The 69,200-nt window shown below is 51.5% G+C and overlaps 3 protein-coding genes across 3 annotated transcripts in view; all 3 read right to left on the bottom strand.

Annotated features, from left to right (window-relative positions):
• Positions 1–2,617: 2,617 nt before the first annotated feature.
• On the bottom strand, positions 2,618–8,726 carry CDC42EP2 (CDC42 effector protein 2). The gene is made up of 2 exons (XM_084895898.1): positions 8,592–8,726; positions 2,618–3,952 (listed from the first exon to the last, which is right to left on the bottom strand). The coding sequence occupies exon 2, from the start codon at positions 3,701–3,703 to the stop codon at positions 3,083–3,085; it is 621 nt and encodes a 206-aa protein (XP_084752024.1). The 5' UTR covers positions 3,704–3,952; positions 8,592–8,726; the 3' UTR covers positions 2,618–3,082.
• Positions 8,727–20,937: 12,211 nt separating this feature from the next.
• Positions 20,938–52,352, bottom strand: POLA2 (DNA polymerase alpha 2, accessory subunit). The gene is made up of 18 exons (XM_084895884.1): positions 51,849–52,352; positions 48,879–49,003; positions 48,326–48,414; positions 43,434–43,491; positions 39,131–39,237; positions 36,230–36,423; positions 35,507–35,595; positions 33,871–34,026; positions 33,318–33,380; positions 32,678–32,720; positions 29,590–29,714; positions 27,800–27,838; positions 26,841–26,914; positions 24,064–24,172; positions 23,226–23,332; positions 22,510–22,569; positions 22,179–22,305; positions 20,938–21,421 (listed from the first exon to the last, which is right to left on the bottom strand). Exons 1-18 carry the CDS (start codon positions 51,925–51,927, stop codon positions 21,272–21,274), a joined length of 1,794 nt encoding a protein of 597 aa, XP_084752010.1. The 5' UTR covers positions 51,928–52,352; the 3' UTR covers positions 20,938–21,271.
• A 6,871-nt stretch (positions 52,353–59,223) lies between these two features.
• Positions 59,224–69,200, bottom strand: part of LOC311628555 (solute carrier family 22 member 20-like) — a gene marked incomplete at both ends in the record, with an annotated part of 12,062 nt that continues 2,085 nt past the window's right edge. The window contains 12 exon segments of the mRNA XM_084895885.1: positions 59,224–59,317; positions 60,031–60,253; positions 60,256–60,270; positions 60,273–60,313; positions 60,315–60,354; positions 60,357–60,389; positions 60,392–60,508; positions 63,022–63,236; positions 64,824–64,939; positions 66,163–66,286; positions 66,881–67,049; positions 68,470–68,624. Of these exon segments, the coding sequence (XP_084752011.1) occupies positions 59,224–59,317; positions 60,031–60,253; positions 60,256–60,270; positions 60,273–60,313; positions 60,315–60,354; positions 60,357–60,389; positions 60,392–60,508; positions 63,022–63,236; positions 64,824–64,939; positions 66,163–66,286; positions 66,881–67,049; positions 68,470–68,624 (1,342 nt within the window).

Here is a 69,200-nt window from a genome sequence, read left to right as displayed (position 1 = left end):
TCATCAATTCCGAGATGCACAAAGCTCCTGCCCTCTCGCCCACTTTCAATATTTCAGAATCAGGACATGTCTTACCGTCAAAATTGTTTGGCAGATGAGAGTGCTGAGATATTTGTCACTACCTACCCCTTGTACCAAACTTGCAGACTAGGTGTCAGCAGCTTGGAGGACCCCAGAGATACCTGTCCCAAATGACTATGGGTCAAAGGGTATCGGGAGTTGACTCCAACCAAGGAATCAAAAGTATGTGATGCTGAAACCGGTGTGGCTCAGTGGATAGAGCATCGGCCTGCGGACTGAAAGGTCCCAGGTTCGATTCTGGTCAAGGGCATGTACATTGCTTGCGGGCACATCCCCAGTGGGGAGTGTGCAGGAGGCAGATGGTCAATGTTTCTCTCTCATCGACGTTTCTGGCTCTCTATCTCTCTCCCTTCCTCTCTGTGTAAAATCAATAAAAATATTTTTTTTTTAAAAAAAGGACATCTTGTATGATTTCCAGAGTGTTACCTTTCAGTGGCAAGGAGGGGGCATGAGTTGGCAACTGGGGTGCTAGGAATGTTCCTTTTCTTCCCCTTGGTAGTAGTTACATAGGTTTGTTCACTTTGTACAAATTATTTGAACTACACAAGATTTGTGCACTTCTCCATATGTATAATTCAATAAAAAATTTTAAATGAAAAGTGTTAATATTAATAAGCAGGCTGGTTCTGTCTCAGGCTGATGCAGTTTATGAGCACAGCATCATGGCTTTCCGTTCTTGCAGGGTCCTTTTAAGAAATGCTGTAGCTGAAACTGGTTTGGCTCAGTGGATAGAGCGTCGGTCTGCGGATTGAAAGGTCCCAGGTTAGATTCCGGCCAAGGGCATGTACCTTGGTTGCGGGCACATCCCCGGTGGGGGGTGTGCAGGAGGCAGGTGGTCGATGTTTCTCTCTCATCAATGTTTCTAACTCTCTATCCCTCTCTCTTCCTCTCTGTGAAAAATCAATAAAATATATTTTTTTAAAAAGAAGAAAGAAATGCTATATCACTGAATAATAGATACTCTATGTGCTCAGAACCAGTGAGCAGTCATACAGCGTTCCTCTCTCAGACAGAAACCGAGGAGTGGACGGAGGGCGTGCAGCCATCTGAACTAAAGACTTTTGCAAAATGTTCCCCGTGGCTGCCAGTCACTTCTGGCTCCGGCTGATCTCCCTTTAAGGACCAGGGGGAGTTATGTTTCCACCAGGGGGCACAATATGATTTCTCTACATCAGGAGCTGAGCTTGCCAACGGGGCATTTTGCATTCTACATCAACTGGGCCAGAAAGTAAAAACGGGGTACTACTATCGGCTGGGGTGATTGATGGTATAATAATTGATAAGGGGTAACAGGACTGCTATTCCCCAGTGGGGAAAGATATATAAATGAAACCCAGGGAGTTTTCTTAATATCACATTCAGTTCATTGGAAACAGGCTCCTGGTTATTTCCAACATTCCCACTGAAGACAAATGAAAAATCAGAGAACGTGAACAAAAAAAAAATCTGAAAAGCATTGCAAAGCTAATACTATAGTGAAGAATCACTGGGCCAACATTTAGGAGGCTCAAACCCAGAGAGGTAAGCCCAGAATTCAAAACAATTTTTATTCTGGAGACATTTACCGATCTGGAATATATAACGGTGAAACTGAGCTGTTGTTTGGCCGACTTTAGTGGGGAGGGCCAAAATCAAAACCCAGAGCCTCCCAAGGCAGGAAGTCCGATACTCCACCAGCACACGCACTTTAAGGTGGGACCCCTACTTGCATGAACATGCAGCCCAGAATCATACCACCTGGGTGGTCCAGGGACGCCCAAGCCTTGAACTTGGATTCAGCTGGACCCATCCTTACCGGGCCCCTCGTCACCTGGCAGAGGCAAGCATAGTTAGTAGCACTGTCCTTTCTGAAGGAATGTATTGTCGTCCGAGGCTTCAAATGACTTCTAAACACCGCTCTTCAGATATGACATTCAGTCCGTAGTCAAAGGCAATCAGGCACACAGAGAAAGAAGAAACCCTGCACAGGAACTGCCGCGCACGTCAGAAAACATAAACCAACCCACAAAGATTTATCTGATAATGGCCGTAAACTAACACGGCTTTAAGGTAAAGACAAGCATGTAAATATCTGCCGGGAACAAGTACCGATTAATAAGTGCCCCAGGTCTGGCTCAGAATCACTTGTGATCATCCTCAGGTGCCCCGACACCGCTGGACCCCTCGCCCCAGGCATTTCCGATCAACTCGTTTTCTCACAGTGCTCAACACTTGAGAATCAGCTTCCTTGCTTACAAACTTAGTATCTTTCTCCTCCTAGAACATCAGCTTCAGGAGGGCAGGGACCATGTGTGTCCGGTGTCCCCGCACCTGGAGCACCCCAAGTTCACTGCAGGTGCTCCACAGACAGCACTGGTAGCACTGCCGGGTCCCTCCCAGTCCCAGGCCCTCAGAATCAGGGAACATCTCCCGAAGCCAGGAGCTGGGGTGTCCCCATCTCCCCCCCCCCCGGCCTCCCCCCCCCCCCCCCCCCCGCAGGGTCAGCCCAGGTTGCAGACCCGCCTGTCTTCAGGGACAAGGGTACGGGGAGCACAACTATGAGCAGCAGCAGGTTTTATTGCGACCAGAACCCTTGGTCATGTGGAAGGGGGTGGGGCAGAGGGGCATCCGGTCATGGAGGCCATGCTTCCCGCGCAGGACATGAAACCAAAGGTCTGTGCCCTGCCTCTGCCCTGCTCCCAGCCAGGGCATCCGAGGGGGCCGGGAAGAAGGGAGGTGAAAGGGGAGTCCGTTTCCGCAGAGCCTCCACCCCAGAGGTCTGAGGGGGGAGGAGCGGTTGGTCTGGGGGCCCAGGTGGCCGACATGCTCAGGGCCCGTTGGGCTGAGTCCCGCACGTGTCCTCGTGGGCTTCATGGGGACGCAGTGAGCTGTACTCTGTCCACGGAGAGGGGGGGAGGGAGGCCAACACAGGCTCAGCGTGAGAACTGTCTGGCTTGGGGCCATGTCCCCCGCTTCCCGGCGTTCACCCCAGCCCGGGCTTCCAGGCCGGCTCGCCCCGCTCCTATGTGGGGACCCGCAGGTCCTGGTCCATGATCTGGAGCACGTCGTCCAGGATGGACGGCCCCAGGTCCACGTGCAGGGAGAGCAGGGAGCTGGCGTGGGACAGGAAGGGCTCCTCAGCCCCCGACTCCGGGGTCAGCCCGTTGGGGGCCGAGCGGGCCTCTGGGATCCTCCACATGTCCACACCCCCCGCCTCCTGCGGGGAGGGCTGCGGGGTCTCCAGGTGCAGGCGCGGGGGCTTGGGGGGGGCCTGGGCCGCGGGCAGGGTGAGGGCCTGGGGCCCGCCGATGACGGGCAGGGAGATGGCGTTCTTGAGCAGCGGGGACGGCCCCGCGGGGAGCCCCTGCCCGCACAGGGCGGCGGGCGCGAACTGGAAGGGGAGCGCGAAGCCGCCGTCCTCCTCGGGCCCCTCGCCGGCCGTCCCCGGGAGGAGGTGGAACTTGCCCTGCAGGAAGGAGATGTCCCCGAACACGTCGCCGCCCCCGCCGCTGCCGATGTGGATGGTGTGGCGGAAGTCCCCCAGCGGCGGGCTGATCATGTCCGAGGACAGCAGGTCCCGGAGCTTCTCCTTCTTGCCCTTGCGGCTGCCTCGCTTCAGGTAGATGGGCGCCTTGGTGGACATGGCGACCTCACCACGGCCTGGCTCTGAGGCTGGAGGCTGACCGATTGCCGAGGGCAGGGAGCAGGGGGCGGGCGTGGGCACAGGGTCGGCCCACGGAATTAGAAAAAGAGAGACGAATGTTGCTGACGTCAGGAAGTCACACTCTCCCCAAAGGGTGGAGCACTCTGGAGCTGGCAGCAGGAAGGTGATCGTAGGCAGCGGTGTTCCGGGCTGGCCCCTGGGGGTGTCTCCCTGGTCCGGGCTGAGGAGCTGAAAGAAACACAAGTCAGGGACGGAGGGACAAGAGGCAGCGGGAGCAGTGCCAGCCCCGGAGCCCGCCTGCCGGGCCCTGCTGGAGGGAGATCGCTCAGTCCTAGGCCCGCTGCACCTGAGGGCCTGGGTCACCAACGCCAAGCCGCTCTCTTACAGGAGGGGAAACTGAGGCCCGGGAACCTGAATGACAGGCCCGAAGTCCCATACAAAGTCCCAGCTCTGGCCCTGGCCGGGTTTGCTCAGTGGTTAGAGTGTCAGCGCAGACTGAAGGTTCGATTCCTGGTCAAGGGCACGTACCTTGGTTGTCTGTGAAGGAAGCAACCAATTAATGTGTCTCTCTCACATGGATGTTTCTCCCCCCCCCCCCCTCCTGGCTATTTCCCTTCTATTCTAAAAATCAATGGGAAAATATCCTCGGGTGAGGATTTTAAAAAAGAGTCCTGGCTCTGTCTCTTGCCCTGGGTCCCTGGCTCTGCTCATCACCATGGCCCAGGCGCTCACTCCTGCACATCAATGGCGCCCTAGGAAATGGCAGGCAGGTGCCAAACTGCCTGGGGCTTCCATAGTCTGGCCTCAGTTCCCTACCTGCCAGAGGACAGAGATCGTGTAACCTCTCTCACCCACCCAGGCCTGGCACAGGGCTGGGCACACAGTAGGGATGTAACTGAGATGCCCCTCCCCGCCTGCCCTTCGTTTGGCCCAATCACATCCCACCTGGAAGTGAGGTCACCCCACGATTTCTCTTTTCTCCTCCTCCTGGTCAGGAGTTCCTAACGGCAGGGGCTGAGTCCAAGGAGTTTCTGCCCCCTCCCTGCCCTAGCACCCAAGGGGAAGATGGATGGGAGGGACCCGATGGAAGGGGTCTCTGTTCTTTGTCTGGGGTTTTGCTGAGTTCTTTGCAAATACATCTCATTTAGTTATCACAACCACCCTCCTGTCATCCCCATTTAGGAACTGGAGCTATGCCCTAGCTCCGTGGTCGGCAAACTGCGGCTCTCGAGCCACATGCAGCTCTTTGGCCCCTTGAGTGTGGCTCTTCCACAAAATACCACGGCCTGGGCGAGTCTATTTTGAAGAAGTGGCATTAGAAGAAGTTTAAGTTTAAAAAATTTGGCTCTCAAAAGAAAGTTCGATCGTTGTACTGTTGATATTTGGCTCTGTTGACTAATAAGCTGGTTTGGCTCGGTGGATAGAGTGCCAGCTTGTGGACCAAAGGGTCCTGGGTTGGATTCCAGTCAAGGGCATGTACCTGACACATGGTCAGGGCACATGCAGGAAGCAACCAATCGATGTGTTTCTCTCACATCGATGTTTCTCTCTGTCTTTCCCTCTCCCACTCTCTTTAAAAGATCAATGGGAAAATATCCTTGGGTGAGGATAAAACAAAACAAACTGGAGCTCTAATATATTGGAGGAATTCCCACAAGGCACTGCAGAGGGAGAGAAGCAAAATGCAAAAATGCAGTCTAGAAGATTTCATTTATTGGAAGCCTTGACCAACTACCTTCCCACTCCCCATGTACACATGCATATGTACCTACATACAATCTGCGTAGAATTTTATTCTACGTGTGAACAGAGAAGAGTATGGAAGGCCAGCACTAGATGTCATATGTGCTACCCAGACTAGAATGGGGGGGGGGGGGGCAGGGATGGAATGTGAGGTCAGTAATGTGAGAGGAAAGGTGTCCTCGATAAAAATTATCTAATATTGCCGAAACCGGTTTGGCTCAGTGGATAGAGCGTCGGCTTGGGGACTGAAGGGTCCCGGGTTCGATTCCGATCAAGGGCATGTACCTTGGTTGCGGGCACATCCCCAGTAGGGGGTGTGCAAAGAGGCAGCTGATGGATGATTCTCTCTCATCGATGTTTCTAATTCTCTATCCCTCTCCCTTCCTCTCTGTACAAAATCAATAAAATATATTTTTAAAAAATTATCTAATATTTAGCCCTGTTGCTATAAAATAAAGTATGTAAATATGAAAGGATGGCAGTCAGAATGTTGATGGTGCTTCTCTAAGTTGGTAATATTTCTGGTGACTCTGCTTTGCTTGTTCATACTTTTATAAACTCAGGTTCTTAATAAGCTTATATCACTCACGTGCATATTATTTATAAAATCAGGAAAAGAAAGCAATTTTTAACGTGGGAAAAACAGACACACCCTGAAGGGTGTCACCCTGGGGTAACAGGAAGCCTTCTGAGCACTCGCTCCGGTTCTCACGGGGAGGGAGCGGCCCTGATACTGGACACAGATGTGGAATCCGAGCACAAAAGGCAAAGGAAGGACCGGGTCCAAGGTCACCCAGCGGGCACCCACATGGCCTCCCCAGCTCCCTCTGCCCCGTCCCTGGGCCGCAGGGGTTGAGCAAGTGGGACCCAGCCAGGGAGGGGCTGAGCAGCTGGGCATCCTGGGCCGGTGGGGGGAGGACTGGTGAGGGGCTGGCAGGAGGAGGCAGGAGGAGGCAGGAGGATGCAGACGTGACAGAGTCACCCCCTCAGCCCAGGCCCTCCCTGAGGAAACCCCACCCAGCACCGGACACCCAGGGTCAGTCACGCTGAGCCGCAGGGACCGGACGTCTTGCCCCTCCCGGAGCACCTGCAGCTTCACAGGAAACAAAGGACTCAGTCCGCAGTGTGGGTTCCAGCTGAGCTTGGAAGGAGCTGAGGGGAGGAGGGGGCGCCCACGGGTGCCTCAGGTCTTAGAGTCCCCTCATTCACCCAACAGATGCCCACCGTGCCAGGCCTGGGGCGCATACTGACACACGTTCTGTCTGTCTCCTCGGAGGCCAGGCGGGAAGTCCTGGGCGGCCTTTCCTCCCTCTTTGCTCAGGGACAGTGGGGCTGCGGGTGGGATCGCTCAGAGCCTGGGCCAGGGCGCCCCCCCGCCCCCCATCACACAGGGGCTTTCCCTCCCTCTTTGCTCAGGGACAGTGGGGCTGCGGGTGGGATCGCTCAGAGCCTGGGCCAGGGCGCCCCCCCCCCCCCATCACACAGGGGCGCCACGACAGCCTGAGCGTTTCCACAACAAATGGGCGTCCCTGACAGCTGCCTGGCTCAGAGCCAGATGGACCGCCCAGTTCCAGATGTGGGAGAACAGGCTATCGAGGAAGGGCTGGGCCAGCATCAGCCACCCAGGGGAGAGCTGAGAACTGCAACCATCAAGCCGCAAGAATTCACATTTGGCAACCACAGACCCCGTCTCCCGCCGCCCTCCGCAGCTTCCAGTTAACGCTCCCAGACCCGGCGCGGGCGGCGCAGGACTGCCTTTCACAGAAGCAGAAGCTGAGGCTCGGACCGGCCACGCTGGGCCTCCTTCGGGGAAGGTGACCTCTCATCACCAGGAATACCAGACCGCTCCCTACCCCTACCAGCCTGACCTCAACATCAGGAGACCGACCTTAAATCCATCCCCACTTAGGATTCACTCTGATTCGGGGAAAGACACCTTTCCTCTCTGGTCCTCATCTTCCCCATCCATCAAATGGGCTGACCGTGAAGCCATCACCAGGGCTGCTGGAGGCCCTCCCGCTGCGCTGCAGTGGAGGGCAGCAGGGTCCCTGCCCGCCGGGCCTGCTGTTCAGCAAACGGCGGCAGGGCCTTCCCCAAGCACTTCTGTGGTCTGGACACAGCGCTCCCAACAAGGTCATAAAAACAAGGGCCCCTGGCCTCAGGCGTCCACCTCCTCCCGCCCGCCCGCCCGCCCGGCACAGCCAGCGGATCCCCCTCGCAGGCCTGGGGGGGCGGGGAGGGCGGGGGCTGATCCCGGGGCGGCGCTGCAACCCGCGGCCGCTAGGTGGCGCGCGCGCTCTGGTCTGTGGCTCCCCGAGGAGCCCGGGCGCGCGCGGGGGTCCCCGGCGCCTCCGGCCCCAGGCGGGCGCCCCCAGGAGCCTCCCCTCCGCGCGCCAGACGCGGGGGGTCTGCGGGATCTTCTTTTCTGTCTCACAACCAGACAATCGCCGGGAAAAGGGGCGATCCGGACCCCGCGCGGGTCTCCCTGCTCTGGGAGGGTCCCCCCCGCCCCCCGCCCCCCGCCCCCCGCGCTTTCCGGCTGGGCGACGTCCGAGTGTCCACTCGGCGCCGGGCCAGAGCGCGGCGTGCGGCCCCCGCCCCGGGCTCCCGCGGCCCGCTCCTCGGCCCCAGCCCGGGTTCCTGTCGATCCCTCCCCGCCCTCTCCGGGCGCAGCCAGCCCTGCCCTGCCCTGCCCTGCCCAACCCGGATCCGCTTCAGGACGCTCGCGGCCGCGGCTAAAGATAGGAGGACACCTCCCCATCCGCTAAAAATACGACCCCTCGCCTTGGACCCGGTGCTCCCAGCCGGAGCGGTGGGACCCAGGGCGGCGGGAAGGCGCTCCGGGGCCCCGGGGCGGGGTGAGGGGTCGCGGGTGGCTCAGGCGCAGGGCGGAGGGCGGATCGGATCGGGGTTCGGGTGCGGGATGCGCGGCGCCCGCAGGCAGAGAGGGCTCGGGTGTGGCCGCTGGGACCGAGGCGCCGGCGGGAAGCACCGGGGAGCCCGCGGCTCCGGGGAAGGAACCTGCGCGGAGGAGGGATGGGAGCGGGAGGGACGGGGCGCCCCGGGCGGGGCTCTCGGCGGCCCCTCGGACCCGGGTCCGGCTGCAGAACCGGCGGGAGCTCACCTTCAGCGCAGGCGGCGGGCTGGGGCGGCGGCGGCTCCGGAGCTGGATGCACCCGGGCCGATTCCGGCTGGGAACTCGCTGTGCGGACCTGGCCCGAAGCTCCGCCCCGGGCCCGCGGAGCCAATGGCCGGCCTCCCCGGGCAGGCCCCGCCCCGCGGCCCCGCCCCCTCCGGCTCCCGGGCAGCTCCGCGCCTGCGGGCAGAGCGGTCCCGGGGGTCCAGGCCCGCGGGCTCCGTGGGCTCCGGCTGTGCCCGGCGGAACCTGGACGCTCAGCGCCAGGAGGGCCGAGGGCGGCAGCTGGAAGAGTGGATTCTGCGGAATTGAAAGCGCCTTTGGACCGGTGCCTTCCCTGGAGGGCTGGGTCAGGGGCGTCTGCACCAGCGAATTCAGTGACTGCGATGGAAATGAATGGGGCCTGTTACAAACGTTCCAGGCTTCCAGGAGTTTACTGCCCCCGTAAAGAGAGGGCATCGCGGTGGGCAGCGGAGTGGCCTGGGCCAGATTTGCCGTCAGGCGGGGTGGCGTCTTCGGAGGGAGGCAGGGTGGGATCCATGCTTAGACTTGGTACAACGTTCATTCTATGTGATTCATTCGCTCACCTTTCATTCACAGAGGACCAGGAGCATTCACTGAAGGCGGCCCTGCACGGGGTGCTGGAACCAGATGAAAGAAACGCTCCATTTGGCCAACAAATACTTGTTGCCGGCGGAGAGGCTCCGTGATGGAGCGCCCACCTATGAACCAGGAGGTCGTGGTCCTGTTCCCAGTGGCGGGAGGGCGTGCAGGAGGCAGCCAATCAATTATTCTCTATCATCATGGATGTTTCTATCTCTCTCTTCCTCTCCTTCCTTTCTGAAATAAGACACACAAACACATTTAAAAAATCAACAACAAATACTTGAGCTTCTGTCAAGCCCCATGTACTGTTTTTTTTTTTTTAAATAAGTTTTTATTTTTCATATTATTACAAATGTTCCTTCCCCCCCACCCCCCCACCATTGCTCTCCTCCACCAGGTTCCCACCCCACCCTCTGCCCTTTCCCCTCTCCCCATTGTCCTCATCCATAGGTGCACAGTTTATGTTCAGTCTCTTCCCACGCCCCCCTCTCCCCTTTTCCCCAAGAATCGTCAGTTCACTCCCCTTCCATACCTCTGATTCTATTATATTCAACAGTTAATATTGTTCATCAGATTTTTTTAATTTCCTTGGTTTTTAGATTCACTTGTTGATAATTACGTATTTGTTGTTCATAATTTTTATCTTTGTTTACTTTCTCTTCTGAAAGAACCCCCTTCAGCAATTCATATAATTCTGGTTTGGTGGTGATGAACTCCTTTAGCTTTTTTTTATTAGTGAAGCTCTTTATCTGGCCTTCGATTCTGAGTGATAGCTTTGCTGGGTAGCTTATTTTTGGCTGTAGGTTCTTGCTATTCATCACCTTGTATATTTCTTGCCATTCCCTTCTGGCCTGCATGGTTTCTGTTGAGAAGTCAGCTGACAATCGTATAGGTGCTCCTTTATAAGTTACTACCTTCTTTGCTCTTGCTTCTTTTAATATTCTCTCTTGGAATTTTAATAATGATGTGTCTCGGTGTGGTCCTCTTTGGATTCCTTTTGTTTGGAGTTCTGTGCACTTCCTGGACTTGTAAGTCAAATTCTTTCACCAGGTGGGGGAAGTTTTCTGTCACTATTTCTTTCAATATGTTTTTGATATCTTGCTCTCTCTCATCTTCTGGAACCCCCATAATTCTGATGTTGGTTCGCTTGAAGTTGTCCCAGAGGTTTCTTACATTATCTTCAATTTTCTGGATTCTCTTGCCTTCTAGCTTCTGTGGAGGAGTGTCTTCTGGCTCTTTATGTTCCAAATCTTTGACTTGATTCTTGCGATCTTCCCTTCTGTTTTTAGGACTCTGTAGAATATTTTTTATTTCAGACAATGTATTCTTTATTTCTTGTTGTTCCCTTATCATTTCTTGATGGTCTCTTTTCATATCCTCATAGGCCTTATCCATCTTTTCTAGGAAATTCTTGAAAAACCTTATAAGCGTAGATTTGAACTCTATATCCAGATGCTTTTTGTCCTCCATTTCTTTCGTTTGTGATCTATTTTGTTGTCGCATTTCGCAGTTACAGACGGGTCGGGGTTTCAGGGTGGAGCCTGCAGCTTTGGCTTCCGTCAGCCCCGCCCTATGCGGGTCCTTCAGTGCTCGCTGCCGGCGCCTCTGAGAGAAAGGTGGCCTCGATTTTCGCCTGCTGCCAAACAGTCTATGCTCTCCCACAATGAGCCCGGTATTGGGGTTCAGTTCAGTTGGAAGTGGAGTTGGAGGTGGCGTTCACAGCAGTCTGGAGCCCCAGTCTCCTTCCCGTCAGGGCAATCCCGCGGCACAGCCGGCCGTCCCTTCTCTGGGGGCAGTGTGCGCGCCTCCGGGACCTCCTTTCTCCGCTACCCTGGGGTTCCGACTTACAGCCCAGCTCCCTATGGCTGAGCCTGAGTCCCCGGGGTCTGGCCCAGAACGGGGGTTCAGAGCAGTCAGGGGCCCAGCACAGTCGGAGTTTTATCTCCTTTCCGCTAGGGAACGCCCGCCAGGCACTCGGCCTCCCTCCTCTCCAGCTCCGTCCTCTTCGCGTGCGCCGCGTGTCTCCGTACCTTAGGCTTTTACAGCTCCTCCGTGCTTCCTTCTGGTTTTCTCCTTGCTTCTTGTTGTAGGATTTCCAGTCAGTCGACTTTCCTGTAGTTCTGGGTAATGTCCATTTTATATTTTAGTTGTATTTTATTAAAATTGTTGTGTGCAGCTGCGGCTAGTTGCCTACCCGAGCAGCCATCTTGGATTCTCTCCCATGTACTGTTTTTGATGCTGGGAATTCAGCGCCCTCTGCGTGGGACCTCCAGTCCAATGAAGTGAGATGGAGGAAGTCCATGTCCCCAGGTACACCCTGACACCCGTCCCGATGGGCAAGTGCTAAGAAGACGGGACAGTAATGGGGTGCGGGGACCTTGCCTTCTGGAGGGTGACAGGGTGACAGTACAGTGTGACCACGACGGTGAAAGTTTCCATCCCGTAACTGTGGGAGGGTCCGTGTCCTGGTCTCCGGACCTGTGACCATGTTCTATTACAGGGCAAATAAAAATTAAGGTTGCCGATGAAATTATAGTTGCTAACCAACTGACTGAAATAGGCAGATCAGCTTGGTCCCATGTACCAAGAGGTTGCTGGCTTGATACCCAGTGTGAGGTGTGCAGGAAGCAGCCAATCAATGATTCTCTATCAATCACTGATATTTCTCTCTCCCTTCCTCTCTGACATCAATAAAACATTTCTTAAAAAAGACAGTCCCTTTCTGAACCTCTTTGCCTGATACATGGGAGTTAAATGAGCCCCAGACGAGATAAGGGTTGTGTGTGTTTTGCTGCTGGAAGCACGTGGCCTCGGCGGGAGAGAGTGCCTTGGACACCAGGGAATAGGAGCTTGTGACTCTAACGACAAAGCCCTGAACCCGCAGGAATGCGCCTGCTCATTCGCCGAGAGTCCGCCATTGGGGAAAGCTCCACCAGAGTTAATGACAAAACACAGCTGCAGGGATGGACGCTTAGAGCAGCAAAGACGCTCACTCAAGGCCACAGAAAGCCGGAAACCAACTCCAGAGCGCTCTGGGGTCAGATGGGGGGCGGTGTGCGGTGGGTGGTGGGTGGAGAGCAGCCTATTTGGCCACACCAGCCTGGCCCAAGCCCCTGCTCCGCTTGCTCAGGGACCGGTGAGCAGCCCAGCCTGGCTCCCAGCCAGGACCCGAAGCCAGAGGACCTGCCGCCTGCGCTCTGGGGACTGTGTTAAGGACACCGGGATGTGACAGGTTTCCGGTTAGTGCTGGTCCCTTGTGGCTCTGTAAACTGCTGCCATCGCCCAGGCAAGGGCCCTCCCCAAGCCCGTGGCCCAGGCGTGACTTGTGCCTGCAGTGGGTTCTGCGCTTTGCGAGCGCTCAGGGGGGCGGTTGGCTCTCCCCGTTCCCAGGGGAAGTCCCACCCTCAGCTGGGGCCAGGGGAGCTGGGGAGCCCACTGCCAGCTCCTCCTGGACCTGCTGCATGGACAGACCTTTGTGCACACGCCCAGCTGCCAAGGGAGGCCTGCAATTAAGGAGCATTTATAACCAGAATCTCTTTTACTAAAATTGTTTTTTCCGTAACCTCTCCGGCTGAGTGCAGGGCCCTGGTTCTGACCCAACAGACCCGGGCCAAGAGCCCACCCACTGCCCCACCCCAGCCTGCACCGCATGCTCAGGGTCTGGTGCCTGAGCCAGGGCTGCACTGTTCTTGCTGGAAGGGCTCCTGGGCGCCCCGGGGGCGGGGGGCAGGACCCTGCAGGATGTTTGGGAGAGTTCAGAGGCCAGGAAGGCCGCTATGGCGAAATGCCCTGGACAGGGCATTCAACTTCCTGCTTCTCAGGGCGAGCCCCTGCCTGGCCCTGGGATGGGCCCAGTCCATTCTGCTCCCCGCAACCCCACGGCCGGCCACTCCCCCCACAGGACCCTGTAATCACCACCAGGGGACTGACTCAGCCTTCCTTCCCCTCCCAGACTCCTCTTCCTGGAAATCGTTGCGTCAGCAGCCCAGCCCCCGAGAGGGTCCGGGGAACGGTGAAAGCCCCTTCTCTGAGGCTGGCTGGATGATGGCGGGGCTCCAGGGAAGGAGCCCGGGCTGGAGCCATGCTCTGCGGTCCGCTCACCTGGGCACCTCGCGCCCCGGGAAGCAGGTGGGGCAATGGGACAGGAGTCTGGGGCAGGCCTGGGAGGGAGGGTCACAGGGAAGGGTGCTGATCATCTGGGGGGCATCTCAGGGGTCAGTGAGAGATGAGGTCTGTAGAGCGCCTTCAGCTCCCCTCTCCCCACTCTCTCCCCCTCCCCCGATCCCCCCAGGAAGCTCCTCCATCCCAGCCTGAGCTCAGCCTGCGAGGCTCGAGGCTCGGTGACCCGAGCCAACCCCGGGCCTGGGTTAAATTTTTCTTGATTGTTTCTTGTTTCCTTCCTCCCTTGCGCTCCTGCCAACTGCAGCCCTGCCCTCCTTGCTCCCCGCCCCCTCTCCCGCCCCCCAAAGAGCGCTGATCCCTCGGAGGCTGGGCTTTGCCGTGAGTGTCCCCCTGGAGCTACCTCTGCCCTGCCTTGCACCCCTCCTTGGGAGCCGGGCGGCCGTGCTGGGGGACTTTCCTCTGGGCCTGGATGTTGGCCCCAGGCTAAGGCCATGGGGTTTTCCAGAGTGGCGACAGCTCTGTGCTGGCAGGGTCCGGCCCAGACACTTCCTCCCAGAGGCCCGGGGACACCCAGGCACACCGCTGTCCCCGGCCCCGGGGAGCAGAGGCCTCAGAGCTCCTGCTCAGCACTCCCCCCCCTCAGTGCACCCGGCCGTCACTCACCGTGAAAACTCACATTGCGTCCACCTTGTGCCCAGGCCTGAGCTGGACTAGAGAAGACACAGGGGGCCGCGGCTGGGCCCCAGGTCTCAGGAACAGGCAGCTCCCAGTGAAGCAACCAGCTCTCCGGCAGCATATCCTGTCCACGAACGGGGGCCATGCCGGTACGGGCTGGCCCTGACTCACTCTGGCTGCCCCGGGCCAGCGTGGCTGAGGCTGCCAGGGCCTGTGGACTGAAAGAAAACCCAGAAGAAAGCAGTGAGAAGGATTTGTTCTGCTGGTGTGAGGCAGCGGATGGAGAGTCAGGGAGCTTCAGGAGGAGGTGACATTTGAGGAGGGTCTCAGAGGGTGAGTAGGAGTCTGCCAGGCAGATAAGAAAAGGCTCGTCCAGGGGGAGAGGCAGAAGCAGCAGCAGCGGCCAAGAGGAGTACAAGGAGACGCATGGTGTGAGCAGGAAACAAGAGATGTCCAGCCGAAACCGGTTTGGCTCAGTGGATAGAGCGTCGGTCTGCGGAGTGAAAAGTCCCGGGTTCGATTCCGGTCAAGGGCATGTACATTGGTTGTGGGCACATCCCCGGTAGGGGGTGTGCAGGAGGCAGCTAGCTGGTCGATGTTTCTCTCTCATTGACGTTTCTAGCTCTCTATCTCTCTCCCTTCCTCTCTGTAAAAAAATCAATAAAATATATTAAAAAAATTAAAAAAAGAGAGATGTCCAGAAGACATGGCCTGGGAGGGGGAAGTCCAGGAGGATAGTGAGTGAGCGCTGTTTTCCTGGCCAGCCTCCATGCCTCTTACTATGGTGACACCCCTCAATTTTCCAGAATCTCCAGTCTGACTGAGCCCACCCCCAGGCTCTCAAATTGGGCCTGAGACCCAGGCCTAGCCAACCTGAGTCATAGGAATGGTGCAGGGTTGGGCATAGGACACCGACGAGTTTCAGCCTGGAACTCGCTGGGACTCTTAGGGTTACAAATGTCAAGATGCAAACCCAGGACTGCCCGTGACTGGATCTGCCACCACAAGGAAAGATCATGTCTGAGAATCAAGCCTGAACAGAGAAAAGCAGAGCCAAGAGAATGAATCTCAATAACATTGCTTGTGGCCTAGATCCAGCCATACCTGAAGCAGAATCTGCTCTATGGCCCAACACATTATAATTGTGTTCTAATCCAGTTGGAATTGGGCTTCTGTCACTCGATACTGAGAATCTTAAAGAATAATCTAAGGCAAGCAATAGTTCATGAAAACCACCGAATGCCATGGGGAGGGAATTAAGGATCTGTGTGGAGGTGAAACATAACAATTGGATGTTTTCCATTTAAATCTTTTTGACATGGTCATGATTTCACGTGGTTCAAAATTCAGAAGCCATAAGAGGCAAAAAAGTCTTTCTCTAACCCCATCCCCAGGCACCCGTTCTCTGCCCCATAGACAAGCAGCATCACCAGTTTCTCGTAAACACTTCTAGAGACAGTCTGCGTGTGTAGGCACAGCCCCTCCAGCTGTTTGCACACAGGGCAATGTTTAGACAAATGGAGCCCCCATCCTGCAGGCCTGGCAGCATGGAAGCAGCCCCGATGTCAGGGGCAGTGGGACTCCCTGATCGGGGCGTGGAAACCACATTTTACCGAACCTCTGCACCTTGCTTTTTTTTCAGTTAATTTATATGTATGGCCACTCCCCGTCAGTATACAGAGTACGTCCTGGGTTTAACTTTTTTTTTTTTTTAAATATATTTTATTGATTTTTCACAGAGAGGAAGAGAGAGGGATAGTGTCAGAAACATCGATGAGAGAGAATCATCGATCAGCTGACTCTTGCACACCCACTACTGGGGATGTGCCCGCAACCAAGGTACATGCCGCTGACCGGAATCGAACCCAGGACCTTCCAGTCCGCAGGTCGATGCTCTATCCACTGAGCCAAACCAGTTTCGGCAAACTTTTTAAAATAAATATATTTTCATTGATTTCAGAGAGGAAGGGAGAGAGAAACATCAATGATGAGAGGGAATCATTGATCGGCTGTCTCCTGCATGCCCTACAGTGGGGATAAAGCCCACTACCCAGGCATGTGCGCTGACCAGGAATCGAACCGGGACCTCCTGGTTCATAGATCGATGCTCAACCACTGAGCCACCCTGGCCAGCCTGGGTTTCACTTTTTGATGGCTGCATAGTATTCCAGTGCACTGTAACTTACGTAAGCAGTTCTCAGCTGGTGGCCATTTAGGTTGTTCCCAGCCTCTTCCTATGGCGAGCTGGGCCACAGTTAGTCTTCTTGCTCAAATGCTGTTTCACACACGTGTGAGCATGGCTGTGGAGTAAGCTTGGAGAGGCTTGGGGGTCAAAGGGCACATTCCGTTGTCACCTGGTCAGCTCTGTCTGCTTGTCCTTCCCGTGGGATGTGCCAAGTACCAGCCCCCCAGCAGGGACCACAGGGCCCGTTTCCCCTCAGCCTCCGCAGCCGTGGCTCTCGGCCTCCGTGATTCCTGTCAGTCTGAAAGGTAAACACCAGGCAGAGCCGGAGGAACCTCGGCGCACTGTCGGCTTGTGCCTCTCCCATGACAGGGCAGCTTGGCCATCGTGTCAGGCCTTCAGGGCCATTTGGATTTCTTTCTCATGAATTGGCTGCTTTGGAGGGCGGCCTGGCGGGAGGCCCCGTTGGAGGCAGGGGACCCTTTGGGGACAGCTGGTTCAGCAGAGAGAGGCAGGACTTGCCTCTGGATTGTGGTGTAAAGCCAGGGTTGTAGATAATAAAGTGAAAGTATTAGAATTTGGTGACAGACCAGAACCGTGGAGGGAGAAGGCGGGTCAGACCCAGTCCAGGGTGCTGCCTTGGGTGATGAGGGTGGGCAGGGAGGAAAGGGAGATAGAGGATTCTGGGGGGAAGATAATGCGCCACCTGCCTGTTCCCCAATTGTGATGGACCCCTCAGGCCTCAAGCACCTCCCCGTTCCCTCTGTCCAGACAGCGGCTTCCGGCCCCCAGCCCCGCCCGCCCACACAGGCCCCTTCACATGCTCTTCCCTCCAGCTCACCTGGCCAGCGCCCGCGCCCTGCAGCTCTCGGCTGTGCTGCCTCCCACTCCAGGAAGCCTTCCAGACCCCAAGTCCCCTGCGTGTACCCTTGGAGAAATCTGGACCAGTCTTCCCTCTGCCTTTGTCATTGATACATGTCCAGCTGCCACTGGACCGTCGCCACCAGTTTCCCCACAGCCTATGCCACCTAGCAGGTGCCCTGTGAATGGGCAGGATGCTGGGACAGCAAGAAGGGGTTCTGGGAGACAAAGGTTCAGGAAGTAGAAGAGCCTGGAGCCAGTGACCGGTGACCTCGCTGGGAGGCACAAACAGCAGCTCCTGTGAGCCGGCTCCCAGGCAGCGCGTTACAAATGTGACAGATGTGGAGAGCTGGAGGCAGGGAGTTGCATATATACATGTTCTTTTTTTATTTTTATTTTTTTTTAATATGTTTTATTGATTTTTTTTTTTTAACAGAGAGGAAGGGAGAGGGATAGAAAGCTAGAAACATCGATGAAAGAGAAACATCGACCAGCTGCCTCTTGCACACCCCCCACCGGAGATGTGCCTGCAACCAATGTACATGCCCTTGACCGGAATCGAACCTGGGACCTTTCAGTCCCCAGACCGACGCTCTATCCACTGAGCCAAACTGGTTTCGGCTACATGTTCTTTTTTTAAAAAAATACTTTTTATTTAGTTTTTATAGAGAGGAAGGGAGAGGGATAGAGAGTTAGAAACATCGATGAGAGAGAGAAACATCGATCAGCTGCCTCCTGCACACTCCCTACTGGGGATGTGCCTGTAACCAGGGTACATGCCCCTGACCAGAATCGAACCTGGAACCCTTGAGTCTGCAGGCCGATACTGAGTCAAAGCGGTTAGGGCCACCTATTTTTTTCTTTCTTTTAAAGTCACCCATGCTTACGGCAAAAGATTTCAAACAGGACATGACTATGGACATGACAAATAATTTTCTAAACTCCTGACCCCTAGCCTTTGACACCATCCCGAGGTAGCCAGTGTTAGAGAAATATTCCAAGGGGCAGGTATTGGAAGGGGACTGGCACCCTCCTGGAGGCAGAGGCCTGGGGAGAAGGCTGTCAGGATCAGGAGCGGACCTGCCTTCTAGTCCCTGACTCAGTGCGCAGCCTGCTTCCGCCTGCTTTGTCCTGCCCCCCCCCCACCCCCCGCCTCTGCGGGCTGCGGGGCCTGGAGCCCACCTTGCCGCCCTGCTTCTCCCCTTTCCCACTCCTCCGGGCTGGGCCTGCTGAGGGCCCTGCAGACCTGGGAGCAGGCGGAGGAGACAGCTCGGCTGGGCCCTGAAGGCTGGGGGCTGCCGCCTGGGCTCTCAGGGAGCAGCGTGAGGGATCAGGTCAGCAGGGTCAGGGGGCAGCAGCTGTCCGAGACCTCGGAGAGGCCCCTGGGCCGGGGCAGCTGCAGGGTTCTCAGCTGTCAGGCAGGCTCTGGGCAGGGAGGAGCCGGAGGAGAAGGGAGGGTCTGGGTAGAAAAACGTGGAGCTGGCCGTGGGCCCAGTTGTGTACAAGGACAGACTGGCCCCTAGGCTCCTGGGCCCTGTTTCGTCCAGGACAGTCCCAGAGGGAACAGGGATAGGTGTGGCCACTCAGCGACAGAAGACCACGTGTGGTGTCATTCCATGTATGTGATATGCCCCCAATAGGCAACGCCATAGACAGAACGTGGAATTGTGGTTTCCAAGGGCTGGGACTGGGGAGGAGATGGCAAGTGACTGCTAATGGGCATGGGGTTTCTCTTTGGGGTGATAAAAATATTCTAGAATTAGTGATGCTTGCATTCTGTTGTGAATATACTAAAAACCTTTGAACTGTACACATTAAAATGGTGAAGTTTGTTCTTTTAATATTTCAATAACAATTTTTAAGATGTTAAAAAATAATCTGCCCAGCTGGGGTGGCTCAGTGGTTGAGTATTGATCCAGGAACCGAAGGATCACCGGATGGACTCCAGGTCAGGGCACATGCCCAGGTTGCTGGCTCATCCCCAGGAGGGGGCGTGCAGGAGGCAGCCAAGCGATGATGTTTCTCTCTCATCAAAGTTCCTCTCTCTCTCTCCCTCTCCATTCCTCTCTCTAAAAATCAGTTAACAATTGAAAAGCTCTAACACCCTCGTCAGCGGAGGGCTTTCGCAGTCAGAGCGCTCGCAGGCTGGAGGGCGACCATCCAGGACTGTTCGCCCGGGAGTGGCTCTCAGGTGGCTCAGCTGGTGAGAGCTTCACCTCTGGGTGTGTGTCACAATGGCACAAGGCACAACTGGGACCAGGGAGATTCTACCAAGAGCCTGAAGCAGGTGGGCCCCGGGAGCCCAGGCCCAGCCCAGGCTCCTCCCTTCCCCACCCTCAGCCGGAGGCCCTGAGCCCGGCCAGGTGGGAACAAGAGCCCCCACGTGCAAGAGGGATGACGCTCGGACACCAGGGACTCGGCTGAAGAGGAGCCTGGCAGCTGCCGGGCACGGACTTCCTGACAAGGGAACCATCTGGCGGCAGAGGCGCACCTCCGCCAGACCTGGCCGTCCTCTGCCTCACACCCTGCTTTCTTGCTTGCTTTTTTTTTAGTTTTAAATGCCTACTCTGACCTTCCCGGATCATTTCCAAGTCACACGACTTGTATCCAGGCAACGGCTCTCAATCCCATTCATTCCAGGCGGCTCCAGCTTTCTTCCCGGGAGGCCCTGCACACCCCCCTCTCCCTCCCAGGATGCAGCTCTCCTTCCCCTCTGCCGGCCGCGCCCCCCCCCCCCCCCCCCCGGGCCTCTGGGTCCTCCTGGGCCGGTTAAGGAGATGGGGCCTCCCTGGACCTGGCCAAGTGGGGACCAAGACGTTGCCCGGCCAAGGCTTCTTCAGCAGCAGCATGAACTGCCAAGAGCCCAGGCTCCCAGGAGCCACACAGGCTCACGTGACAGGGCTTGTTTATCATGGCCGAGGGCCTGCTGCTTATCTTCCCAGGCGAGGGTTTCCCGAGGAGGGGGCGTTGAGTGGACACTGGGCTTGGAGGAAACAGAGGTGACGTTCTCGAACTGGGCAGCTGCAGCATGCTGTGGAAGAGGCCCGAGCTCCAAAACGCCACATCCGAGCCCAAGTCACGCTGCCCTTCGGACCAGCTGGGAGCTCCAGGCGTGGGGAATTCTGGGAGGGAGATCAGCTCCCCAAGCTGGGGCTTGTCTCCGATGCTTGTCTGCAGAGGAGGCGCCTAGGAAAGGAATGAGCACAGCAGCAGCTGCTTGTTCTCAGAGGGAGACCAGCTTCACCCGAGTCCGCCACATCTGCCATCGATTCCGCCGGGGGCGGGAGCAAAGGTTGGGTGCTGATGGGTTACCTATTTATCTCTGACTCAAGGCACAGGCACCAGCCCCTGCTCCCTCGGCCCGGCAGCTGGGGGTGTCCTGTCTGGCTTTGGCATGTGAGGCAGGACCGCCTGCCAGTTTAGGGCAGAAACCCGCTCCACGTTCAGCCAGAGAAGCCTTTCCTGGACGCCAGAACCCGGGCACGGGGACGTGCTGGGGATCCTGGAAGGCTGGGCTGTGCGTGCTGGGCTATAGGTGGGCTCAGCCTGCCGTGCAGCTTGGCGGAGCCAGCGCCGGGAATCCAGCTGGCACGGCTCCGGGAAGCCGCCCCTCCAGATGGAGAGGTCAGGCTGGGACCAGTGTGCATGTGAGCGGCGGGGAGGGCCAGGCACGCAGCCAGCTGCTCGCTCTGCAGCCCCGCGCCGTGGCCTGGGCCTGGCGCACCGCCTCAGCAGAGGCCGGGGGCCCTGGGAGCGGCTCAGGGGGACCCGGGCTGGGCTGGCCAGAAGCCAGCGTGACAGCCACTCCGTCCCTCCTGACAGAGGCCGAGGAGGCCACCTTCCTTAGTCGCCACCAGGAAAGAGCAAGGGTGGGAGAGAGATTAGACCCAGAAGTTACACTCAGAATTTATTTTATTTCTCCAAGAGCTGTTTCTGTGTCTGATTCACGTAGAAAACCACAAAGCCGTCGCTTTTTCTGAGCACGCTGCAGCCCCAGCCAGTTCGCTCTGGACTTCGTGTGTTCCCCAGAGCCGCTCAGAGCCGGGCCAGCCACACACGCCTTCCCCGCAGGGCCTCTCCCCACAGCCTCTCCCCTGCAGCTGGCTGCCTCTGCTCCTTCACCTTCCAACAGCTGGGATCTTGTCAAGGGCCACTCCTGGGCTCCCGGCGGCTATGGCTACACGAGGGCCCGCACAGTGGGGACGGTAAAGCACCCCAGGCCTCAGATCCTCACCACCTGGGCGGCAACACACGGACTCCGCCTCTCCTCCCCGTCCACGGTCTGCCTCCTGACGTAGAGCCGGCCATAGGTGCCCCCCACCTGCCCTTTGGTGAGGCGCCCGGGGTTCACACAGACACAGCCGAGGACATCCTGGGAAGGAGAGGAGGAGACTGGGTTTGGAAAGGCCAAACTGGGACTGCTGTGACAAAGCTGGAAAATCTAACAGATCTCAAACGGTTTTATAAAATGGAAAGGAATGCAACCAAACACATCCTAAGTCAAATATGTGAACTTATTACTGGAAAACGGAGTCCCTTTGGAGTCTCTGAAACAGAATGGAGGTCACTGGGCAGATGTCAATCTCCAAGATGTCAAACTTGGAGACACACGTGACCTGGCTGTTTTCCAACGTGAAAAAGTTGACCTCTTGCCAACCCAGATCCAGTTCACCGTGAGGTTGGCAAGAGGGGGGTTGGCTGGGGGAGTCCCAAATCCCAGGAACCCAACTCCAGGGGGCGGGGCATCGGGGCAGAGATGAGCACCCTAACACAACCTCCATGTTCTCAGGGCAGAGGCCACTTGGAGGTGAAATCAGGATTCGGGGGTGAAGCAGGCAAGTGCATGTGTGAACGGTTCCCCAGGCCACCCTGGCAGTGCCCCCTGAGAGCTCCTGTTTGGGGCCATACTTCTTGCCTACGGGGCTCCCCGCTGGGCCGACTGAGCACCAAGCTCTGGAGGAGGGGAGCGAGAGGATGCCATTTACTTAAGGGTCTGAGTAAGAGATGTGTTTTCTAGTCCTACCACCGCTCCCCGTCAGCAGACCCATGAGGAGTGGGCACGGCGGTCCAGGAGGGAAGGTCAGAGACCGCTTTGGGCCTGCCCGGGGAAAGGCAGAGTCCAGCCTTACCTTGACAAAGTATCTGAGCTCTGATGGGACTATGAGGACATCTGGGGTGACAGGCAGCTGTGCATAGGCATAGAAATTCTCACAGTCAATGGCCATGTCTTCCTGGGGAGGGTACAGTGGGTAGTAGCTACAGGGATGGAGAGACAGAGCAGCTGATTCAGATGCAGGACCCCCTTTCCACATGGAGGCCCCGATGGCGGGGCCCGGCATCACACTCTTCCTTCCCCCTGCGTTTGGGGCAGGACACAAGCTTGGCGTCACAGGGTGGAGCTCCCGGAGCCCAAAGCCATCTCCCGGGCCGGCCAGTGCCTGCTCCAGGGAGCGAGCTCACCTCCTCTGCGTCAGGATGTGCTTGAGTATTCGGCTGAATCTGTCTGAAGTTCCAGAAGCACTGGGGGAGGCAGATAAGAGATGGAATGCAGAACGTTTTTCAGTTTCTGTTTCTCTTCGGCAGGACTCGAGGATTTGATAAACTAGAGACTACATGGCCGAGGCAAGAGCGGCCTCCGGGGAAGTTTAGACCCACCCACAAGGAGCTCGGTCTTTCCCACACGAGGAGGGCAGGCTGCCGGGTGAAGAAGGGAAAGAGCAGGAATCCCCTGTGATCAAAACCACGACAGCCAGCACTGGATTGTGCAAGAGCACGCAGCGTCTGCACCAGTGAGGGAGCGTGTAGCCGGGGTGACCCCCAATTCAAATCTCCGCCGACAAGCACACGCCCATGTTCACACGACTGCGGAACCCACACGCACAGATCTGGCTGCGGCGGATTCTCTGCAGAGCTACACACTGCTCTGGGGGGGAGGACAGTTTCAAAAGTTCACAGGCCAGCAGGGACACCCACCCTTATTTAGGTGAAACGTGGGAGGAGAAAAGCAGACAAACTTCTGTCGCCATGAATTAAATGCAGGCAGCAGACGTGGCTCTTTGGGGTCTCAAAGACGGCAGAGGCAAGTGCTCATAGAAAAATGGCTCCCCTTCTCCCCCACGGCCCAAGGGTGTGGGAGGGCCAGCCGTCCTGCCTGCGGGCTGGAATGCCTGCCTCACCTGCTGATCTCCTCGGCCCCCATGTGGAAGAGCAGGTCCGTGGATGTCAAGCCAAAGACCAGGCCATTTATAGAGAGGCTGCAGGGCTCGGACACAAACTGCACTCGCTAAAACGAGAAGGGGTTGAGATGCACATTTGCACTCCAAGCTCAAAACTTCTTCCCTATGGCCGAAAACAGGTTTGGCTCAGTGGATAGCGCATCGGCCTGCGGACTGAGAGGTCCCGGGTTTGATTCCGGTCAAGGGCATGTGCCTTGGTTGCGGGCACATCCCCAGTGGGGTGTGCAAAGAGGCAGCTGATCGATGATTCTCTCTCATCGATGTTTCTAACTCTCTATCCCTCTCTCTTCCTCTCTGAAAAAAAATCAATAAAATATATTAAAAAACAACAAAAAAACTTCTTCCTTATGAAAGTTGGGGGTCTCCAAGGGCTTAGGGAGCCCAAACCAGCGTACAGTAATTTATGAGCACATGTGCCTGTTAACAATAGCTTAAGCCTGGCTAGCGTGGCTCAGTGGTTGAGCATCGACCTGTGAACCACAAGGTCATGGTTCGATTCCAGATTAGGGCACAAGCCTGGGTTGTGACCTTGATCCCCAGTGGGGGCATTCAGGAGGCTGTCAATTAATGATTCTTTTGATGTTTCTATCTCTCCCTCCCTTTCTCTCTGAAATATATATATATATTCCCCCCCCCCCCCCCCAAAAGGAGTAGTAGCTTAAGATTCAGGCCTGTGCATGCCCCAAACGGCATCTTCACCTCCACTTCGGGGCAGAGCTGGGTCACCTGCGGCACATTTGATCCTGGCTGCCGCTGGCCACGGAGGGGTCGCTGGTACCTTTTTGTCCTCAGGAGGCAGATCGGAGTAGCTGAAAGGCGGCTGTGGGTACACAGGCTGGTGGTGCACATCTCTCAGCGACGGGACAAAGACGAGGTGGGAACCGGAGCTGCTCCGTCACAACCATCAGAAGCGGGAGGAAAACGAACGCAGTGAGTAAGGACAGCGGGGCGACAGCGCTTGTACAGACCCTGCTTCAGGGAAGAATTTCCGAACCGAACTCTCCTCTGAAGAGAGGAGCCACCTCCATGGGACAGTTTGTGCTCATTCACACATCCACCCTGACCTGGAGCTGCCACCCAGGATGTGTGCTCCTGGCTCTGCGTGATAGGAGATGGGGCTACTGTTTGGTAGAGAAGTTAGGAGCTAGAAAATCTAGGAAGACAGGATTTGGCCGAAGGATCGGAGCCTCAGAGCCAGAGCTGAAACAAGATGTGGCTTAAAGGCTCGTGACGGGCTCTTGCCTGGGGAGGGCCTGGAGCCCAGCCTCCTCCTGGACCAGGCCCGGGTCCCAGAGCGGCACCCAGGACAGAGAGCCTTCGGAGCCGTGGGGAAACCTGACTGGCTTCCCCCGGAGCCGCCCCTCCCCTCCCCTGGGGAAGGATGAGCTCAGTTCTTATTTCTCAGCAGACAGCCCTGGGAAAAATGAAAGACATTTAACAGCAACAGTAAAAGCAGAGCTGGCAGATGTTTCCTTTGATCGAGGCAGGAGAATCCTTAGGGTTACCACGCCAAGTGATATAAAAACCTTAACTCTGGGGCCAATTGTTAGCCTCCCCAGCCGCACACAAGACAGGGAAAAGCCCCATGTCCTTGGCTCCCTCAGCTGTGCCTGCAGAGGGGCCTATGTAAACCAAACAGGCGTAAAGTGGACTCTTATTTAAAACCCGCCAGAACTCTCACTGCCACCTCCTCCCCGTGCTGACAGGGTGGCCTGCCCCACTGTCGCTAACGGCCAGAGCTGCCTCGCATAGGATAAAGGCGTGGGTGACTGTTGTCACTTGTGTGTCACCCCTGCTTATGTGAACTGAGACTTCTGCGACAATCAAAATCTCGAGACTAATATAACCAATATATTAGTTACAGTCCCCTTGACACTGAAAAATTCATTGTAATTATCCAAGTCTACCGATTTGGTGCCGGGTAACCTGAGTGGACAGCCTGTGGCCCAGGCCCCAGGGGCTCAGTCTGGGTGGACACGAAGGCACAGCTGGGCGTTAAGAGGGAGCTGCTGCTCAGCGTGGGCGCCGGAAGAGCGATAGTTAAGGAGGAAACGCTCTTGCTCAGTTACAGATCGGCTGCAGGGGGAGGGCTCCGAAAGAAAATTCCAACTATGCTGAGGATTGCACAACCTCATACATCACGGTGGGAGGGCCCTCACACAGGCTTGGCTCCTGTGAGGGAGGAGGTGCCTTCTCACTGGCTCTGGCTTTTATTGATCAATCAGCTTCATGCTCTGAAAATCCCCAAACGGGGACTGTTTATATACTGCTTGGGGGGAGGCGGGCAGCTCCCTACCCGCGGGCACGCCCTGCCCGCAGATCAAAGTGCCTGGTGGTGCTGGGTGCTGCCCCGGGGAACAAAGCCCGGTCTGTTCCTTGTTTGTGCCACTGCTGTCAATACCACACGGGGCGAGGCACCCGGACAGAGCCCAATGTCACACTGAGAGCACCCAGGCGCGGGCGCAGTGCTCCGCAGCCCTGCCCGTCCCCGAGGGGACCTCAGGCTGGCAGCACGGGGACAGCAGCCCTGCTCCTTTTGTCGGGTTTATCTCCCGAGCTCTCCAGTCTGATGAACTCCCAGGCCACAGCAAACCTGGGAGGCGAGAGGGAAGAGAGCCATCTTCACGGGAGGAAGAGGCAGTTCCCGCCGCAGCCTGTCACTGCGCCATTCAAATGCCCCGACTCGGGGTCATTTAGGGGCTGTTTCCCCCGTCCACGAGGCCTTCCATACCGGCCATGGTGCTGCCGGAACCGGAAGGTAGTATTCAGGCTAATCAACTCCGGGATCAGTTCACCCGGTCAAGGGGTGGAAGATTATACATCTTGTTTTAAAATCTACCTTTGTTACAGACTTGTTTTTAAAAGCTTATCCTCAGGAATGTTGGTTTTTTATGAGCTCAGCTACAGCCAGCAAATCCCCAGAGAAGACCTATCACCTCCAGCAATCTCTCCCAAACCCAGCTCCGGAGGAAAAGGGACAGGAAGTGACTGTTCCTGAAACAGCATCTTCTCTCTCAAGTTAGAACTGCACATTCTTCTCGTCACCCTGCGCCCTACCACGCTCCTTCCCCTGGTCTGTGGCAGGGATTCAAGATCCCCGCCCTGAGTTTCTACCACGGCTGCTTTGGCCACCGGCGATACCCACAGAATACGGGCAAGCAGTGACTCAGGGGAGGGACTCGGGCCGCCCCACTCACTCACTCACACAATGAGATGTGGGGCCTCTCGGGGTGTTGCTGTGTAAGTCATCACACACTCCCAGGAACATCCTGGGAAGATTTCAGGGAACATGAGTGCATACGAACAGGAGTGAGAAAAGGAAGGAAGTACAGAGCGAGCAAGGGAAGAGCAGCGTCAAGTGTGTTTATCTTTGTGGTTCACAAAGATGCCTCAACTCAGCGTCTGTGCACTTGAAGTTCAAGAGTTCTATCTGATCCCGAGTTCAAAAGATGAAAGGATAGGAACGACCCCTCCTTTTGAACAATTTCAGGTTTTTAATGGGAAGGAAGCCCAGGAGAAGCCTAGGCAGCTACGGCGGTATTTCTAAATTCTGACCTTCGTGTCCCTTCAATAATCGTGCGTAGACACTGCTTGAAAACATCTTCAAACGGACTCGTCAGGAGACAGTTCTGCAAGAAAAGATTTAGAGGGCGGACATTCGGCGATGATTCATTTGTTTAACATTAGATGACCCGATGTACCAGCTGTTAAGCTAAGAGCTGAAGGGGGTGCAAAGGAGGACAGCTCTCTGTCTGTAAGGAGCTGGGTCCCGTGGGGACAGGAAAGGAGATCGGGAAATAATTAATCCTCTTGAACCCAAGCTGAAACACTATGGTAAAAGGATGAGCGTCTGGGTTGGAGATGTCCGGGAAGGGCCATTGTGTTAGTGCATCACAGGACAGCAGGACTGGGCCCCGAGCTGAGGGAAGCAGTGGTAAGGGACTTCCCAGTGCAGCCCCTGACGCCCGGACACCTGCATCTGTGCCGACGCTCCCCGGTGATACAGAGGAACACCAGGACTCAAGTATTTGTATTTCTCTCCCCCAGCTCCCAAATGGCCTTGGATTCTGGTGAAATGAAGCCCTCAAATTCCATATCTTTATTTAAAATGCCCCACTGCAATGTCTTTCTGACTAGCCATAGGGATTAGATGCAGGGTAACTCCAAGAGATGAAAACAGTCCAGCCAGTGTGGCTCAGTGGTTGAGCCTTGAGTCAGGAACCAAGAGATCGAGGTTCGATTCCCGGTCAGGGCATATACCCAACTCTATCCCCAATAGGAGGTGGGCAGGAGGCAGCCAATCTATGATGTTTCTCTCTCTTCAATGTTTCTCTTTCTCTCCCTTTCCCATCCTCTCTGAAATCTATAAAAATATATTTTTTAAATGAAACAAAATAAAAAATAGCCTCGGGTGAAGATTAACAACAAAAACAAAAATATAAAATAAAATAAAAACACCAGGGCTCAACTGACTGCAAGTATCCACCACCCTCCCCCTCATCCCAGTGACTTACCTCAACCTGCTCATGCTTAGCATCCAGGAAAGGGCCAAACTACAAATAAGGACGAGGGGAGAAACGAAAGCATCAAATCAGAACCACGTGTGTCCGTGAGCGCCTTCACGTAACCCCTCCCATCAGTTCTTTCTCAGCGTCCATCTGTCCTGCCCAGGCTGCGTGGAGCGCCTGGGACAGTTAGCAAGTGGGGCCGGTACCCAGCCAAGATCAGACAGAGGCCGTGAACCCTGGGAGCAGGGAGTCCACCATGGCCCATAACCAGCTGGACAGCCTCCTACAGTACTGGGCTTTTTCTAACCGTCTGAACCTATTGGGTCGGCAGCTAAGTAATTGCGGGTTTCACACATATATGGCTTCAGTTGAATTTTTAGTTTGCAGACGTAGTACAAATGTAAAACACATTTTGTTATTTGATAGTTGGCTATTCAGCTGTTAATCAGTAAAAAAAGTTTTTTGATCTGTTTTGTGGTTTTCGTTTGGCGTTCGTTGAAAAATGGAAAATCAAAAGGAACATTTTCGTCATATTTTGCTTTTTTATTTCCGCAAAGGGAAAACGCATCGCAAGCTCATAAAAAGTTATGTGCTGTTTATGGTGACGAAGCCTTAAAAGAACGGCAGTGTCAAAATTGGTTTGCCAAATTTCGTTCTGGTGATTTTTCACTCAAAGATGAAAAACGCTCTGGTCCTCCAGTTGAAGTTGATGACGCCCTAATCAAAGCAATAATCAATTCAGACTGTCACAGTACAACACGTGAGATTGCAGAGAAGCTTCATGTATCACATACATGCATTGAAAATCACTTAAAACAACTTAGCTATGTTCAAAAACTTGATACATGGGTTCCTCACGAACTGAAAGAATCACAGTTAACGCAACGCATTAGCAGCTGCAATTTGCTAAAGAAACGTAATGAAAATGATCCATTTTTAAAACGACTGATAACTGGCGATGAAAAATGGGTTGTTTACAACAATATGAAGCGGAAAAGATCGTGGAGCAGGCCAGGTGAACCAACTCAAACAACATCAAAAGCTGATATTCATCAAAAGAAGGTTTTGTTATCAGTTTGGTGGGATTACAAAGGAATTGTCTACTTTGAACTCTTACCACCCAACCGAACGATCAATTCTGATGTCTACATTGAACAACTAACGAAATTAAATAATGCAGTTGAAGAAAAGCGGCCCGAATTGACAAATCGAAAAGGTGTTGTATTCCATCATGACAATGCAAGGCCACACACATCTTTGGTCACTCGGCAAAAATTAATGGAGCTTGGTTGGGATGTTTTGCCACATCCACCATATAGTCCTGACCTTGCACCATCCGATTACTTTTTGTTTCGATCTTTACAAAACTCCTTGAATGGTAAAAATTTCAATAATGATGATGATGTCAAATCGTACCTGATTCAGTTTTTTGCTAATAAAAACCAGAAGTTTTTTGAACGTGGGATTATGATGCTGCCTGAAAGATGGCAAAAGGTCATTGATCAAAATGGGCAATACATTACAGAATAAAGTTATTTAGTTCCATGAAAAAATTGTCTTTGATTTTCTTTAAAAAATCCGCAATTACTTACTTGCCGACCCAATAGCAAGGGAAATCTTGTAGACATGTACACCTCTCCAAAGATGAAGATGAAGAACTAAAAAATATTTTTTAAAAGGAGGAGAATCCGAAACGCTTTCCAAGAGTTTAGATCCGCGCTGGATCTTTTTCTAATGCCAACTGCCTGTTTCCCCACCGGGCCTCTGAGCGAGGCTGTCCCGGGAGGACCTCCTACCAGGATGCAGACGTCCGGCCGGTCATGGTTGATGATGGCAATCAGGTCAAGCAGGGGGTCATACGTGATGCTGTCAGATGTGGTGTATGGTCCACAGGCCACCAGAACCATGTTTTGTTCAAAATCTGGGAGAGAAAGGATGGTAAGGTGTTGGTTAGAAGGTCCTGGGATGGTGGGAGAAAGGACAATTAGGGAGAAATGCCACAGGATTCAATTAATTGAGTCTCCTTGTGTGTGCAACTCAGGAAACCCAAGATGAGTAAGACCACATCCTTATCCTCACAGAACCTCCACCAGCAGGGGCACAGGTGGGCATGCAAATAACTGGGCCCCATGACAGGCACGCTCCTAGCAGCACATGGGAGTGGCAGGAGGAATGTGGCAGTTAGGGGAGTACTGATCAAAGTGAGATTTTCTTATATCCCCCCCCAACTTTTCTTTTTAATCCTCACCCGAGAATGTTTGTTTGGTGTGTTTTTGTTTTTAATTTATTTTTAGAGAGAGAGGAAGGGAGAAAGACAGAGAGAGAAACACTGATGTGAGAGAGAAACATTGATTGGTTGCCTCTTGTACGTTGCCCCAAATAGGGATCAAACCTGCAACCTTTTGGTGTATGGGATGATGCTCTAACCAACTGAGCCACCTGGTAAGGGCTCCCCCTATTTTTTAAAAAAAAAAATATATTTTATTGATTTTTTTACAGAGAGGAAGGGAGATGGATAGAGTTAGAAACATCGATGATCAATCAGCTGCCTCTTGCACACCCCCTACTGGGGATGTGCCCACAACCAAGGTACATGCCCTTGACCGGAATTGAACCTGGGACCTTTCAGTCTGCAGGCCGACGCTCTATCCACTGAACCAAACCGGTTTCGGCCCCCTAATTTTTTTATTGTGGTAAAATACATATAACATAAAGTTTACCATCTTAACCTTTCAGTGGTATTAAATAAATTCATAATGTTGTGCAACGATCACCACCACCCGCCTCCGTAACTCTTCATCTTGTAAAACTGAAACTGTCCCCAAACAGGCTGTGGTCCAAGGCTGGGATGAGCAGCTGCTGCAGGGCGGGGCGCAGGCTGCTGTGCTCTGGCCGCTCCTGTGCGGCCCTTTTCCTCAGTGTCTACTTTTCTTTGGACAGCCAGCCGCCTCCTCCATAAAGCAGTCTTGGGAGGGAGGGGCTGTAAGTTAGGTGCACTGTCCTCCCCTAGCCACGGGACAGGCATGTGACCCAGTGTCAGCCCTTCTTCCTCTCCTCCCAGGTCCTGATAATGTTTTTCCATTAATTTTTAGGGAGAATAGGTGAGAGGGAAAGAAAACACACCTATTGCCTCCTGCATAAGCCCCAACCAGGGCCTGGCCCCGGAGGAGCCTGCAACTGAGGTACATGCCCTTGATCAGAACTGAATCCAGGACCCTTTGGCGAACACTCTAAGGTAGGGGTGTCGAACTCAATCAGAGAAGGGGCCAAAATCTAAAATCCAGCCTAAATCGCGGGCCGAATGGTTTACTGAACAGTCATAAACTGACAATGTCATAAACTGACAGCGGAGTGCAGTGATGACAGCGCGGTGCGGGCCACATTGCAAGGCCTGGCGGACTGGATTTGGCCCGCGGGCCTTGTGTTTGACACATGTGCTCTAAGGCAAACACTCTAAGCCAAACCATTAGGGCAACCAGGTTCATTTCTTTTCATTCTCTGAAGCTGATCTAACACCACCATGCTGCTCATACTGCCATAAACACGTTTTCTGATAAAATGCACAGTATCATCAATTCCTAAATTTCATTCCTCATTCTACATCGTCGCCAAGAACAACCTCATACACTATGAATGTGTATGGGGGTGGCCATCTTACTGTGAATCCTTAATAGTCTTCTTTCCTTACAAAAATGCTTTAAGCCCTTGCCGGTTTGGTTCAGTAGATAGAGCATCAGCCTGGGGACTAAAGGGTCCCAGGTTTGATTCAGTCTAGGGCAGGGGTCCTCAAACTTTTTAAAGTGGGGGCCAGATCACGGTCCCTCAGAGAGCTGGAGGGCCGGACTATATGAACTACTAATTCCTACTGTAACACCTTGGCTGCACTCACTGCCCAAAAAACCTGTCAGGCAGGATCAGACTCCCCTGGGGGCTGCATGTAGCCCGCGGGCCGTAGTTTGAAGACCCCTGGTCTAGGGCATATGCCTGGGTTGTGGGCTCGATCCCCAGAAGGGGCTTGCAGGAGTCAGCCAATCAATGATTCTCTCTTATTGATGTTTCTATCTCTCTCTCCCTTTCCCTACTTCTCTGAAATCAATAAAAAATATAATATTTAGAAAAATGCTTTAAAATATTTTGAAGCAAAGTTTGTTAAAATTTATTTTTGCCTTTCCCCATCTGATTTAGTTACCAAACAACTCTGGGCTTTCTTAGAAAGTCATCTAATTTTTTAAATAAACTTATTTTGGAATAACCTTAAACTGGTAGCAAAGACAGTACAGAGTTGCTGTATGTATACTTTTCACCCAGTGGCCCTGATGGCGGCATCTTTCCAACGTTTGTCAAAATGAAGGAATTAGCCAAAACCGGTTTGGCTCAGTGGATTGAGCATCAGCCTGCAGACTGAAGGGTCCCAGGTTTGATTCCAATCAAGGGCACGTACCTTGGTTGTGGGCACAGCCCCAGTGAGAGGTGTGCAGGAGGCAGCTGATTGATGTTTCTCTCTCATCGATGTTTCTAACTCTATCTCTCTCCCTTCCTCTCTGTAAAAAATCAATAAAATATAAAAATTGAAAAAAAAAAGGAATTAGCGCTGACACATCACTGTTAATAATTCCTGACTTGATGTAGATGTCACTAGTATTTCCAGAACCCACTCTAGGATACCACATTGCATTGAAAGAAACTCTTTTTTAAACGGCTCCTAGTTTTCCTTTTTCCAAAGCAACCTTCAAATACCTGTGAACATTAGCACTGAACGACACGCCTCAGCACTCAGAACTCAGGTGGTCAGACCTGGCCTCCCACTGCGAGCCTGAGGCCCTGCACTCCTGGACCCTTGCCCACCTGTCATGTTGGCACAACAATGCTTGAACCCAAACTTACCTCCGTCCTCTTCGGAGGGCTGATAAAATGGAAGCGGCACACCCTTAGAAACGGGAGAGAAATGAAACAGGTCTTGCTCCAGGCATCGCTGTGGTAAGGGAAAGGGTGGGCACAGGGGCGTGTTTGTAGCTGTCTTGCTCCATGGAGCTAAAAGCTCACAGAGCTGAAGGCATCCGCCCTTTTTTGTATTTGCTCAGAGCGACAAAGAAACCCAGAAAATGGGAGGTCACAGCAAAACTCAAACACCCAGCAAAAGTGGGAGCGAAGTGTGAGTCCTCGAGAAGGAGGGGAGAGCAGCATGTCGGCTCCTCTCGCCTGCATTCTATGAAAAGCTGCGGATGATTATTGCCCGGAGCAGGGACAGGTAAACCACGGCCTGTGGGCCAAATCCTGCACACCTATTTTATAAACAAGGTTTTCCTGGCATACAGGCACTCATCGGTTTACAGGCTGTCTTTGGCTGTGGTTATTAAAATATTTACTCTCTGGCCCTTTACAGAAACAGTTTGCTAACCCCTCGCCTAGAAGTAGGTTCCCACTCCAGAGAGAGAATTGAGAGGTAAATAGGCTCGTAAAAGGACAAACTGCACATCTGTGCCCGCGGCAAACCTGGCGGGAGGGCAGGGGAGCCCTGCGGTACCTCGTAGAGTTTAGTGGCAACAAACTGTCTGCCAGTGGCGTTGATCCCTTCCATAACCACAACCTGAAAGACAAGAAGCAAACAGGGCAGATAAACGAGAGGCCAGGAATAAATTATTTTGATGTAATTAAAAAAATATTGCCAGCTACTCTCATTTTGTAATTGTACACTTGACAGTATTTTTCTAGAAACCAAATTAAGGGGGTTGTGTTAGTAATAATAATTATGCTTTACATGGATGACCTAACTTTACAACAACCCTCTGAGGTAAGAATTTATTCCGAGTTCACAGATGAAGACACTCTGGCTAACGAAAATGGCCACAGTCACACCCCTCATGGGGTGGAGCTGGGAAGTGAACCTGGGCCTCGGATTCCAGAGCCAAGATCAGAGCATACGCGGGCAAATCAGAATCCCCTCCCCAGTGTCCGCTGCTGGGCCTGCGCTCCAGTCACCTCTCATGGAGCAGAGGCTGGAAGCCGGGAGCAGCAGCCAGTGCTGAGATGCTTATTCCTACAGCACAGCCCGGCGCACAGCCTGCATCCGGTCTCACCTGTCCGGGAAACAGAGAGTATTCTTTGAGCTCAGATAAATCCACTGGGACTCGAGCGCCAGAGGAATGTTCTCGGTCTCCCTCCAGAATCACCGACTTCTTGTTCAGCTTCCCATTGCTATCACAGCCAATCTGGCCCAGCAGCGTGACAGGCTCCTGCGGAAGGAAGGTTGCAACAAAAGAACAGAAGCTCAAATTCTGAAGTCAACAGGTTGAATAGCAAAGCAAACCCCAAATAACAACACACATTGTTTTGTTGGGTATCATTTTAATCCTGAGGTGACGAGCATAGTCACCGACTCTCAGGGGAATTAGAACTCTTAAAGGGGTCCAGTCTGCCTACCTAATCCTTGAGACCCCCTAAGCGGCACCATTAAGCTTGAGGATCTCGATGAAGGGGAACTTGCTCCTGCACCCCAAGAGCAGCCCCCATTGCATTTCTGGATAGTTATAGCTGTTAATAGCTCACATGTATTGAGCTTACCAAACAGCAGGCACTGTTCTAAAGGCTTACAGGTATTAACTCATTAGTCCTCACAACAAATGTGAGGGATACTATTAATATTACTGTACCCATTTTACAGATGAGAAAACTGGGCAACCGAGACACTAGATTATTTAGTCGAGGTTAAACAGTGAGTGAAGCCTGGCTTTGAAGCCTAGAAGTTTGGCTCTATTCAGGGGTGGAGAACATCCGGCCCATGGGCTGTATGAGGCCCGCAAAATCCTTTGGTCTGGCCTGCCAAGGCATTAGGGGTGAGTTAATTAAAAGTTTGACCAAGTATAGCAGATTAATGTTTTTGGGTTTTTTTTTTGGGGGGGGTACTATGATAATTTTTCAGTTAACAATTTTGTGTAGCTTGTGCACGATGTTATAAATATCCAAATGGCCCTAGGCAAAAAAAAAGCCGCCTCTCCCCCCCCGCACCCCCCTCCCGCAGCCATATCCTTAACTACACACTATACTTACTGCCTCTTAACCGGAAGTTCTTCGTTCAATTGAGCTGAAATTTCTCTTCCTGTGGCTTTTTCTGTCCTGTTCCCATTCCTTGGGGCCAACTGAGGAAGTCTAATCTTTTCCCATAAGATCATGCATCCTTGTCCCCCCTCCCCTACTTCCTCCCAAGCTTCCTCATATCACATGGTTTCACATTATCTTCCCCAACTGGCCATTCTCTGAATGAAAACATATGACCGAGGTACCTTAAAGACTCTTCTACAACACATCTCCCTCTAAAGAATGCACTGGCACTTATGCCAGATTAAACCACGGTGTAAGGACACCATTGGCAGCAGCTAGTCCATAACAACAGAGACCAAACTAGGAAGAGACTGTGAAACCGTTTCTGGAACTCCTATCCTTGCTGTTGTCCTCAGTCTGACACTGAATGCTTAAGGCCTTCCATCTCTGCTGTGTGCAGGATCCGAACCCAAGGCAAAGACAATGACCGTGTCTGATCATAAAACCAGAAAGCACTTGTCTTTCTCCCAAAGGACCCATTTTACCAAATCGAACCAGGGAGGATGTTCTAACCAGCATGTAGACAAGAAGTGAAAAGGGACACAAGAGGATGGTTTTCACCAGGGATTAAAAAATATAGTATTAATTAGGAAGGACTAAGGGAACAATTCTTACTTGTGCCGGAACTAGAACAGGAGTAAAAGCCTCAATCTTGTAATGTTCCTTGAGTTCACTGCCAAGTTCTTCTATCTTACAGGTCAGAACTGGAATCCAAGGGGAAAACACATTGTGTTTAAGACATTGCACTTGCCAAAAAGAGAAAACACAGCAGCTGTCCAACATCAGTGCCAGTCATTTCACAGAAGCAGGAAGGGTGCTTAGGAGTGCTGGCTGGTTTATTCTTTCTAAAGACCTAGCCAACTGCCTGAGACTTGCTGCTGAAGCTGGCCTTCCGTGTGGCCACGGGGATGTCGTGGCACAACCCAGGGGCAGCACAGATCCCACTCCACCGCCTTCCTGTTACTCAGCGCAGCAGTGAGAACTGGGCAAGCCAAGGCCAACCGGGACAGTCTCCTTTCTTTACCAGGAAGAAGCCGTAAGTGTTTCTGCTTTAATACTTTAATTAGCTTCCTTTGCATTGTTCAAGTAGTTGTTACTGGGAAATGGTTATGTGCTGTTCCTTTAGCACTTTTCTTTAGCAAACAGAGGTCACTGGGGAGAATTCCTGAATCATCTCATGTCCCTGCACTAACAGGAGCCCAGGGGACACCAACGAACTTACGAATCCAAAGGCAACCCTGGAACTTGCTCTGCAGCCTCGCTGACGCTTTGCTGCTTACTCTAAACCCTCCCAGGCGGTTTTATATCCGCCAGAATTCCAAAGGGAAAAACCGTCACCTTCTCGAATATCGGGGAGCTTCTGGAACATGAATTTGTAGCTCCCAGTTAGTGATTCCGGATACCCCAAGACCTTCAGGCTGATGGCACCAGCTCCTCCTCTCCCGGACCAGGACACGCCCTGTGCTGAGCCAAAGGAGGTAACCACTTCTCCGCGGTTATTTCTCGAGTTGTATTTCTGAGAGGGAGTCGCACTAATTGGAAGCAAAAGAGATGAACATTACTGTGTTCATCTGTAAAGAGAGAGGAACGAAATGAGGCTGCCTTTTGGAAATGAGGACTGGAGAGATGTCAAGCTGGGGTTTGTAAAGCTTAATGGGGTCAGACATATCCAGACCCTTAAGGAATTTCAGGAATGAGGGGCTGCAGGAGACCAGGTTGAGCAATCCCAACCATGCTAGAGACGTTTAGAGACAGAGAGATATTTTATAAGGTCGTTCTCCTCTCTTAAAACTAAACAAAGGAAAATGAAACCCAAACTCTGAACTGATTAAAAAGCAAACTTCAAGTACCATTTTCTTTCCTTCCTGTGAATATTTAGCATTTATTAGAACATCGTCAGAGCCTGGGACTCTGGACGAGCCTAAGGCTGCTGTGCGTGTACTAGTAGGTATCACCTCCCGTACAGTTCAAGGTGGAAACAGCAAAGTGAAGTGAAATGAAGACTTCCCAGAGTCCACGGCGGCGGAGCGGTAATGAACCTGGTCAGCGGGTGAACAACCATTCCCATTGTCCACGGCTCCGCTGACATGTTCTCACGTTTCCTCGCCCCGGGGTGAATTACACCTCCAGGAACACTCACACTTTGCTGCCTGCTTAGGCGACAGAGGCCTCCCATTCCCCTGGCTGTGAACATAACTCAGAGAGGCCTATTCAGAACAGGCTTACTGGCATTAATGCCCCGGAACGCGGCAGGACCATGGTATGTGGGCCCTCAGCAAGCGGGCATCGTCCCGTCTCTCCACAGGGAGGCCACAGAAAATGACTCAGTTAATGATCTCCATCTCAGGGCTGCCTCCACCTGAATAATTTAGAAGTTACTTTCATAAATGACAAAACCAGTTTCTGATGTCGGCTTTATTAGCATGCATTTAAAAATGACGAGGCAAGGCTCTGTTGCGCAATGGATAGCGCATTGGACTTCTAAAAATGACGAGGCAGCATATCTCTCCCTGCCAAGCTTGTGGGATGTCTGTGGCCGCCGGCCCTGTAAGGCACCGAAACACTCACACGAGGTCAGCTGTACAAAGATCTATAGGTTTCAGAGGACTGCTTCTTCAGAGAATACGACCACTGTGGTAGTGCTGGGCCGCCTACGAGAACCACCTCTGTACACCAAGTTCCACAGGCACCTTTGTCCGTCTAGAGTAGGGGTGTCGAACTCAATCAGAGAAGGGGCCAAAATCTAAAATCCAGCCTAAATCGCGGGCCGAATGGTTTACTGAACAGTCATAAACTGACAATGTCATAAACTGACAGCGGAGTGCAGTGATGACAGCGCGGTGCGGGCCACATTGCAAGGCCTGGCGGGCTGGATTTGGCCCGCGGCCTTGTGTTTGACACATGTGGGATAGAACGCTCGCTTCTAAAAAGCCCAAGAACTGCCCAAAGCAGCAGTGGACCACAGGAAAATTAAATTGTCCTTTAGAACCCCATGACGGCTCATCTTGACTGACTGCTTTCACCTCCTTTCCAAAGCAACAGAAACCTTAAGCAGCACTTCCTAGAAATGATGCAAAGTGGAGTGGTGGCCCTGGCAGCCAGCGTTTCCCTAGACCAGGATGGAAAATGCCTGGCCCGCGGACCACGGCCCGCAAAATCGTTTGGCCCTGCCACGGCATTAGGTGAGTTATTAATGTTTGACCAAATACAGCAGGCTCATTTCTAAGCTGGCAGTTTTTTTTGTTTGTTTGTTTTTTTTTTAAATATATTTTTTTATTGATTTTGTACAGAGAGGAAGGGAGAGAGATAGAGAGTCAGAAACATCGATGAGAGAGTCATTGATCAGCTGCCTCTTGCACACCCCCTACTGGGGATATGCCCGCAGCCAAGGTACATGCCCTTGACCGGAATCGAACCCGGGACCCTTCAGTCCCCAAGCCGACGCTCTATCCATTGAGCCAAACCGGTCCCGGCTAAGCTGGCAGTTTTGTATGGCCCCCGAAAGGGCCCTGGACAGAGAAGAGGCTCCCCCCTTTCCCTAGCCGGTCCGCAGTTCTGTTCCTCAGTTGTGGCAGCGCCTACAACCTTTCTTCCGTGCAGCACAGCCCTCACCTATGGAATGCTCTCATATGAGACATGTCATTTACGGATTTCAAAAAATCACGTACGATCTCTGTGGATTCGCGTGCAGAAGTGGCTGCAGGGACAAAACACCAATTAAGTCCGTGCAGATCCACAGTGACAGAAAACTCTCAGAAACCAGCTGTAATCTGAGGTGGCACAATAACAGGTTATGCAACATTATGAACAGAGATACGTGCTTTTCTTTTTTAAAAACAAATAACTACTTTAGATGGGGGAAAAAGAAAAAGAAACCCAACGACTCGAACGAACAGAGAAGCAGGTGAAAGGCTCGGCGCCTCGGCTGGCAGGACTGGGAGGACTCATTCTCCTGAATAGACAGGTTGTTTCCAGTCAAGATATCAGTTCCTGATCTAGGAAACGAGCCCCAGAAAACTGGGTGGAAAGTGATTTCCTTAATTACTGTAAGAAACAGTAATTTTCCACACAGGAAGAGCGCCCAGGGCAACAGGCTCTCCGGCCAGTTCACGGCGGCGGGGGTCCGTCCACCCCCATTCAATAAGTTACCCCCAATTTAATTTAATGGTGGATTAGCCCCCACCAGATAACCAGAGAAAGGGGAGGGCAGAGGCTTTTGGCAGCTGAATTAATTCCTACCTTGGAGAGAAACTCGATGGCGAGAGGAGCATGTGGGGGCTGCGGGCAGACACCCTCCTTTTTGTTAAAGGGGTTTCTGGGGTGGTGACAGCTCGCTTCTGAGAACCCTAGAAACAAAATAGAAAACAAAACCCCAGTCCCTAGACTCAGTTACTAATTAAGGGCATAGTTCCTTAGGACGGGGTCTTAGAGTCCCATCTGCCAAGCACAATCCCATACAGAAATCTTCAGCAACTGTAACCCAGCTTTTCTCAGAACTCTGGCCCCATGTTGAAGGCAATTATGAAAAAGTGCCAACCTTTCCCAAAAGGACTGCCGAGCAGGCATCTGTCCTGTCAAATCATGCATGTGGTCAGCTTCTTCCCCATCTCTGACTGCTTTAGAACAGGTGTGAGTTTGACAATGCACGGGTCTGACCTGCATGGGCGGGTTTTCCTGAGAAGGGATGGGCCATGTTACTACTTATTTTGGCAAAGTCTACCACACATTTGTAAAATTAGAGAAGGGAATGACTAAGGCAGAAAACATGGTTGAGCTCATACTTGGAGAGTATTAACAAACACCTACCTCATTGATAGTCATTTTTTGGTTTTTGCTCATCAGCAAGAATCCCAGGATATGCCCAGAATGGAGAGGAAACCCGCAGTCCACAGACCTCCTGCTCCCCAAAGGCTAGCATCACTGACCGACAGAGCGAAGGCAAAACCCTTGCCTGGACTGCAACCAGGAGGCCACCTAGTCTGCCCTTGGGCTCCTCCTGGCTGTGGATCTGAGTCATGCCACCAAAGCTGCCTACTGTGATGACTGTGAGACGAACACTATACAACAAGCATATTTTAATATTCCTTTCTAGTACTTTAATATTTTTCCAATTAAAAATACAAATTCTAATAGGTACAATTTCAGTTTAAATATAAACCTTGGTTTAAGTACTATGTATACTGATCTTTTTTGCTCTATATTAATTACCAGCATTTTCCCACAATGCCACAATCTTTTTTTAATTTCCACCAGAGGATATTATTTTTCCATTGATTTCTAGAGATAGAAGAGAGGAAGGAAGAGAGAAAAACATGACATGAGAGAGAGACATCAATTGGTTGTCTCCTGCACATGCTCCTCTCAGGGCCTGAACAGCAGAACGACATAATAATTTACAGAATGACTTCTCTATTGCTGGATGTATCAGCTGCTTATAATTTGGGGTGAATATAAATTATGCTTAGATTCATATTGTCACATATAGATTTTTCTCATAATGTAATTTATTTCCTTAGGAGAGTCTTACTAGGAAGAATTATTGGGTCAAAGATAGAAAAGATTTTATAGTTTTGATATACTGAGTGGCCAGATTATTTTGATCTCTGAACGCATAATAATCTGGCCATTCAATGTGTGTGTGTGTGTGTGTGTGTGTGTGTGTATTAGAGGCCCGGTGCATGAATTCATGCATGGGTGGGGGCCGGCCAGCATGGTCAGAGGAAGGGATATACACTGAGTGGCCACTCAGTATATATATTTTCTCAAACTATTTCCCCAAAGATATTTCTAATACACAGTGCTCTGTAGGACTGTAGGGCCAATGTTGTACAGGGATTATTTCAAGACAGTTTGCCTCCCAGAACATGGCAAGAGGATGGTACTCTGGAAAAAGCAGTCTCATTTCTCTCATCCTCAGACCCTGTCCTAAAACCTGTCAACAAGTCAACTGCCCTTACACTCCTCAGGGGCGCGTTCACTCTGCCCATAAGCTTCACTATTACCACCACACGCGTTATTCACTTGTAATGAGAAATACAGTGGGTACCTTATCCTGGGTTACCATGAGTCAATTCCCAAGAATGTGATTAACTCTGCATATACAGGCAAGTCAGATGCATTCTGGAGCTGTGAAACTGTCAATCAGATCAACAGGATGGTGGCCCCAACAGGTATTACAATTCTGCTTGATGCTACCTGGAGAGCCACTCAACTGTCCTCTCTCAGACAGTCTGTACTTCAACAACTACTGCTGTGCCAGGCACTAGAACAGCAGTGACTAAAGCAAAATCTCTGTCCTCAAGGAGCTTATACTCTAAGGGAGGGAGACAGACTAAATCAAAGAGCAAATATATAACATGTCACATGGTAGTAAGTTCCATGGAGAAAACAAAGCATAAAATAAAGGAAAGGCCCAGGCCAGTGTGGCTCAGTTGGTTGAGCATCGTACCGTGCACCAAAAGGTCACCCAGTTCAATTCCTGGTCAGGGTGCGTAATTGGAGGCAACCAACCGATATTTCTCTCTCGCATCAATGTTTCTCTCTCTAAAACAAGCCATCCTATATAATAAAAGGGTAATATGCAAATTAACCCTAAAGGTATGACGCTGACATGGTGCGTTCACCACCAGGGGACAGCTGCTCAATGCAGGAGTTGCCCCCTGGTGGCCAGTGCGCTCCCACAGGGAAGCTCCACTTACCCAAAGCCGGGCTGACAGCTGCAAGCTCAGTGGCAGTGGGAGCCTCTCCCTCCTCAGCAGCGCTAAGGATGTCAGACTGTGGGCCTGAGCTGGCAATGTGGACACCCCCGAGGGGTCCCAGACTGTGAGAGGGCGCAGGCCAGGCTGAGAGATCCTCCCCCCGCCACTAGTGCACTGGTCCTCTAGTAAAAAAATATTTTAAGAAAGAAAAGAAAGAAGAAAAAAAGAAGGTTGTGATTTTAGCCAAGTTTGTTCCCTCTGACAAAGGGACATAGGAGGTGTACCTGTTTGGTGTGTTTGAAGAGTGAGGAGGGGCATGGAAGGAGGTCAGAGGGAATAGGGCCGGCTCAGACTGAATTTACCAGGTTACTACGTTACCAGGGAAGATGGAGAACTGGTGGAGAGCTGTGAACAAGAGAAACCTGGCCTGACTTTCATCTGAAAGGAGCACTCTCTTTGTTTTTGTTAATCCTCATCTGAGGATATTTCTCCATTGATCTTTAGAGAGAGGGAAAGACAAAGAGAAATATCAATGTGAGAGACACATCAACTGGTTGCTTCCTGCGCAAGCCCCGACCACGGCACAGGCCGGGGAGAAACCTGCAACCAAGGAATGTGTTCTTGACCAGAATCGAACCCGGGACCCTTTTTAAGTACATTTTTAACTTTCTTGCTCTCCACAGACACACTTAAACTATTTACTTCCTTTCTTACAATGTAATTTAATTTGAAAAATTAAGGCTTACTCCATATTTATGTATTTCCACAAATTTATTTATTCCCCCCTTTTGAATTTATTGGGTGATGCTGGTTAACAAAATTATACAAGTTTCAAAGGCACAATTCTATAATATAAATTTATTTTGTATAAATAGTAACTACTATTACTGAATACCTTGCTTTGGGCTTGGCGCTTTACATATTCATTTCATCTTCAAGCCCTCTGAGATGGATTATTTTATTTTATTTATTGTCTAAAGTTTTACATAGGTCTCCTTCCCCCCACCCCGTGAGATAGGTTATTATCCCCTGGCTGTGAGCTTCTGGATGGCAGAGCCCCTCCATGCCGTCTCATTCATTGTACAGCGCCTGGCACATAGTAGCTGCTCAGTAAATGAATAATGAATCCTGAGTGTATACGTAAGGAAACTGCAGCTCAGAAAGCTAAAACAACTTACTCAAGGTCACCGAAGTCTTTTGACTCAGGCTTTGAGGGCAATACTTTTCCACTATCCTACTCTCTGTCGTGCTTGAATCCAACACAGGAATTAGATTATTTAATTATAGTACCTCCACTTGATACGAAACTATACAACCATTAAAAAGAATAGTTACGGAGAAATGGTATTTATAAAAATTCTATGATATGCTAACTGAGAAAAGCAGGATAATTAAATGCTCACAAGAGCCGAGACTGGTTTAGCTCAGTGGATAGAGCGTCTGCCTGCAGACTGAAGGGTCCCGGGTTCGATTCCGGTCAGGGGCATGTACCTTGGTTGTGGGCACATCCCCAGTGGGGGTGTGCAGGAGGCAGCTGATCGATGATTCTCTCTCATCGATGTTTCTAACTCTCTGTCCCTCTCTCTTCCTCTCTGTAAAAAAATCAATAAAATATATTTAAAAAAATAAAAAATAAAAAATAAATGCTCACAAGAACTGCCACTATGGAAAAACACGTATGCATAAGGGAAGAAAGAAGCATTAGAGGAAATATGATAGGAAATACATGGAAACTATATGAGTGGATAATGGATAATTTTCTCTCAAAAGTTCAAATGTCATGTTTTTAGAATAAAGAAATAAACACTATTTGCAGAATGCAATTCCAAACACTGTGAACTCACCTTAGAGGGTGTGGTATAAGAGTTCAAGAGGGTCTCCTCTTCTTCCTCCACTTCAATTCTAAAAATATTGGTTAAGGCGTCAAATGAGTACCTATCAATAATAACTTTAAATGTAAATGGATTAAATGCTCCAATCAAAAGACATAGGGTAACAGATTGGATAAGAAAACAAGACCCATACATCTGTTGTCTACAAGAAACCCACCTCAGAAAAAAAGATGCACACAGACTGAGGGTGAAGGGATGGAAAAAAGTTTTCCAGGCAAATGGAAATGAAAAAAAAGCTGGGGCCGAGACCGGTTTGGCTCAATGGATAGAGCGTCGGCTTCGGGACTGAGGGGTCCCGGGTTCGATTCCGGTCAGGGGCATGTACCTTGGTTGCGGGCATATCCCCAGTAGTGGGTGTGCAAGAGGCAGCTGATCGATGACTCTCTCTCATCGATGTTTCTAACTCTCTATCTCTCTCCCTTCCTCTCTGTACAAAAATCAATAAAATATATTTAAAAACAAAACAAAACAAAACAAAACAAAACAAAACAAAACAAAAAAAGAAAAGAAAAAAAAGCTGGGGTAGCAATACTTATATCTGACAAAGTAGATCTCAGAGTGAAGGACATAATAAGAGATAATGAAGGCACTTCATAATACTAAAGGGAACAATCCAACAAGAAGAAATAACCCTGGTAAATATATATACACCCAATACAGGAGCAACCAAATACATAAAAAAACTGCTGGAGGACATTAAGAGAGAGATTAATAGCAATACAATCATAGTAGGAGATTTTAATACCCCACTGTCACCCTTCGACAAATCATCTAAACAAAAAATCAGCAAAGAAATATCAACCCTAAATTACTCACTAGACCAGATGGAATTAATTGACATCTTCAGAACACTCCACCCCAAAGCCACAGAATATACATTCTTCTCAAGTGCTAATGGGACATACTCAAAGATAGACCACATTTTGGGACATAGGCAAAGTCTCTTCAAATTCAAGAAGATAGAAATCATATCAAGTATCTTCTCAGACCATAATGGCATAACTGGAAATTAACTACAATAAAAATAATACAAAGAAATCAAACACATGGAGACTAAACAGCATGCTATTAAACAAGAACTGGGTTACTAGAGAAATCAAGGAAGAAATCAAAAACATCCTGGAAACAAATGACAATGAAAACACAACAATCCAAAATCTATGGGACACAGCAAAAGCAGTTTTGAGAGGGAAGTTCATATCCTTACAAGCCTATTGCAATAAACTAGAAAAAAGGGTAACAGATGATCTAACTCTACAACTCAAAGAGTTAGAAAAGGAGCAACAAGAAAAGCCCAGTGTAAGTAGAAGGAAAGAAATAACAAAAATCAGAGCACAGATAAACGACATAGAGACCAAAAAAGCAGTACATAAGATCAACAAAACCAAGAGCTGGTTCTTTGAAAGAATAAACAAGATAGATGAACCTCTAGCCAGGCTAACCAAGAAGCAAAGAGAGAGGACCCAAATAAACAAAATCAGAAATGAAAGAGGTGAAATAACAACAGACCCCACCGAAATATAATACAACGGATTGTTACAAAATACTACAAACAACTCTATTCCAACAAACTGAACAACCTGGAGGAAATGGACATATTCCTGGAAAAATACAAACTTCCAAAACTCGATCAGGAAGAATCTAAAAATCTCAATAGACCAGTGACTTGGGAAGAAATTGAAACAATCATCAAAAAGCTTCCAGCAAACAAAAGCCCAGGGCCAGATGGCTTCACAGGAGAGTTTTACCAAACATTCAAGGAAGAACTAAAACCTATCCTCCTCAGACTATTCCAAAAAATCCAAGAGGAAGGAACACTTCCAAACTCCTTCTATGAAGCCAGCATCACCCTAATACCAAAACCAGACAAAGACAACTCAATGAAAGAGAATTACAGGCCAATATCCCTCATGAACATAGATGCCAAAATCCTCAACAAAATTCCAGCAAATCGACTCCAGAAGAACATCACAAAGATCATACACCATGACCAAGTAGGATTTATTCCAGGAATGCAAGGATGGTACAATATCCGCAAATCAATAAACGTGATACATCACATAAACAAATTGAAAGATAAAAATCATATAGTCATGTCAATTGATGCAGAAAAAGCACTTGATAAAATCCAACACCCTTTCCTGATAAAAACTTTTAACAAGGTGGGAGTACAAGGATCATACCTCAACATAATAAAAGCTATATATGATAAACCCACAGCCAACATCATACTCAATGGGCAAAAACTAACACCATTCCCTCTAAGAACAGGAACAAGACAGGGATGCCAACTCTCGCCACTCCTGTTTGACATAGTACTGGAAGTACTAGCCATTGCAATTAGACAAGAGGAGGAAATAAAAGGCATCCAAATTGGAAAAGAAGAAGTAAAGTTATCCTTATTTGCAGATGACATGATATTGTACATAAAAAACCCAAAAGACTCCATTAAAAAACTAATTGACTTAATAAATGAATTTGGCAATGTAGCAGGATACAAAATTAATGCCAAGAAATCCATGGCATTTCTATACACCAACAGTGAAACTACAGAAACAGAGACTAAAAAAGCAATTCCATTTACCATCACACCAAAAAAATTAAGATACCTAGGAATAAATTTAACTAAGGAAGTAAAGGACCTATATGCAGAAAACTACACGACACTGAAAAAAGAGATAGAGGAAGATGTAAGGAGATGGAAGAACATACCATGTTCATGGATTGGTAGAATCAACATCATCAAAATGTCCATACTTCCTAAAGCAATCTATAGGTTCAATGCACTCCCCATTAAAATACCAACAGCATATTTCACTGACCTAGAAAGAACTCTCCAAAAGTTCATTTGGAACAATAAAAGACCCCGAATAGCCACAGCAATCCTGAGAAAGAAGGGTAAAGTAGGAGGGATCTCAATACCAGACTTCAAAAAAAAAAAAAAAAAAAAAAAAAAATACCAGACTTCAAACTGTATTACAAAGCCACTGTTCTCAAAACAGCCTGGTACTGGCACAAGAACAGACATATAGATCAATGGAATAGAATCGAGAACCCAGATATCAACCCAAATCACTATGCTCAATTAATATTTGACAAAGGAGGCACGAATATACAATGGAGTCAAGACAGTTTCTTCAATAAATGGTGTTGGGAAAATTGGGCAGACACATGCAAAAGAATGAAACTAGACCACCAACTTACACCATACACAAAAATAAACTCAAAATGGATACAGAACTTTTTTTTTTCTTTTTAAAAAAAAATATATTTTATTGATTTTTTACAGAGAGGAAGAGAGAGGGATAGAGAGTTAGAAACGTCGACCAGCCGCCTCTTGCACACCCCCTACTGGGAATGTGCCCGCAACCCAGGTACATGCCCTTGACCGGAATCGAACCTGGGACCCTTCAGTCCGCAGACCGACGCTCTACCACTGAGCCAAACCGGTTTCGGCTGGATACAGAACTTAAACATCAGACGGGAAACCATAAAAATACTAGAAGCATCCACAGGCAGCAAAATCTCAGACGTATGCCAAAAGAACTTCTTCACTGATACTGCCCCTAGGGCAATGGAAGCTAAAGAGAAAATAAACAAATGGGACTACATCAAAATAAAAAGCTTTTTTACAGCAAAAGAAACCATCAACAAAACAACAAGAAAGCCCACGGTGTGGGAGAACATATTTGCAAACACCACCACTGATAAAGGTTTAATCTCCAACATCTACAGACAGCTGATACAACTAAATAAAAGGAAGATGAATAATCCAATTAAGAAATGGGCAATGGACCTAAATAGAATATTTTCAAAAGAAGACAGAGGAAGGCCAAAAGGCACATGAAAACATGCTCAAAGTCACTAATTATCCGAGAGATGCAAATCAAAACAACAATGCGGTACCATCTCACACCTGTCAGAATGGCCAACATCAACAAATCAACAAACGACAAGTGTTGGCGAGGTTGTGGAGAAAAAGGAACCCTCGTGCACTGCTGGTGGGAATGCAGACTGGTATAACCACTGTGAAGAACAGTGTGGAGTTTCCTCAAAAAATTGAAAATGGAACTCCCATTTGACCCAGTAATCCCACTTCTAGGAATATATCCCAAAAAACTAGAAACACCAATCAGAAAGGATATATGCACCCCTATGTTCATAGCAGCACAATCTACAATAGCCAGAATTTGGAAACAGCCTAGGTGCCTGTCAGCAGATGATTGGATCCAAAAACTATGGTACATCTACACAATGGAATACTATGCTGCCATAAGAAAGAAGGAATTCTCATCATTTGCAGCAACCTGGATAGAATTGGAGAACATCATGCTGAGTGAAATAAGCCAATCAATGAAAGAGAAACACCACATGACCTCACTCATTTGTGGATAATAAAGATCATTATAAACTGATGAACCAAAAGATAGATATAGAGACAGTAAAGCAACAAGCAGTTTGTCAAATTACAGTGGGGAGGGGAGGAGGATCTGGGGGAGATAAGAGATCAACCAAAGGACTTGTATACATGCATATAAGTACAACCAATGGACATAAAACTCTGGGGAGGGAGGGGATTTGTGGAAGGGAGGGAGGGGGGCAAAAAAAAAATCAATAAAATATGTAAAAATAAATAAATAAATAAATAAAAGAGAAAAAAATAAATAAAAATATTGGTTAAGAAAAACAATAATAAACTTCTCAAAATCTAAGGCAAGAATTGATTAAGTAGAAATCTGAACAGAAGGAACTTTTTATTTTTGTTTGTAAATTACACATGCCACTGTAAATAAATGATAAAATAGACTATGGCTTGAGGCAAAGACCTTCCCCAGAAAGGATACAGCTCTTGTATGGACACAATGTCTCTGGCTCCCGCATGCCCACTGTCCTTGGAGGCACTGTGACGGGCTTTGGACCTTTTGCTCAGACACTGAGGAATAAAAGATGTTGAATATATTACCCCAAAGGCAAGTGCAAAGTCAAGAAGAGGTAGATAACAGGCATTCGAAATGTAATTAAAGATATACAATTCCTCAAATTAAGAATTAATAAGACACACATGTTCAACTAAAAATAAAGACTTATTCTGTGACAATTTCTCTACAATAATACCTTGTTGAAGACCTTCCACCTGGTGGGCATAGTCCTACGTGATTTACATCCATTTTCATGTAATTCTGACAATAATCCTAAAAAATATGCATTACTAGAACCACTGACAGAGGGAACCAAGGCTCAGAGACATTAAATGGTCTGACAAGCTCACATTGGGACTGGAAGCCAGGTTGATCCCAAAGCCCAGGCTCTTCTCAATGTGTCATCCTGCCTCCCTGCCTCCGCTGGAGAGCAGAAATGGAGATTTACCCGATGAGTTCCCTTACATGGTGCCCTTACCTCATGCTCAAAAGAGCTCAGGGTCTCTGAAGTAAGGCAGTCTTTCTGTGTGCTGGTGTAGAAGGCTATGAACTCGCGTACCATTTCCTCCTCACTCTGTCCATACTGCACACACAGCTCTGCCACTGTGGAGGGAACATCAGACAAGTAAAAACTTAGTTTACTTCTTTTTAATATATTTTATTGATTTTTCCACAGAGAGGAAGGAAGAGGGATAGAGAGCTAGAAACATCAATGAGAGAGAAACATCAACCAGCTGCCTCCTGCACACTTCCTGCCGGGGATGCGCCCGCAACCAATGTATGATGCCCTTGACTGGAATCGAACCTGGGACCTTTCAGTCCGCAGACTGACCCTCTATCCACTGAGCCAAACCGGTTTCGGCATATTTTATTTATTTAATTTAAAATATATTTTTTACGCCGGGACCGGTTTGGCTCAGTGGATAGAGCGTCGGCCTGCAGACTGAAAGGCCCCAGGTTCGATTCCGGGCAAGGGCATGTACCTTGGTTGCGGGCACATCCCCAGTAGGGGGTGTGCAAGAGGCAGCTGATCGATGATTCTCTCTCATCGATGTTTCTAACTCTCTATCCCTCTCTCTTCCTCTCTGTGAAAAATCAATAAAATATATTTTTAAATAAATAAATAAATAAAATAAAAAATAAATAAAATATATTTTTATTCATTTCAGAGAGGAAGGGAGAGGGAGAAATAGAAACATTAATGATGAGAGAAAATCACTGATCAGCTGCCTCCTTGCACACCCCACACTGGGGCTCCAGCCCACAATCCAGGCATGTGCCCTGACTGGGAATCAAACATGTGACCTCTTAGTTCCTGGGTCAATCGCTGAGCCACACTCGGCTGGGCTCAATCGAGTATTTTAAAGGCAGTAGTAAGAACCACATCTCTATGCTCTTAAGGAAAAAATCTTAATAGAAAAAAATAAAAAATCTTAATAGAAAAAAAATACAAAATTTGTAAGAGGGGAGAATTACTGGAGTGATGTCCCTAAGAAGGTGAGAAGGAATGGGATTTAGGACTCAAGTGGAAGGTGCGGCTTTTGCCCGGAATATGGGGAACATATTCACTGTAACAGCAAAGAAGGCAGGGCAGACAGCACAGACACTGGTAGGCAGGAAGACGCAATAGTAGTAACTTACTGAAGTTCACTAATAACTTCTATTTTCCCAGCAAAACAGGAAGTAAAGCCATCAACTGAGAGTGGGACAGAACAGTGTCACAGGAGGAGAGGTGGACCAGTCACCGAGAAGACTCAGAGTGAACACAGCAGGGAAAGATGGTGTAACTGTCAGGCAACATCAGAGCCTCACTGAGGTCAGGGACTATGAATCCAAAGTCTAGCATTCCCATGCCACTGCCAATGTAGTCCCACATGAGATGGAAGCCACATTCATGAGAAACATCAATTAGCTGCCTCCTGCACGCCCCCTGCTAGGGATATGCCCACAACCAAGGTACTGCCCTTGACTGGAATCGAACCCAGAATCCTTCAGTCCACAGACCGACACTATACACTGAGCCAAAACAGCTGGGGCACAACTAAACTAATTTCTTGTTTTGACTTCAAGCTTAAATTGTAGCCCTAGTCGGTGTCACATTGTTGTTTCCATCTCCCTCCCTTTTCCTTCCTCTCTGAAATCTATCTATCTATATCTATCTATCTATCTATCTATCTATCTATCTATATATATGTATATATATATATATATATATATATATATATATATATATATGTTTTTAATAAAGCTCACGTAATAAATGAATGACCAGCATTGGGTTTCTCACTTAAGTCTCCTGTTAGGAAAAGAATGCACTGGGCATAAGAGTATTGTGGTCTCTCATAAGAGATTAACACCTTAATAATTTAAAAGTTCATTCCTGCCAAAACTCAGTGGCTCAGTGGATAGAGCGTCAGGCCTGCGGACTGAAAGGTCCCAGATTCGATTCTGGTCAAGGGCATGTACCTTGGTTGTGGGCACATCCCCAGTAGGGAGTGTGCAGGAGGCAGCTGATCGATGTTTCTCTCTCATCAATGTTTCTAACTCTCTGTCCCTCTCCTTTCCTCTCTGTAAAAAATCAATAAAATATATTTTTTAAAAAAATAAAAGTTCAGCCCTAGCTGGTTTGGCTCAGTGGATAGAGCGTTGGCCTGCAGACTGAAGGGTCCCTGGTTTTATTCTGGTCAAGGGCACATGCCCAGATTGTGGGCTCAATCCCCAGTAGGGGCTGTGCAGGAGGCAGCCGATCCATGATCCTCTCTTATCATTGATGTTTCTATCCCTCTCCTGTCCTCTCTCTGAAATCAATAAAAACTTATATTAAAATTTTTTTTAATTAAAAATAAGAAGTTCAAAGTGTTGATGGTTAGGGCAGGTGCACACTCACCCCATTTCTGAAACCTAGAACTCTACATACCCCACTGCCCAGCGCCTGACCGCACCATTGCCCACAGGATGGCGCTCTAGGCTGAGGGACAGGAGGCTGGATTCGCAGACCACTCAGGCTGCCAACTCTCCTGTCGTCCCTGCCTCTGCCCCAGCTGCCCAGCTCCCTGAAGTCCCTCCAAAGCCCACACTCCGTCTCAGGAGCCACCTCAGGGCTCATCTCTGCAGACTGAGCAGCTCTGATGAGGGGCGGGTCGGCGGGAGTGCAGGGCGCAGGCCGGGAGGAGAGGGGCCGGGGTGCCCACGCCTGGAGCTGACCCGGCCCGGCCCCGTTCCACCGCGGGACCCGCAAGGACTCAGCACCGAACTTCACATGCTCACTTCTGAGGCGGCGGTCCACGCAGCACTCTGAGCATTTCCAAGTCTCAAAACTCGGCTTACTTCGTCTCTCACGCACCGACACGCCTCACCATGGGGAGGGGGCGCCGGAAGCGCTCCCCGTGGGTCCCGGGGCCTGGACTAGGCGCTGGCACCCCCGCGCCGGCCGCGCGTGGGGACTCACGTTTCTCGGTGAGAGACTCCTCGCAGTCCACGCCGAAGATCTCCAGCTCCTTTGTCAGCTGCTGGACGGACACGGTCATGGTGACCCAGGACGGGGGACGGGTCCACCCAGCTCCGACCGAGTCCAAGGAACCCACGGGGGATCGATGCGCAGGACGAGGCCCCTCGGCTCCTTTCGCTTTTCAGAGGGCCGAGACGGAAGGTGACCAAACAGCCCCAAACCTCAGGCGTCAGTCAGTCACGGAGAAACAATTTTTTTTTTATGTGGAGAAAGCCCCCGAAGCCCGAAGGAATGGCGCAGAAATCTCGAGAAGTCGCTCTCCTGAGGAGAACGGCCTCCCACTTCCTAAAAGCCGCTGCTGAGCATCTCAGTCACCGGAACACAACACAGCGGCCAGGAAAAAACCCGCCAAACTGTTCGTGCGGCGCGCGCGTGCGCGAGACCAGGGTTTAGCCCCACCCCTTCCCCTCCGCTTCCTTCTGGTTCCCGGACTCCGCGCGCGTCCGAGAGCGCGTGCGCGCACACTCCAGGCCGCCTGCGCGCGCACACCCCAGGCCGCCTGCGCGCGCACACCCCAGGCCGCCTGCGCGCGCACACTCCAGCCCGCCTGCGCGCGCACACTCCAGCCCGCCTGCGCGCGCACGAACCTGGCAACCTGGCGGCGGGAGGGTCCTACGGCGGCTGCGCAGTGTCTCTCCCAAACCGCGGAAGCTGGGACCCCGCTCTCGGCACCGAAACCGCGTCTCGGTGCCAGCCTCTTGGCGAAGGCTCATGACGCACGATCACCACCCCGTAGTCCTGGGCCTTGATGCGCAGGGGCTTTGTATATGTTCCTTCAGACGTCCCAAACATTCTGTGCCCCATGCCGGAGAGGAAGGCGTCTTTCCTTCTCTGCCCTCCTAACCTCATTCATCTTAATAGGGCTGCTTCGTTAGAAAATGGTTGTCCTGGTTATCATCCTAGTTGCCACTTTGGTCCCAGTCATAGTGAAAGGTCTATTTTCTGGATCTGGAGCATTTTGGTAGGAAAGGAGTGGAAAGGTGACAAAGGTAACTTAGTTTTGGATGTTAGGTTTGGGGTGCCTTTGGGATTTCCAGGTAGAGGAACTTAGGGTGACTGAGAGCTCTGGAGTCAAGAGAGTTTAGAGGTGAAATGAAAAGAGGGCCTTCCCCCAGAAATACCTCCTAATTCCTTTTTTATAACTTAAAAAAATTTTTTTAATTGCCCAGCCAGTATGCTCAGTGGTTGAGCCTCGACCTATGAAATGAGGCCATGGTTTGATTCTTGGTAAGGGCACATGCCTGGGTTGCAGGCTTGGTCCCCAGTAGGGGGCGTCCAGGTGGCAGCGGGTCAATGATTCTCTCATCACTGATGTTTCTACCTCTCCCTCTACCTCTCTGAAATCAACAAAAAATATATTTTAAAAAAGTTATTAATTGATTTGAGAGAGAAACATCCATTTATTATTTCACTTACTTATGCATTCATTGTTTGCTCCTTGTATGTGTACTGACTGGGGATCAAACCCGGAATGTTGGATAATCGGGAGGACACTTTAACAATTGAGCTAGCTGGCCAGTTGTGTTAGGGTTAACCCTAAGCCTAACATCTTCTAATTCTTTGAGCCAAAATCTCCATTGGCTTCCCTTAGATTAAATAACCTTAGGCATTACACTCTGCCAATGGGATACTAGACTGGTAGAAAACAGTTTGGCAACATATATTAGGAGCCTTAAAAATGATTATTCCACCCTAATTGGTTTGGTTCAGTGGCTAGAGCTTCGGCCTGCGGACTGAAGGGTCCCAGGTTTGATTCTGGTCAGGGGCATGTACTTTGGTTATGGGCATATCCTCTGTGGGGTGTGCATTGGAGGCAGCTGATCCATGTTTCTCATAGATGTTTCTAACTCTCTATCTCACTCTCCACCTATCTGTGGAAAATAAAATAGAATAAAATAAAAACCTGGATGTAGGTCTGAGCCCCAGATGGAGGTCTGGGTCCGGGGAGGGCAATTCAGGCCAGGAGGTAGGTCAGGGTCTCGGGGGCGGTCTGGTAACTCACTTGGACATCTGGGTTATGGATGGTGGTCTCCGTTACAGATGGAGAACTATTTTCCTGACGGGAGACTGGATTCTGTGTTTGAGGCCTGGGCCAGGGATAATCATCTGGGTCCCGCCATGATGGTCTCGGACCCAGATGGAGGTGTGAGATCCTGATGGAGGTGTGGGTCGTGGGAGGGCAGTTTGGGCCAAGGAGGGAGGTCTGGGCTCCGGTGGGCGGTCTGGTACCTCAACTGGACATTGGGTTATAGAATAGTGGTCTGGGTTCCACATGGAGATCTAGTCCCGGTACAACATTGTGTTCGGTGTTTGTGGCCAGGGCCCCGGATTGGCATTTTCGGCCCCACCAGGATGGTCTGGGACCCGGATGTAGCTCTGAGCCCCAGATGTAGGTCTGGGTGCTTGGAGAGAGGTGTGGTCACTAGGGGGCGCTGTGTGCCCAATTGGGAGTTTTGGGTCAAAGGCAGGACCCAGGGATGATGAAATGGAGGTCTGGACCAGCCTGGGTATTTAGACTCCAATAAAGGGATAGGCAATGGGTTCTTGTCTGTGTCTCTGGAATGGCCTTCTGGTCCTCACCATAAAGGTCTGGGACCAGGCCGAAACTGGTTTTAACTCAGTGGATGGAGCGTTGGCCTTTGCACTAAAAGGTCCCAGGTTCGAATCCAGTCAAGGGCATGTACCTTGGTTGTGAGCCCATCCCCAGTAGGAGGTGTGTAGGAGGCAGCTGATTGATATTTCTAATTATCCCTCTCCCTTCCTCTGTGTAAAAAATCAATAAAACCTATTTTTAAAAAATGTTTATTCCTCCTTGACTCAGCATTTCTTATCCCAAGAAAAGCAGCCGAAGCCCAAAGATTTGTGTACGATGATATTTGTCATTGGCCTTATTTACAATATTAAATTAAAAATTTTTTTTTTTATTATTGATTTCAGAGAGTAAGGAAGAGGGCAGAAACATCAATGATGAGAAGGAATCATTGATCAGCTGCCTCCTGCACGCCTCTTACTGGGGATCGCACCCGCAATGCAGGCATGTGCCCTTGACTGGAATTGAACCTGGGACCCTTCAGTCCACAGGCTGACGCTCTATCCACTGAGCCAAATTGGTTTTGGCAAGAGTGTCCTAGCTTTCTATTGCCATGTAATAATTTATCGCAGACTTAGTGTTTAAAACATCACCCGTCCATTAGTCCACAGTTCTGTGGGTCAGAAGTCTGGGCTCTCCACTCAGCAAGGCTGAGGTCAAGGTATTGACCAAGCTGCTTCCCTTTCTAGGGGCTTGTCCCACAGCCAGAGAAACTCTGTCTTTATTTATTTATTTATTTATTTTAAATACAGTGGTGCCTCGCATAAAGAACGCCTCGCACAGCGAACGCTGCACACAACGAACTTCATTTCATGATTCATACAACGAACTTCGTTTCACACAACGAAGTCGCCCGAGCTTCCACGACTGCTTCGCCCGAGCTTCCACGATCGCTGCCGATGTATTGCATCCTTCCGCGCAGGCACTGCAGGCAGTCGTTAGTCACTGCGCTTAACTTAAGCACGTATCGCGGCAATCGTTCTTCATTACGAATTAAATCACGCACGTATCACGGCAGTCATCCTTTTAAGTTAAACTCAATACACTGTATCCGGATTCAGCTGAAGCAAACAGGATCAACGATCTTTACTCCGATACTCTTGTCCGTTATTTCCGGCAGATGTTGGAGAAAAGAGAAAAACAAACGACTTTGGACAGGTTTTTCATGAAACCATCGGCCAAAAAGCAGAAAATGGATGAAGATGTGCAAGATTCGGTAGACTCTACTTAGTCTGTCTTAAAATTAAAAAAATGTGTGTGGTTTTTTTTAAAAAATTATGTTTTTAGATGTATCTAAATAAAAATAATAACAAAAAATTTATCTTTTTTTATGTCATCTTAGCATATTTTATCCTACAGAACGAATTATTTTTTTTAACATGTATTGTTATGGGAAAACGCGTTTCACATAACGAACTTTTCGCATAACAAACTTGCTCCTGGAACGAATTAAGTTCGTTGTGTGAGGCACCACTGTATATTTTATTGATTTTTTACAGAGAGGAAGGGAGAGAGATAGAGAGCCAGAAACGTCGATGAGAGAGAAACATCCATCAGCTGCCTCCTGCACACTCCCCACTGGGGATGTGCCCACAGCCAACGTACATGCCCTTGACCGGAATCGAACCCGGGACCCTTCAGTCCACAGACTGACGCTCTACCACTGAGCCAAACCAGTTTCGGCAGAAACTCTGTCTTTAAAGGGCCTGTAATTTAGGTCAGGCCCACTCAGACAATGTCCCTTTTCTTCTTCATTTTCTTCTTGATTTCAGAGAGGAAGGGAGAGGAAGAGAGAGATAGAAATATCAATGATGAGGAACGTCTCATCATTGATAGGCTGCCTTCTGCACAACCCCTACTAGGGTGGTCAATCACTGAGCCACACCGGCCAGACTTGCTTTCTTTTGACTAATGTAGTTAATCAGTTTATTCGTTTTATCTTCTTTCCTAATCAGGAAAAAAAAAAAAATCATAGGTATCCCTTATGTTCTAAAGTCACTTTGTTGCTGTTTAAACATCAGAAACGTGGTATGGCTTTGTGATGAAGAAAATATCTGGTTTGAATGAAAGTGTATAATGACGCGTTTGCTGATTGGGTTTACTTCCAAACATTGACATTTCTGCTGCCAATGGACATTGAGGCATCCTCAGGTCCTGGTTTCTACCCGTTTACCTCAAGTTAGGCTCCAGTTAGGGAAGAGAATGAACTGCCAACATTACGGGAAAGCAGAGTGAGTACCCAGAAGCCTTTGCTATGTGTCAGCAGTTTCTCGGAATCATGACGGATCTGCAACAGGGAAGCGTTTATCTCGTAAATACCTGAGCGCCCGGCCCGAGGCTGGGCTCTTCCCACTCACTCCATGCCGACCTCAGCTTCCTAACGGGAGACCGGTGCGAAGGGAACACGCAGGGCTCCCTATCCGAAATGCTGAGGATCCTCAGGATGACAGCGGGCACTGAACCAAACGGGGAGCCTTCCGAGCGTGGGGGGCGGTGCAGCTGCACAGGTGGCACACCCAGGAAGCCGGCTGTGTTCACAGGGGTTCCCGGCGAATGGCAGAGGGGCCTCTGGCTGGAAGCCATGCTGGGCCGGACCACGTGGGCCGGCTGCCCTCGCTTGACTTGGGCTGCTCAGCTGCTGTTTCTGCTCCGTGGGTCTACGTGGGTCTGTGTTAAACCCTCACCCAGTCCCGAGGCCGGATGCCGGCCTAGGAGAGGGGCGGTGTGCTGGGAAACGCCCTGCTGAGGAACAGGAGGCTTGGCTGGTTCTCTCAGGTAGGGCTGGGCGTGGGCTGTGACCGCTGCCCTCGGGCTGCCCTCCGTGCTCGCTGAAGAGAGAAGTGGAAGGCACAGGAGCGGCCAGCCGAGGAAAGCCTGTCCGGCAGCGATAACAATGGCGGCATTATTAAAGCTGTGGTTTTGGTTGTTTATTTTTTTTGTAAATGTTGTGTAGTCATGCTTTCCTGCACAGAATTGCCCTTGTCTTTTCCAGCTTATCCTTTAAAGCCCTCTTCTGGTGGCACCTGCTGCCGGCAGCCCCGGGCCCCATCAGCATGTTGATTCCACTCATGTTGCCTGTGGGTCACGAAGGGGGGTTTGCAGGCCTCGTGCAGCCTCCCCGTCCCCATCCCTCCCCCCAGGCACCAGGCCACACCGCTCATGGGCCAGTGAAAACGTAGGCAGGCGCCTGGGGCTGCTCCAGGTAAGCGCCACAGCCCGCCTCTGCCCAGTGAGCAGAGCGCTGCTCCATGCACAGCTGGTAGCAGAGGCACGTGACACCACCAGCCTTCCCAGTTACCTTCGAGGATCTTACCTGGCCCGGGCAATCTTTGACAAATGGAAGCCCAGGCCCCTTAGCAGCCGTTTCCCTGCAGCCACAGGCTCATTGATACTTAATGAGAAACGGAGAGATGCCTGGAAGATTCTGACAAAGACTCTTGAAAACTAAGAACACATATGTTCAATAAAGAAAAAAAAAAGCCCTACCCGGTTTGGCTCAGTGGATAGAGCACCGGCCTGCGGACTGGAAGGTCCCGGGTTCGATTCATGCCAAGGGCATGTACCTTGGTTGTGGGCACATCCCCAGTAGAGGGTGTGCCGGAGGCAACTGATCGTTGTTTCTCTCCCATCGATGTGTCTAACTCTCTCTTCCTCTCCCTTCCTCTCTGTAAAAAATCAATAAAATATATTTTTTTTAAATTTACTGATCTGCTGAGGGCTGTGAGTTGAGAACAATTCAGGTAGGAAGCTCATGTATCGGGTCGTTGAGAGACAGGTTACTTCTGTGGGAGGGACTGGGGGCCTGGAGCATGTCCCAGGGCCTGGGACAGCGTCCGGCGGAGTTTCACTCCAGTTCTGTTCCAAGGGTGAGGCTGCTGAAAGACCGACCTTGGTGAAATGGCAGGCCGGGTTGTTTTTTGCCCAAACTGTGACATTCCTACTTCTTTCCCAGATTGTGCCTTTCCCTGGACTGTAGGGGACTGAGTGTTTATCTCGTTTGACTCCCTGGAAACTCTAGGAGGAAGGGGTTAGACGAGGAAACTTGCCCACGGCTACCCAACAGGCCGGGGTTTGAATCCTTAGGAATCTAATCTGAATTCTGGTCAAGGTCAGGTCAGGAATGCAGGCACACGTCCAACATCTGGGCTGGACACGGACCCGAGGTCAGAGGAGGCCAGGCTACGTCAGGGTGTCACCGCTCTGTGTGTCTTCTGCAGAGTGACATTGCTACAAGTGGGACAATGGATAGAGGTCTCTCCTCGCCAGAGACTGGCTTCGTCATTTATTCATCAGCTATTTATTGAGTGTGTACCATCTGCAAGGCCCAACAGAGGGGCAAGCAGGCACCGGCACAGAGACAAGTACCCCCTCAGGAGGTAAGTCACACACACAGGGGAGAGAGCTTTAATCCTCAAGGCAGGAGAGAGTAATCATCAGGAATGGAGCGCAGTGAGTTCTCAAGGACCAGTGGGCGGGGCTGTTCAGGTGGAACAAGAATGAAAGAGGTTTTAAGGGGCAGAGTTGGAGGTAGAAGGCAAACGGTCCCTCCTTGGCCCCTGGGCGTGGTTCCTCCTGACTTTCTATCCACTTGTGATGCCATCGGCTGCTGGGCTGGTTCCCGCCGGCAGCCCCAGCGCTGGCTTTTGGGTGGCTCTTTGACATGGTGGTGACCCGGAAGCCGGACGCCGGCTGAGGCACAGCCAGCGGGTGCCGGGCCCTGGCGCCTCAGATGGTTTCCAGGAGGGGAGAAGCTCCCGGCTGCTGAAGGGCCATGTCTTCACTCTTCGCCTCCGAGTCCTTCTGGGAAAGGCCCCGGGCTCTGTGCGGGTGAGAAGGCGGAGGGGAAGCTGACGCGGAGGACAGTGGGAGGGAGGTGGTGAGGGCAGGGGAAGTGTGTGTGACCATCGAGGGTGTTTGTGTCACGTGATGTGTCTCCACTGTCCCTTCTGCCCCGTCCATCCTGGCTCCACTGTGAGGTCGCACGGTGGCAGAGGCTGCCTGGCTAGTAAGAGCCAGACTTGGGAAAGCTGCTGATCAAAGAGTTTTCCAAAGAGGACGAAGGCAGGGCAGTCAGCCAAGGCCACACAGCTGGCCGGACTCGGCGTGGACCAGGGCCCAGCAGAGACCTGGGCGCTGGGCACGCCAGGCCCTTTCCACCCTGCCCCAGGTGGAGGGGCAACCAGCCCAGACTTGCTTTTTTTCTTTATTGATTTTAGGGAGAGGAAGGAAGAGGGTTAGAGAGATAGAAACATCAATCGTTGCCTCCTGAACACCCCCTACCGGGGATCAACTCTGCAACCTGGGCCTGTGCCCTGACTGGGGATTGAACCCATGACCTCTTGGTTCATAGGTCGACGCTCAACCACGGAGCCACAGGGGCCGGGCTACAGCACCATTCACTGTCGGGTCTGCTCTTGTGAAAGCTAAGCCTCCACCGATGGAGGGGCCGCAGCCACAGGACTCTGCCCTCAGTGGTTCTGGGACCACAGCCTGTTAGGCCGCCCCCACCCAGCTGTGCCCGAGGCCTCTCACCTCCTCTCCATCACCTCGATGGTCTCCACCAGCGGTGCGTTTCGGGTCTCAGCCAGGAAGCAGACGGCCAGCCCGGCCAGGATCGAGGTGGCCCCGAAGGCCACAGGTGGCAGGATGGCACTGAACTCCCCGGCCGCGGTGACCAGGGGCGCAGCCAGGCCCCCGAGGCGGGCGTGGACGGAGACGAAGCCCATCCCCATCTGCCTGTGTGAGGAATGCGGACGGTCCGTGGCCGTGGCCCGGGCCCCAGAGGCTGGGGGACCACGCAGAAAGGAAAGGGTCCGCCTTGGCCAGCCCAGCAGGGGTCAGGCAGGAGCCCAGGGGCTCCCAGGTTGGGGCAGTGCTCCTCTGCCTCCCCCGCAGACCCACCTGATCTCCGTGGGGTACAGCTCGCCCGTGAACAGGTACACGCAGATGAAGGAGCTGGCCAGGCAGCCTTTGCCCAGCGCCGCCTGGGCCGTGCGCAGCGTCTGCATACCTGAGGGCGGACAGGCTGTAGGGGGTGGCCCAGAGCCCGAGAGGGAGCAGGGAGATAGAGGGGGTGGGTGGGGTGAGGGCCAGGGGACGGGGTGCTGTGGGGGAGGAGACAGGGAGGCATGGGCGTGGGGTGGGCACAGCCGGGAGGGGCAGAGCACCCAGAACCTAGAGGGGGTGGATCAGGGATTCCACCACCTCACGTCCCCACCTGGGACCCAGAGTCCCCACACGGCCCTTCTCTGACTCCTGCCTCCTCCCCCCTCCTTTCCATCGGTGACCAGGTCCTGCTGGGGAGCCGGGACAAGCCTTGGAGTTGGGCTCAGGTTCAAACCCCGGCTCTGACCAGATGGCGGCCCTGGTCACGGTCACGTAGCCTCCCTGAGCCTCCCTGTCCTCTGGAGAATGAGGAGGACGCAGCGCCTGCTTCGCGGCTTGTCCCGGGCTGACCGGACAGACGCCACGAGAGCAGGCGCCAGTGCTCAGCAAACGCTCACTGTTCCCGTTGTTCGCACGCTCCTCACACTGCCACACACACACACACACACACTCACACACACACATACACACACAAATACATATATACACACACAAACATACATACACACACTCACACATACACACACTCACACACACAAATACATATATACACACACAAACATACATACACACACACACTCACACATATACACACACTCATACACACACTCACACATACACACACTCACACACAAATACATATATACATACACAAACACACATACACATACACACACTCACACATACACACACACTCACACACACACATACACACACACATATACACACACAAACATACATACACATACACACACTCACACACACACACACATTCTCACACACACACACACTCACACACACACTCACACACACACACATACACATACACATACACACACACACAAACACAAACACAAACACAGCCCCAGGGCCCAGGCCCAGCCACGGCACGGGCAGGGAAATGGGGCACAGCCTCTGGTGGCCACTCCGGCTGCGCACTGCACGTGGAGGGGATATTCTATCAAATGCCTGCACCTGGGCCCACCCATCTGTTATCCCAGAGCCTCGTGGGGCTGGGCTCGGGTTGGCCATTTCTTTAAAGGCCCAGGAGAGTGTGCTGTGCAGCAGAGCGGAAAGTCACCAATCTGGGTGGAATGTCATACAGTGATATACAACCAGGGCCATGAGGCATCGCCCCAACATGGGACAGTGTTTATGTTACAACATAACATGGGAAAGCACATTTCTGGATAACATACAATGTGGAAAAGGATACATTATATATACTATATACACACATATATACACATACATAAATCCTTTTATATATGTATATAATAGTATCTTTTTTAAAAATGAGACTTTTTAAAATTAATTAATTAATTTTAAATATATTTTATTGATTTTTTTACAGAAAGGAAGGGAGAGGGATAGAGAGCTAGAAACATCAATGAGAGAGAATCATTGATCAGCTGCCTCCTGCACACCCCCCACTGGGGATGTGCCTGCAACCAAGGTACACGCCCTTGACCGGAATCGAACCTGGGACCTTTCAGTCCACAGGCCGATGTTCTATCCACTGAGCCAAACCGGTTCCGGCATATATAATAGTATCCTGAGTCTATCAAATACAAAATCAACAAATAGGAAAAAAGACCGGAAGGAATTCGTCAAAATACCAATGGTAATAACTGACCCATTTTGCAGGGAAGAACTGAGGCACAGGAGTCAGGCGGCCTGCCGGGGTGGTCACAGCGAGCCCTCAGCTCGGCACACGCTCTGGGACCGTGATGCCCGCCCTGGCTTCCTGCTGGAACTGCCGGACAGGTCCCTAAGGGTTGGGACCCGGAGGCTAACGGCACTAACTGCGCTGGAGCCCCTGGCACTGGGAGTTTTCAAAGGTCTCTGGGTGGCGATCGTCACAGGCCGGTCTGCAGACCGCTGTTCCCCGGCCTGCGGCTGAGAGTTCAACTTGAACTTCTCAGCCCTGGAGATGCTGCCTGGCCAGGCTCCAGGTGGACACACACTTCGGCTGGTTTCATGCATCCGTCTAACACCCCTGACCAGAAGGGCATTTACAACCAGGAAGTGACACTAAGTGCTTATTAAAACCCCTGCTGGCCCTAACCGGTGTGGCTCAGTGGATAGAGTGTCAGCCTGCGGACTCAAGGGTCCCAGGTTCGATTCTGGCCAAGGACATGTACCTTGGTTGCGGGCACATCCCCAGTGAGGGGTATGCAGGAGGCAGCTGATTGATGTTTCTCTCTCATTAATGTTTCTAACTCTCCCTCTTCCTTCCTCTCTGTAAAAAATAAATAAAAATATATTTAAAAAAAAAACAACCAAACAAACCCTGCTGGTTGGCAGTCACTTTCTTCCCAGACCCATAAGACTCTCTCATCCTCGTTCCCTTGTTGTACGTGTTGCCCACAGGCCCCGGAGGCTCCTGGGCGGGCACGGCACAGGCCTGTGACTCACCTTCGGGCACAAACATGTTGGCGATGACCATGAGCCCCGCCAGGACGAGGAAGGAGGCCACGGTGGCGCGGCGGCCCACGTAGACCATGGTGGCGGTGGCCGCCAGCATGGCCGGGATGTCGATGACCCCGAACAGGACCTGCACCAAGTAGACGCTGAGCCCGAACTTCTGCAGGTCCATGGCCAGCCCGTAGTAAGCCAGGGAGTTGGAGAACCTGGGAGCGGCGGCAGAGCGGCCTGCTGGGGAGGTGCCAGCACACGGGCCCTGCGCCAGCCTCAGCTAAGAGAGCAGACCCTTCACCGGCACACCCCCGGGGCCAACGCGGGTTTACATGCCAACTTAGTCCTCACAAGGACCTCAGGGGCAGGGGCACAAAGGGAAACTGAGGCACAGGAGGCTGGTCTGCCTGAGCCCAGCTGGCTACCTTAACGGCAATGCCCTGCTCTGCTCCAGAGCTAGGCAGTGCATGCCCTGCGTTCCTCACTTCATCAGTATCAACCCCTATTATTTTTATGTCCAGGACACCCAGCCAAGCAAATTTATTTTTATTAATCAGCCCCTTACCTCAGCATTCGCTAGCTTCAGTCTGTGCTAACTGGTAGGGGTTGCCTTTGTATTTTTATCCATTTCACATCTTTTATGTCTATGTACCTGCTAGAAAGTTCTTTCCGCTCACTTGGCAAACTCTATTAACTGCCTTTTATTTTATTTATTTATTTATTTATTTGTTTTAATCCTCACTCAAGGATATTTTTTTATTGATTTTTATTTTATTTTATTTATTTATTTATTTATTTATTTTAATATATTTTATTGATTTTGTACAGAGAGGAAGGGAGAGAGACAGAGAGTTAGAAACATCGATGAGAGAGAGTCATCGATCAGCTGCCTCTTGCACACCCCCCACCGGGGATATGCCCGCAACCAAGGTACATGCCCTTGACCGGAATTGAACCCGGGACCCTTCAGTCCCCAAGCCGACGCTCTATCCACTGAGCCAAACCGGTCTCGGCTTTTCATTGATTTTTAGAGAGTGGAAGAGAGAGAGAGAGTCAGAGAGAAATATTGATGTGAGAGAAACACATGGATTGGTGCCTCCTGCATGTGCTCTGACCACGGCCCAGCCGGGGAGGAGCCTGCAACCAAGGTACATGTCCTTGACTGGCATCGAACAAGCGGACACTATCCACTGAGCCTAACAGGTGAGGGCTATTAACTGTCTTTTAAAGCCCACCTGAACGCCATCCCCGTGTGAAGCCCTCAGCAGCCCCAATTAAGAGAACTGTTCCTGTGACACTTGTCAAACCTCAGGGAAATTATTTTTTCCTGTCTGTCCCCTCCGGACCCACAAGTGGTTTTGTCCCAAACCCCCTGCAGAGCCCCAGGGCAGAGCGGATGAGACATGGAGTCCAGATGCTTCCAGCAGGTGCCCCACTCAGAGGCCAAAGGACCCGGAGGAAGGTGGAGCAGGATTGGACTCACAAGGCTCAGCTGCTCATCGCATTAAGCATAGTTAAGAGGTAGTCAGGGGCCCTGCTGGCCTGGCTCAGTGGTTGAGTGTCAACCTACCAACCAGGAAGTCATGGTTTGTTTCCCAGTCAGAGCACATGCCCACGTTGCAGGCTCGAGCCCCGATCGTGCAGGAGGCAGCCGATCAATGGTTCTCTCTCATCATTGATGTTTCTCTCTCCCCCTTTCTCTCTGAAATCAATAATATAGTTTTTAAAAAAATACTAGTCAGTGGGGACAAAAGTTATGTCTCTAACTTGGGTCCGTGCCTTGGGCATGAGCCGTTACCTACCAGACCACCATGAGACAGCACGTGACCTTGCGGATGGCCGGGGTTCGGAAGAGGTCCAAGACGGAGGTGGAAGAGCGGACGCTTGTAAACTCGCTCTGGATGTAGGAGCTCACCACCTGGGCCGAGAGAGCTCCATCAGGGACAGGAGGGATCCGAGACCATGTTTCCCTGCTGGCTATCCCTCCATCCATGGAGGGGAGGGCCAAGGTCAAAGGCCCTGGCAACATGGCCGGTCCTACTCTCTCCCTATCTTGGGGCTGTTGCCCTCACCTGGCTGTACCTGGGGATTTGGGATGAAGCCGAGGCTCCCAGAGTCCCACGGCTCCTGGGCTGCCTGCTGCTTAGGCTGAAGGAGCCACCTGTGTTCCAAGGGGGCCCTCACGTCCCGTCCTTGGTGGAGACTCTGAGACGGATTTGGCCAATGGCGAAGAGCAGGGGTTCTGAGAGGTTCTGACCCTTCCCACGGTGTGTTCTCAGGCAAATTACCTGACCTACCCAATCAGCATTTTCCTCATCAGCAAAACAGAGACATTAAAGGACTTAGCATACATGGTGCTCAATAAATGTACTTATTTACAATAAACTAGAGGCCCAGTGCACAACATTCGTGCATGAGTAGGGTCCCTAGTGGCTGCCAGCTGCTGGCCCGGGTCTCCCTTCATTCCGTGTCACCTCCCAGTGGTCAGCGCATGTCATAGCAAGCAATCAAACTCCCGGTCGGTTGAACTCCTGAGGGGACATATTAGGCTTTTATATAGAGAGGTGGTAACCATCTTATCATAAATAGTGTTTATAATAAATGGCACTTTTACTATTAATTCTTCAATAATTTTACTTCATGATCGCTATTTTAATACTCCCTTCATTCCGTGTCACCTCCCAGTGGTCAGCGCATGTCATAGCAAGCAATCAAACTCCCGGTCGGTTGAACTCCTGAGGGGACATATTAGGCTTTTATATAGAGAGGTGGTAACCATCTTATCATAAATAGTGTTTATAATAAATGGCACTTTTACTATTAATTCTTCAATAATTTTACTTCATGATCGCTATTTTAATATTTTCATTTTGTTTCCATTCTGGCTGGATGTCAGTGTGAGTGGTAATCTCCCCATTACACAGTCCGATAGTCTGATGGACAAAGCAGCTGGCATTTTGATCCCAGATCGCACAGCCATTCAATGGTTAACACCTTTGCTGCACGGCCTCGTCCAGCTCTGCCTCCCTCCAGCCTCCTCACCTGGATGGTGGGTGAGTCCCGGGAGCTACTAAATGAATCCTAGCACATCTCGAGGCCACCAGCACGAATGCAAACTGTCCCTCCCGCCCATCCGCCTACCTCCTGGGTCAGCCTCTCTCCTTCCTCCTTCCTCCCGTTCATGGCGGCCACCTTCCGCAGGTTCTGCACAGCCCGCTGGGACTTGCCGTGGAGGAGGAGCCACCGGGAGGACTCTGGCAGCCACCTGAGACCAGCAGGAGAAGGAGGAGGGGGAGGAGTGACCAGGGCTGAGTGGAATCACTCCATTCCCCAAACGCAAACACAGCCTCAGTCCCTTCTTTCAGACCTCAAGGGAGGTGAGATGCCCTGCCATCCGCAGAGTCAGGAAGATGGGGGAGGGGGGACGGGTGGGGGGTGGGGAGGCATGATACGCCAGCTTCCCTGTTTTGAAATACATCACACAGGGACCCACTGGGGACACTCAGAGACCGCTGGGGGCTGGGACCAGGACTGGTGGGTTTGAATCTGGGTGTGACCCGGTGTGTGGCTCTGAGTTAGTCATGGACCCTCCCTGGGCGGTGCCTCAGGCCCCTCCTGTGAAATGCCAGGAGGTGGTTGTGAGGCCAGAGGAGCTGACAGAGGCAGAAGCCCTCAGACTGTTCCGGAAGCCAAGGTCGGGATTTCCCGGAGCTCCCACTGGGCGTCCGCGGTCCCCTGAGCCCCGCCCTCCGTGTCACCCGCCACCACACGCAGCAAGCCCCACCGCCGCACACCCAGGCCTGCCAGAGCGACGGGTGCCCACGCAGGGCCCCTCCCACCCGCGCTGCTCGGGACGTACCAGGAGTAGAGGGAGAAGACGAGGAAAGGCACCGAGACGGCGAACTGCAGCCAGCGCCAGGGCCGGACCAGGTACGCCACGCCGGCCAGGATGAGCTGCCCCAGCGTGAAGGAGAAGCCCAGCAGCACGCCCGCCACGGTGCGGCCCCGCGTGGGCATCCACTCCACGACTGCGGGGACACGCGGGCTCAGCCCCCGGGAGCTCGCTCAGCTCCCCGCCCCCTCAGGGACCCCACCGACTCCCTGCACACACGGGATTCCAGGCGGACCAATGGCCCGAATTATAATAAACCCCACCACCTCAAACGTAGTGGAAGGAATCGTGACAGGTTGTTTTCTCGGTCTGAGAGCCAGGAAAGGCTTTTCTAAGAACGCCACAAAACCCAGGGGCAATGAAAGGAAAGATCGATCAACTCGACTTCATAAAAACGAGCAGTGTCTGCATTAAAAAGGCAAACGACAACAGCAAAGCCCGCCATAAGCCAAGTCATAAAACCAGCAAAAAAGTGACAAAGGGGAAAATTGCAACTCAACGGATAAAGGGCGAAAATTGGAAAATTGGAAAAATTCTCGCAGATCAGGCAGACCAGCACGGCTCAGGGGGTGAGCACTAACCTAGGAACCATGGGGTCACGGTTCGATTCCCGGTCAGGGCACAGGCCCAATTGCGGGCTCAATTCCCAGTCGGGGGCATGCGAGAGGCAGCCGATCCATGATTCTCTCCCTTCATCGATGTTTCTCTCTCTCTCCCTCTCCCTTTCTCTCTGAAATAAATAAAAATATATTTTTTTAAAAATCTCACAGATCAGCCGAAGCCGGTTTGGCTCAGTGGTAGAGCGTTGGTCTGCGGACTGAGGGGTCCCAGGTTCGATTCCTGTCAAGGGCATGTACCTTGGTTGTGGGCACATCCCCGGTAGGGGGTGTGCAGGAGGCAGCTGGTCGATGTTTCTCTTTCATAGACATTTCTAGCTCTCTATCTCTCTTCCTTCCTCTCTGTAAAACAAAAAATCAAAAAAAATATATATTTTTAAAAATCTCACAGATCAGTAGAAAAACAATCAAAAGGAAAAGCAGGCAAATGACGTGAACAGTTGAAAGGAAAAGAAATATAATGGTTCTTATTTCCGTGATTTCTTTTGTAGACAGCAAACTGTGGGAACAGCCCGCACGCGCACACCGGGGGGCTGGCGCCATGTGAAAGACGGAGTCAGCACCTTTGCAGCCCAGGCGACCCCCAGCCTTTGGGACCCCAGAGTCTCAGCGCGGCCTGCAGCCCGGGGCCACGGTCTCCGCTCCCCTCTGCGCCCCCACACAGAGCCTGGCACACAGTGGGTGCGCAGTAAGTGGTGATTACTGACGCATTCCCACGGGAAACAAGCCCAGCCCCTCAGCTCCCTCACGGAGGGCAGATCACGGCCCAGCCCACGGCCAGGCGGAGCGGGTGCGGCCGAGCGCCCGGGTCTCTCGGGGCCCGGCCGGGAGGCTCTGAGCGAGGTCACTGGGTGCGAATCCCCCACAGGACACAGGTCGGTGTCTGAGGAGGGGCTGCCCTGCGCCTTCGCCGGCCCCTCGGCCCTCGGCCGGACTCACCCAGGGAGAGGGAGTTGAGGACGATGCCGGAGAAGGTCGTGCCCATCAGGAAGCGGAGGACGCAGTAGGTGCTGAAGGAGCTGAAGCAGGCCGCCGCGGCCCCCGACACCGCCAGCTGCAGGTACGACCAGACCAGCGGGCCCTTCCGGCCCAGCCTGCCCGGCGCGGCCCAGTGAGGGCCCCGCAGCGGGGCTGAGGGAGGGCGAACGCAGCTCTCCCGCCCGCTGCCACCGGAGCTGCCCCTCCCACTGCCACCCTCCCACTGCCACCCACTGCCACCCACCCACTGCCACCCACCCACTGCCACCCACTGCTAGCCCTCCCCACTGCCACCCTCCCACTGCCACCCACCCACTGCCACCCTCCCACTGCCACCCACTGCCACCCACCCACTGCTAGCCCTCCCCACTGCCACCCTCCCACTGCCACCCGGAGCTGCCCCTCCCACTGCCACCCACCCACTGCCACCCACTGCCACCCCTCCCACTGCCACCCACCCACTGCCACCCACTGCCACCCCTCCCACTGCCACCCACTGCCACCCTCCCACTGCCACCCTCCCACTGCCACCCACTGCCACCCTCCCACTGCCACCCACCCACTGCCACCCTCCCACTGATACCCCTCCCACTGCCACCCACTGCTACCCCTCCCACTGCCACCCACTGCTACCCCTCCCACTGCCACCTACTGCTACCCCTCCCACTGCCACCCTCCCACTGCCACCCACC

The sequence above is a fragment of the Pipistrellus hanaki genome (assembly GCF_964339955.1).
Source record: "Pipistrellus hanaki genome assembly, chromosome: 9".
Classification (NCBI taxonomy): Eukaryota; Metazoa; Chordata; class Mammalia; order Chiroptera; family Vespertilionidae; genus Pipistrellus; species Pipistrellus hanaki.
The sequence above is the reverse complement of the archived record's forward strand: the minus strand, read 5'-3'. Positions and strand labels throughout refer to the sequence as shown.

Bases quoted from the DNA above. Each gene is read 5' to 3' on its own strand.
- CDC42EP2 (XM_084895898.1), bottom strand. From the start codon at position 3,703: ATGTCCACCAAGGCGCCCATCTACCTGAAGCGAGGCAGCCGCAAGGGC.
- POLA2 (XM_084895884.1), bottom strand. From the start codon at position 51,927: ATGACCGTGTCCGTCCAGCAGCTGACAAAGGAGCTGGAGATCTTCGGC. The intron at 24,173-26,840 runs GTCAGAATTTAG...GTGACGGAGCAG, and splicing joins ATTATTGAAGGGACACGAAG to CTCCGGTTCCCACCTCGTCT. The intron at 22,306-22,509 runs GTGAGCTCGCTC...CCATCCCTGTAG, and splicing joins CACATCCTGACGCAGAGGAG to CTACTACCCACTGTACCCTC.